Source organism: Amblyomma maculatum, chromosome 5 (genome assembly GCF_055883805.1).
Source record: "Amblyomma maculatum isolate TAMU_Amacu chromosome 5, ASM5588380v1, whole genome shotgun sequence".
Taxonomy (NCBI): Eukaryota; Metazoa; Arthropoda; class Arachnida; order Ixodida; family Ixodidae; genus Amblyomma; species Amblyomma maculatum.
The window spans coordinates 69,177,147-69,249,235 of record NC_139348.1 but is presented as its reverse complement, the minus strand read 5'-3'; the positions used below and the strand labels follow the sequence as shown (position 1 = coordinate 69,249,235).

The window sequence follows — 72,089 nt, the reverse complement described above, 5'->3', positions numbered from 1 at the left end:
CTGTGAGGTCGACTTCTCTGGGAAAGCTGGGAAAGCCATGGCCACACCCTCACGAACTTAAGGCGCGGACCGCTGCGAACTGGTATGGGGCGAAGCGCGGTGCACTTGCGCGGGTTAAGAGGTCCAAAAAAAAACCTCTGGCAGACAATTGAAGAAAAGCAAGCGGGACCAGGGCGGAAACTCTTCTTCCGTTGAAGACGTGAGTGACCTTGCTTGAGTATACCCGATAAGCTTATCGTCATTGCTCAGTTTGGTCCCCATGTTATTTATCTGCTGTTATTGAAACTATAAAGTTGAGAATTGCAACATCACCAAGTTGCCCGTTCATCATCGTATACTGTAATATTTGTAGCATCATTATTTTCTCGCTCAGCCGTAGACTAATGGCCTTCCACACGATACTGCTGCATTCACCTGCCAATTCAAACCTTTTTTATATGTTTAACTGCCTTATTTATTTAATAATATGCTTAGTTTGTACATATGTTTATGCCTGTACGTATTCGTTATCTAATAGCCCCGAATAGGCGGTATAAAAGGTAATAAAGTGATTATGTTATGTGATCATCTTTCAATTTGAAAGCTAAAGACAGGCCAGCAGTAAATATACAATTTTTTAAAGGAAGTCCTTTAAAGGAATTTCATATTTGCTCTCAAATCAAAATCAGTCTTTATTTCAACAAAGAAGGAGGCGGAAGACGTCTGAAAAAAATTAAAGGTTGTAATGGCTTGAAGATAATCACGAACGCTCGTGCGCCAGCATGGTTAGCACGCGTTTGCATTGTTTATTTTTAATTACCGTTGTTTTTATTCATTATAGATGACTTACTAAGGTTGACATTCGTATAACGTACGCTGCCCAAGTTAGCAGGAGCGACACACCCCGCTTGAACGAAGGATTACGATGATGCCCCCAATAGACAATGAGTTACGCGTAAGAGTGGGTGTTCTTGGTGTCCTGTGGGGTTCGGTTCTTATCCCAAAGGGCTGCCCAATTTGTGAGCGTCTGCCAATTCGGCCATAACTAGTTTAGGGACTTCACACAACATCATATCTCACATCTATAACTTGCACTAGGCATGCTCGAGAGGAGGACCGGAATTACAAGCAGACAGATCAAAATAATTATTCACAGATTCAAGCACCCACATACATACATACATACATACATACATACATACATACATACATACATACATACATACATACATACATACATACATACATACATACATACATACATACATACATACATACATACATACATACATACATACATACATACATACATACATACATACATACATACATACATACATACATACATACATACATACATACATACATACATACATACATACATACATACATACATACATACATACATACATACATACATACATACATACATACATACATACTAGGGGCAGGCGGAGAACTGCTTTTAGGTAAATTAAAAACGCCCGTGCCAGCGAATGTTGCATTTGAAGTTTAGTCTAAGCTCACCTATAGACTACCCCACTACGGTATGTTTACGTATGAGGTTCAGTGTTTTGTTGTCATCTGTACACACGAAGTAAAATATGACGATTGTCACTAAAGGAGCCGTTATTTCCAGTTCTCATTATGCCACTTGCAACCCTCCCCCCTGAGGCAGCAGCGGGGATGCAGCGTGCATACATCTCTACTTACAACTTTCGACAGCACTCGGCCCCTAGCAGTAGTGAGAACAATGCAGAGTTAAATAAACTGCAGTAATGAGAGGGTAAAAAGACGTGTTTTTTACAGCATCTTCACAGAAATAAAGATATATAACTTTAGGAATATTATTAGAAGTTGCTCACAAGACGTGAGAAACATGAAGGGATAAAGATCTCTTGCATATATTCAGTGCAGGCATCACAATGAAGTGGATAGATGTGTGAAGTTTGGGAATGAAGTATTGTTTCTGGGCTGTTTTCCCTTGTACGGATTTGCCACCATCTGTAAATTTTTGTTCTTTCTTGGCGGCAATAAATTTGAACACATATCTTAGTAAACAGCAATCGTTCATATCCGGCTGCACAGGGGTTGCCATAGGCTTTGGCAGCTCTTACTGATTTATAGCTACCCTGCCTGTTTGGGGGGAGGGCTATGGCCTCATTCGGGACCAATGGTTAACAATGATCTTTGCGCATCCTCTTTCTTCAACAGCTATGCAAGGGCGGGTTCGTTGCAGCAATATACAAGGAAGATGTGGCCTCGGTATACTCGTACGATCCTGTGTTGAACCTTACATTGACATTTGAGTCCATAACAACGATAGCAGAAAAGGTGAATAATCTTCATTGTAATACCTTCATTTTTTGTGGTCAGTCGGAATTAAACCAATGTTTAATTTCGATTTAGTTTCTCGCGTCCCTCCCTGCTATATGTCCACCAATCTTCTGAACGTCTCTTGCTTACCTCTATCGCCAATTCAAGAACATGTCAGGGAGCCTTTCAACGGCCGAAATGGAGGCATGAGCGCAGTAACAGGCTCTATGTTAATACCATTCCCAAGACAACTGGCCACCAAGTACAGGTGTATAGACTTGTTCAATTAGGTATATTTTAGGTACAGTCATTTCGCTATAGAGATGGCAATATCATGCGTCTTTTACTGCAAACAGCTAAGTAAACCTATGCGTGCCATCTTTGTAATGGATCTTTGTTCTGCTGTCGGTCTGCAGCTCTGCAAATTCTGGCTCGTCTCCGGGGCTGACCTGCCTGGCGTCGCCGTCTACGATGTCGAGTATGACGCCGAACCCGCTGCGTGTCCCAAATTCAACCTCGATGGCGGTGCCTTCAGGCGTGTGAAGCTAGTGAAGTATCTCAGAGATTTCCAGCGAACATCTGGGACGACTATTATGACTTATCACCAGTGTTTGGTGTTAGCACAATTGGGCAAACCCCTGTAATTATTTGAGGTACACTTCACGCTTACGGCGATGTGTGTACTTAGATATTTCTATAGTAATAAATGTTGTGGATTTTCTGTAATCTGTATAGAAAGATGAATCGAACTGAGAGAACGGCTCTAATTTTTGCACAGTTGCGGGCGTTTATTTTTCAATTATCTTAAGCAAACTCTATGATCCCCGTAAAGGTGGCCGATTATCATGTCCATCCTCAGTCCTAAATACCTTTGCTTCGCCAGACGAAAGTGTTTGGGAGTGCCTTTAGTGGTTTTTCACGTAACTCATCACTGTAAACCCCTGCCACACGAATGAGCTAATGTGTAAAAAGCGACTTATTGGACACAGTTGCTGCCGCTGCTTTTCAAAACTAACAGTGAATAAAAATGGTCCGCTTATTATCAGGAGAGGAGTGTTTTGTAAAAATGCTACGATGAGGTGTTCACATTGTAAGTGAAGTGAAGAATTAAGCTCATTGTTCAAACCAGGATGTGTCACCACACCCATGCTTCACTTAGGGATATACTAATTTGCTGCTTGGTTTACTCCGGGTCTGGCTTTGCATTTTTTAGACCACGTTGCATAATCATTTTCAAGTTAAGTTCGCGGGGGTTATATTTTGGTTATTCGAGCCAGTATAAGCTGTCGTTACCTTTTATTGCGATAGCAATATTACGCCAGGTTTCGGCCCATCGCTAAGTTCAGGGAAGGGCCACGTTTGACCTTCAGCAGCCGCGAAGAAGACGAAGACGAGGAAGAAGACGAGAAAAAAGACGACGAAGAAGAAGACGAAGAGGATGAGGGCGAAGAAGAAGAAGACGAAAAAGACGACGAAGAAGAAGGCAAAGAGGGTGAAGGCGGAGATGATGACTAAGACGAAGAAGAGCAAGACGACGAAGAAGACGAAAAAGAAGACGAAGAACGCTCGGGCACCAACAGCTAATGCTTTCTCTCCCCATTCGGTTTAGCAGCATTCAACCCTTCTCATTTATATGGGGGCTGGTATCTTACGCTCTGGCGTCACACTCCTAATGGATGAGTTTAAGTGTTCCCATTATTGTAGCCCCTTACACTGATAGGGCGTGATAGCTTCCTCCGTTCCTATCGCAATAAACTAGGGTTAACCATAGTTAAACTATAACCAATTTTTTTTTTCAGTCTTTCCTTTTATCCTGTAGCCGCATTTTTTGCCGTTCACTTTTAAATAACAAAAAAAAAAAACACTCCGCGCCCATAGACTTTTCTGTTTCTCACCTGCTTTAACTCATCGGCATCTTCTTGTCAGCTTCCAATTTCCACTAATCCCATATGCTCGCAGTGCTCTAACGTTCTGCGGTTAGCCTTGCATTAGTACTAGCTTCCGACGTGTTGCTTCCGTTTATTCGCATAGAAAAAGAAAAGTAATTTTGATGGCATTTTCTTATGGCGATGCCGTTGACCGTTTTTAAGGCCTCTGTATTGTTCATGACAGTGAGTTTATGATTTCGTTATTCATATGTAGGCAAGCTGCTTGTATTTTACTAGGGTCCATGCTTGATATTTTCTTTTATTTTTAAATTGCTATGAAGGAAGAAGCATTGGAATATCATTTGGCCCAAGAGCATGCCCTATTGACGCCCACAAAATAGGCCAGAAGCGCAGAAGTCAAACGCCTCAGTCGACCATTTGAAGCTCTGAGATAAAATTGCGATGACTATGAATCATAATTCATAATCATCATTGGAGAGCAGCTTTGGTAAAACCGTCGAATGACACAGTATATTTTTTGTCAGCGCAAGGGGGCTAACAAACCATCTTTACAGATTATCACCCGTGAGCAGCCGAGGTCTGCGGCATTAACGGTGGGTAGCCGTTGGCTTTTATGATCGAGGTTTATTGATCTCTGGGTCTCGTGTACCCGATGTAGTATCCAGATCCCCAGCCAACGGCTATTGTACTAGGGACAAAATGCTTTAATACGCCATAAGTTTATTTTTTGTTTACAAAGTGAGTGAATATTGATTTTAAATTGATAAACATGACATTCATCGCAAGGAAGCCGAGAGTGGTTAAGAAAAAAAAGGGCGCCTTTTTTGCCATAGGCAAGCACGCTGTTCAGCCGTGTATTGGACCTCTTATGACTACCCAAAAGGACAATGCGCAGAAAAATATGTGAACATGAGTTCTGTTCACGTCACGTAGATTTAGAACCTCGGGGTAAAATAAGGTATTCGGCACACGGCTAAGAAACAAACTCTGCTTTTTGTTTGGATTTTTAGAATATAAAATCAGCCATTTGTAAAGACAGCAATAGTCAAGCTTTCGTTTGAACGATCCTGCGCAGGTCGAAGCCAAATACGCTGAAATATTGAGATTTCATGTTTGGGAGTTCTCACGAAATGAGAGCACTGCCCTTTTGAGTCCTCTTATTACCCTTCTGCTACTTTTTGATGACTATTTGCAAACACATGCATATGAGAAACTTTGCTAATATAACTGCTGCCGTTAAAACCTCGGCGCTTGTGAGGCGAAGGGATGGTGGAGCACATTACTGCTCTGATTGCGCGAATTTTGAAGAGGAAAAAAGGCAGCCACATGAGAGATACACGGGACACAGTCCTGTCTTTTTACGCTTCAGGCTTCGTGGAAATGAGCAAACGTTACCAACTAGCCCAATAATCAGTGTTACTGACATTAAATCGGTCGCTGCCTCTCTGTCGCCACGCGGAGCGGCGAAACTAAAATAAGCCTTTTGTTTTCCGTGTCAATTTGTTTGACAGTCAAATGTACCAGAGATACAACAAGGCGCTGGAGAAGTGTTGCTGAGCAGTAACATTAGCACAGAAAGAACATAGCTGCTTTGACAAAATTTTATTTTACATCAAAGTGTGCCACTACGAGGCCGTGTAAATGGACAATGTATATAGTTATAAAAATTCCACAGACGGTTTAGCATAGCTAAGCGTGGAATATTGTTCAGCTTCACGGCTTACACTTTCGTATCAATCCCTTAGTCTGCTGAACCACGGCTTTATGATCTGCTGACTCCCACTGCCGGCGTCCTCCGCTTGCCTGTTCTGCTTGCCTGTTTGCGAAGCGGACCTTTTAGCCTCGGCTGATGATCGTGTTCCTTCTATCGAAAATCACCTTTTATTAGTTAACTTATTATAAGTTCATAACTATCGACAGGTTCATGTCGTATAGACATGGCTGTGGCTTCCTTGGCGTTCATAGGGAGCCATGGAAGAGTTAAACTGCATAAAACCGTGTCCGTCAAGTTCAATAGAGCTTCTCTTATGCAAACTAGGTTGTCTATGTCAGTTTAACCGGGCTTAGTAACTTGCTTAGCTTTCGCTTGCATAACTGGTCTTAGCCGAGCTAAGCCGCAGCTATCTTTATTTATCCTGAACAATCTGTTCACACCATTGGAGAAAATTCCGGCAAACAATCGGCTCGCTGTACTCCAATACGCACCGTCACTTCCGTCCAGAAGAGTTGATATCTCTATGGTAAAGCGATAATTCAATTTCGTATTCGATGTTCACTAAGACTGCATAAACGCGATTCTAAATACCGTGTCACCAGACCAAGATATTGTTTATTTGAATCACCAAGAAAGCAGGTGGTGCCGTAATTAAAAATCAATTCCAGGTCGTGAAAAAGTTGTGCAATAGAGCACTTTAACTAATTGCAAAATGTATGCGTCAAAGTGCGCAATATCCTAGTTGTAGCCGTTATTGCACTCGTCGTGTAAGCCATTAACTGAGAAAATAAGCATATGGCGTTAGCAATCCTTTCCTTCACTGGCGAAAGTTCCGTGGTGTCGTCGGATGCTCGAAGTATGCTCGAGCTACCTTGTCGGCCTTTTGGTTCTCTGGCGTATATGCGTACTCTTAACAGTAGGGTCCCGTAATCCTCACTGGTTGTCTTCAGCAAGTTTAACAGCGATTGTTGCTCAGAGGTGTCTCTTAACACCGCTTAAAAGTGACCTGCACTCACTGGAGGCAGAAAATTAGTATAGTGAAGTTAATTGCATAGTGTAACGGCTGCCATATCATCATTTTGTGGTTCTGTTCGCGGCTCGATTTGTGGCAAATAAGAATGAAAACATCAGAATGCAACTTAAAGGGGAACACACCCCAAAAAAGATGTTAGGTAATTATTTGAGTGTAGTGAATATAAATGGAAATTAAAAAACTGCACTCTGAGATTTCGAACGGGTGCATTGAGTGCTGAGATGAGTAGTAAAATTCGATTGCGCCAAAGAAGCTTTTTTGTCTTTATTACCTTTGTTTCGTAATCAACTTAGTCTGGTCGATTTTCTAAACAAAGAGGTTTCATTGCAATACTTCTAATTTTAAAACTGAAAAGTTATATTTCTTCAGGTACATATATAAATTCGGTTTCTGCCCGTGAAGGTGTCGATTGCAGAAGAAAATCTTTGTGCCATGGTATGTGAACTGTATTTTGTGTACAAAGCCGGAGACAGTTGAACATGTGTTTATAGATTGTTGGGATGGGGTTTTTTGGGATGTCCTGCAGCGAACTTTGCACAAATAATCCCCTTTAACCCCCTTGGAATTCAGGTCTTGGCTGTAGAAAATGGTGACAATTTTCCGCGGAAATGCCGAATGGCCGCTTAGTCATCCTATTCTCGATGTGAGACCAAACCAAGAATATCTTGCGGATTATATTCGTCAGATAATTGATGTTTTGTAAACTCAGTCTCGTGCGCCTGAGTTTATCGACTGTGCCACAGAATCAAAGCGTATGGGCTGCTTTAAGTGCCCTATTGTTCGTTTTTACAATATGTCCGCTATTTGTGGCCAGGTTACGTGCTCTGAGGACCCTGCTGTTGGAAGAACGGAACAACGCGGTTGCCTGCCACCCCCATGTGTCCCGGCACCCACATAACTTTGTGCGTGCTCTTGTTTGCGTCTTCGTGATTGTTTATTTTGTCGCTCGCTTTGAGGAATATAGATGTCGCTCGACAACCTATCCTGTCATTCTGCTTGAGAGCCCGTGAACATTCTTTTCGAAAATCACTTCTGATTTCTGAGATCTGCCCCTAGAACTGTGCTTAGATCTGTTGCGTTAGCGGTTGGATTTTCTACATCATATCCTCCATCATCCGCTGCATACTCGGTTGCATTCGTGCTTCAAGCTCTTCATCTTTCGATGCTTGCGGTTGTTGTTTTGGAAGCGCTCTACTGATTTCAAGCACGCGCATTCGTGCCTTATGGAACGAAATCCCATAAGTAATGTTTGGACGCGAGATCCGCGAGTGAGATCTGTCATATTCATCGAGATTTTACGAGATTAGTTCTTGTCTAGAGTCCCTGCCATCGGCAATACACACTTCAACGAACGCCAAGAAACGCCACGCGACAGAAGTGATGATGTAGCGTTCAAACGCATACTTGCCGGAATAAGTGTAAAGGATACTGCGCCTTATCTTTACTGTAAATCAATTATAATGATATGTAGCAGTGCAACGAACGGAGAAGGCGCTGTTATCGCTGATAGGGACGGATGTGCTCATTTCGACTCCGTGTTCGGCACATGATCCCGCAAATGCCACATCGACTATTATCACGCAAAAACAAAAAATGCAGGTTTAAGAGAGCGGAACGGATGCTTCGCCAGAAAATGTCACCCAAGAAACGTGATGGAGAACCGCCAGGTATTTGAAGACGGAAACGGTACGTGACACCGATGCGTCCGAGGGCTAGTCGAATCTGACGCATTACCATGCAAGCTTAAATCGTCAAGGGGAGAGCCGAGAAGTGCCGAGATACGGGTCATCAAAACCAGTAGAATGCCCCTACTGCAGAATGAGGACAACATTATCGTCAGATTTATGCGTGGTCTCGACATACTCAAGGGCGGTAGCACCAAAGTCACGGCGGTTATTTTCCAAGCCACGCGTATCAATCTAGGAGAAGGAATAGAAGACACCGTGCGGTCAAATAGGCAGCAGAATATCGTGAATACATATGGAACAACTTCGAACAAAACCACTAGGACACCAAACTATGTCATCGTTTCGCAATGACCTTAGCCAAACGCAAGGTTTTTGCCTATCAGTATAAATGCGATGCCGGCGAGACCTGCTACTGTTAAGCCGACACGGTTATTTATGCAGCGTGCAGCAGGTGCAAGATACGTCTTGCTCGGTCGCCAGACCCAAGTCATGTGGCTCTCAACCGATGAATAACATCGTTTGTCAGCGACCTACCTGGGCTACCGCAGCCAACGGCAAAGACACTGAAACCGCTCCCGGTCATTCAGTTATTCAAATCAACGGCACAAAGTACGACATCAAAACCTACGAAGCATCCCCCCCCCAACACGACCAAAGAGGTGATCGGGGGCATTCCCCTTATGGACGGACCCAAGGAAATTGACTAGAACATAACCCAAAAAGCCCATTGGCGCTGGTGGCCAAACGAATCATCGGAGAAATAACAGTGATCATCGCCTTCAGCGACCTTAAGGTACCCTGAGTGGTGAGTTAAGGTGCAGCCTTTGTCAGATACACGTTATGCAAGAAACAGATAGATGTCTGTTACCAGTGCGGGCGCCTCGGACTTCGGTAGATGTATGCCCAAACCCGGGCAACTATATATGCAGCGGACACCAGTGTTCTCCAAAGTGCAGTCTGTGAGGCGTACCACATCTCACCACCGACTGAAAATGAAGAGCCAGGCACAAGAGCCCTTTGGGGTTAGAAAGAATAGATGAGAACAAAGACTTGCGGCAGATCAACAGATTCTCGACGTACACGATTTCCTAGGACTTACACTACTCACCGACTCCGATATACCCACCCGCATAGGTAACAGCATCACACTGGACAGCTGTCCTGACCTCACATTTGCTCGAAACATCACAGATGCGCGAGGGGAAAATCTTGGCATGAACATAGGCAACGACCATTATGTTCTCAGCACGGCATTCACAGCCACACACAGCAAAGTCCCTCGCCGCGCAGTCAAGCTCACCAACTGGGACGCGTTCAGATACGTAGATACTAAACGTGCACCCATCCCCATCGAGGACCTGGATGTCTGGACAGCCTCACTAATCCAGGATGCCGAAAATGCCACCTCCAATACCACGCAGGAGAAGGATAGCCCCAACCCTGATGCCAGACTCATCCACATGTGGGAAGCACAGTGTAGCCTCCACGCTCGCTGGCTCCGACGCAAACATAACCGCCCTCTCAAACTTCGCCTCGCACGCCTTGAGCGAGAAATCGAAACTTACGCCGTCAAGCTTAGCCGGGAACAATGGCATCAAACATGCGACCGCCTAAACGAGCAGCTAGGCTGTAAAAACTCATGGTATCTGCTTAAACATCTCCTCGATCCGACCCATACTAAGGCCACATCACCCAAGAGCTTCACCCGAGTAATCCACTCTTTTCAGAGCACAAACGAGGAACTGCTCGGCACTCTGACAGACAAGTACATTAACACCTAGACCGACATCCGCATCCCCGCGGCATACACGGGACTTCCAAACACCGACATGGACAGGAACATCACAACAGCTGCAGATAACGACCATATAACAAACAAAATGCTCCGTAACCTCGATGACTACTCCATCGAAGCACTACAGAACTTTTCAAAACCCATTGGCATGATGGTCGCATTCCGGATACCTGGAAGCATGCCAAAGTGATCTTTATACCTAAACCGCGCACAAAACTAGAGCTTGGCAATATTCCACCTATTTCCCTTACATTTTTTCTCGGTAAGGTCGTGGAACACGTTATCCTTAACAGACTTAAAAACCACACAGAAAAGATTACTTTCCAGCTACTATGATCGGGTTCATAGCCGGACTATTCACTCAAGACATCGTATGGCAAGTACAATATGACATACTTGACGCAGGTCCCACCCGGGGCACATGGGCAATTCTTGGCGTCGATATTAGCAGACGTTTGACAACGTATCACACGCCTCCATTTTGATAAATCTCGCTTAGATGAATGTAGGCACCCGTACTTACAATTACATCGCAAACGTCCTACACAACCGCACTGCAGAAATCCACATTGGCGAACTCACCAGTGACAAGCTTACCCTGGGCACCAGAGGAACCCCACAAGGTGCAGTCTTCTCCCCTTTCCCCTTTAACGTCACCATGAGAGGCCTTCCCCCACTTTTAAATGACGTAACACACAATTACATCGGAAACTTCCTACACAATCGCACCGCAGAACTCCACATTGGCGAACTCATCAGTGACAAGATTACCCTGGGCACCAGAGGAACCCCAAAAGGTGCAGTCTACTCTCGTTTCCTCTTTAACGTCACCATGAGAGGCCTTCCCCCACGTTTAAACGACATACCTCACGTAAAACATTGCCTATGATATCACCGTCTGGCCAACTCTGGTTCAGACGGGGACATGCAGAGAGGCCCTCCAGACAGCCATTGACACCGTCCACACCTATGTACAGGCGAACGGCCTCACATGCTCCCCAACAAAAATCAGAGCTGCTTGTCATCCGCAACAGGAGAGTGCGCCTACTCCCTCCCGTAGCGTGTGGGCTCATCACGCTCTACATGGACACACACCCTATACCGTCCGTCCAGACCATTCGTGGCATGGGCATGCTAGTATAGAACAATACACAGAACTCGGAAGAAATACAACGCCTCCGCACCACAGCTCGCTATATAATCGGCCTTATCCGCCGCATCTCCATGCATCGTAGAGGCATGATGGGGGTGACCTCTGCCGGCTAACACAGGCATTCCTCGCTAGCAGGATAGTATGCCGAAACGATGAGAAGGCAGTTGACAGCCTCATCCGCTCGGTGTACAAGGCTGCCCTAGGGTTGCCACAATACGTTAGAACACGACAAGTGCTCCAACAGGGCATTTACAACACTCTTTCTGAATTTATAGAGGCGCACAAGAAAGCTCAAATTCATCCAGTACAAATCACGGCTGTCTGATCCTTGACCGGTTAAACATCAACCCAATAGGCGATCCCCATCCCACAGCCCCCGCTGGGTTTTGGCCTTGCTTTCTTCAGTCCCTCCTTGCACTCTCTTGATCTGAAAGATGTCTCGCGCCACATCTTAGTCACTTTAGCGCGCACACTGAGTGTTTGACGGGGATTTGTACTCCGCAAAAACCTGTGGCCGGCGTGGCGCACACGTCGGATTGGTGTCCTTGCCGGAAGCAGGCGTAGATAAGTAGCGGCGAATTTGAGACTGCTGATATGCCGCATCAGTATAGCGGTTTCTTCATGTGGGAGCTAACGATAAAAACGTTTAATTCTATCAAAACCTTACAAATAGGTTCTCGTCTTTGTACACTTGGCCACACGCCATGACTACGGCGAGCGCTACTTTGTGGGTGGTGAGTAATAGCACCATGACTCATTTCATTGTCAAAAAATGATTTAAATGATTTTGCCTCCCCCCGGCGGGACAGTGGTAAGACGTCTGACTATTGTGCTTGGAGTTCCCGCTTCAATCCCAACGCCGGCGGTTGCGTTTTGACAAAGACGAAACGAAGAGGCGGCCCTGTGCTGTGTTGTTGTTGTTGTGGCTGTAGGAAGGAGGAAAAGAAAAATTTGGAGGACGCTTAAGCTTCGCCTTCAGAGTGGAACGCGATAGCGTTATTGCACCCCGTCGAGAAAACTTATTAAACGCAAGGGTATTGGGGCATCCTCGCACCGGTACCCGCGCGGCCCGAATGGGAGAAGCGGGTGAGCGAAGATAGTGATCTAAAGAAAGGAAAGACGCTTGATTCTACAACCCGTGAGGGTGCACGACGAAGGGCGAGTGGCCCGCCACGTGTCGGGGCAGCGCCGCACATTGCGAGGAGGGGTTCTTCTGTGTTTGCCACAAGATGGCTCTGCATGTGCGCAGAGCGCAGAAGAAATGTAGCGGAAACGTACTTCGCTACTCGTGTAACTGCGACTTCCTTAAGTAACAGGCTCATAATTACCGATATACACCGCAGTATAACGTTCTACGGCACGTTTCTAAGGCAACACCGCATTCACTAGAAGCGCTTTTGTACCGCTTTCAAGCATCGAACTCGTGACTGGGTGTACTTTTTTTTTCGCATCCACACCTTCCAGCTGGCTTTTAACTTCAGTTATTTATTTCGTGTAATTACCTGGCTGAATGTTTTCCATGCTTATCAAGAACTCCAGCTCTTGCTGGAGTTTTGTTTCGTTCTCTCTTTGCTGGTATGCTATGAGGCTGCTTCTTTCGATGGCCTTCATTTTAACTCGCTGTTTAAATTCCTCCCATTCGACTGCAAAACAGGGGGGGGGGGCTGCATTTCAAGTAACGTTACGAATTCTTCCGTTACTGCGTTAACGAAGACCTCATCCTCCAACAGCCTCACATTTAATTTCCATAGGTCCAAGTTGAATCGAATATTCCTCTGTCTTTCCCCAAACGTTGCCATCACAAAGCAATGATCACTAAACTGGACGGGCTTGACTTCGTAGGCAGTACATAAGGACACCAACTAATGTGATGCATATATTCTGTCTAGTCTCGCGTGACTTTCACGTTGGAAATGAGTGTACTGCGGACGATTTTCACCGGTCAGCACACTTCCTATGTCTTCGAGATTGCATTCATGTACCATTGCATTTAGCACCTCTGCACTTTTGTCTCGGACACGTGCATGCTTAGCGCGATCCCAAGCTGAGCACACGCAGTTGAAATCTCCTAACAGTACTATCACTATGTCACAGTGTATGTAAGCATCAAAACGCTCAAAGAAGTATCGACGCTCTGTTTCAACATTTGGTGCATAGGCACAAATGACACGGAAAGACAGACCAGAATAGGTGAAATCAGCGACTAAAAGGCGCCCACTTTGAAAAGAAAGCGCTAATTCCACAGAAATCCCAATGTTATTGCGTATGAATAGGGCACAACCACCTGATCTACCATCTGCATGACGTACACATACATGAAACTGCATACGGAAATTGGACACCATTCGATCAGTCGCTTCTTCGTTTTCAATTTTTGTCTCCTGGAGGGCAACTACATGTAGGTTATTGTCAAGAAGAACGCGACTAAGTTGGCACTGCCGTCTCTTTGCACAAAGCCCTCTTACGTTTAGAGTGGTTACCCGTAACGCTGTTTCAAGAATGCTTGTCCTGGCTACACGAACGAATGGTGCCCATCACAATGAAACATGCTTCTCGTTTGATACATTTGCGATTGTACGCGCTAGATCAGAGAAGCTCTGGGCAGGAGAAACGCCAACTAAGCGAGCGCTATCTGACGAAAAAAGATATGCATGTCAGAAAGAAATACGTCAGTTATCAACCGGGAACGCAATCACATCGGATAACACCGTTATCAAGAAAGTGGTTGCCGATCATTTTAAGGATCTGCTTAGTTGCTCATGCGAGGCAAAAGACGGATTCCAGAAATTCCTTTCGCTTATGCCACGTCTCGATGAAACGGTCAAGAAGCAACTGGAGCAGCCAATTACTGAGGGCGAAATAGAATGCGCAATCGACGCCCTCGACCTAGGTGGCCTGACGGTCTAGGAGCGGCTTTTTACAAAGTTTTCAGAACGAAGGCAGCCCGCATGTTGCATAAGGTACTGGATGAAGCTTACGAAATAAAAAGAGTGCCCTTGTCTTTTACAACTTCGCACATTGTGCTCATACCAAAGAGTGATGATGCGGATAAACGTTTGTTGGTAGGGTCCTATCTTCCGATCACCTTACCAACGTAGACTACAAGATTTTTATGAAAGCTCTGGCCAAACGCTTGCAGTCAGTGATAACAACTTTAGTTGGACCGCACCAGACTTGTGGCATGAAAGGCAAAAGTATAGCAACTAATGTCCATGTTGATCGGAGTATACTGGAGTGTTGCGATGCATTTGGTGACCGCGTGGCTATGATGCAGCTCGACCTGGCGAAGGCGTTCGACTGTGTATCGCACGAGGTTCTGCTATGCGTTTTGGAGCATTCGAACGTCGGTACTGTTATAACCGAGGGAGTGAGAATGGCCTACACGAACTGCTCAACGCGAGTCATAGTGAACAGAGAACTCACTGGCAGCCTGCCAGTTTTGTCGTCCGTAAGGCAAGGATGTCCGCTGTCACCCTTGCTGTTCGCTGTTTACCTCGAGCCACTCTGTTTGGCCATTGCAAATAGCCAACTTATAACAGGTTATAGACTGCAGGCGGCCCATGTTAAAATATTGGCTTACGCCGATGATATCGCCATTTTGTTCTCCGACAGAGACAGTATTCAGCATGCCACAAATGTTGTACAACAATTTTGTGAGTGCACCGAGGCCCAGATAAACTGGGAAAAGAGCCATGGCTTTTGGCATGGAGACTGGGAAGCCACGTCGGACAATATTTGTCGGCTCAATTGGGCATCTGTTCCAAAACGTTATCTTGGTGTACCACTTGATGCCTATCGCGACCCAGAGCCATATTGGGCTAACCAAGCGTTGGCTGCAAACGAAAAGGCTGACATGTGGCAAGGAAGGCAATTTTCGATGTTTTCCCGAGCCACAATCTGCAATCTCTTCCTTGTATCTAAGATCTGGTATGTAATTGATGTGTTGGGTGCCATGAGGATCAGTGTACAAAAAATTCATCGTGTTTTTGCTGTGTTTATTTGGGCTTCGACACGGGAGAGAACAAGTCGAACCAATCTTTTCCTTCCTGCCAAGAAGGGGGACGCGGCCAAAACAATCCATTTCTCCGGACAGTGATTCAAGTCAGGCTCAGCAGACTCCTTACAGGGTTCGTGGTGTCGTCATGTCAAAATATGTGCGGTGCCGTGACTGGATATCTGCGTGAAGTTATGCTTGCTTATAGGTTGTTAAATGTGCGTTTCTATCATGAATATCTGTGCAATGTCACCAAGAAGAAACTCTATAGAGACCTCACTGACATCATGCTTCCCCAGCCATTGTACCGTTTGTCATACCGTGGAGGCCCCGGACAAGACGTCCTTAAAAGAGTTAAAAGAATGCCGGTAATATCTTCAGTCAAAACTTTTTTCTTTAAATTGCACACTAACACGCTACCCGTTAAGACATGGCTTCATAGCAAAGGCATTTTCGTACCCCGGACTACCAATTGTGTTTTATGCAAAAAACCTGAAACAATAGAGCATGTTTTTCTTGACTGCTGAGACCCAATATTTCACTGGGATGTTTTACAGCGCACGCTTAAGAAACAGTTACCACTCTATCCATATGGAATAAGGTTCTTGCCGATAGAAACATCACAGGATATGCCATATGATTTGATTATGCTTCTGGGCCTGCACTCAGTATGGAAAACGAGGATGAATTTGAACATGCTGATCTTGTCGTGCGTCCTGTTCGCGAGCATTTTGTTGAAAGTGTCGTTTCACTAAGAGTGTTACCGAGCACTCCCTGATCCGCCAGAATGGATTACCTTGCTTGATGTTTTGGTGTCGCTGAGAGAATTTTAATCCGTGTTTGCCGAAGCCTGGCTTACGCGTTTTATGCACTGTATTTCTGATTTCACTTTCAAATGTCAAAGTCGGCAATAAAGAAAACAAATCTCGTGCCTGAGTGGTGGCGTCTCCGTCTCACACTCCGGAGACCCTGGTTCGATTCCCACCAAGCCCATCTTGAAAGATGCTTTTTATTTATGAAGTGCAAGCCGGGATTTATCGCTCACGGCCAACGCCGCCGACGACACCGGCTTTTCTGCGACACGAGCTGCTTAACGCTACCGCGTTAAAATGCACGGTCCTGCTACTGGCTTTGTAGCTGAGCCACCTCCGCTGCCTGGTGTATTTATAGGAAGGGAGAGACATTGTAACTGTCTCACTTGCTTTCTGTGGACACCGTAACCGCGCCGTAGGGGAAGGGAGGAAGATGGGAGTGAAAGGAAAAAGAGCGAAAGAGGAGCCGTAGTGGAGGGCTACGGAGTAATTTTGACCACCTGGGGATCTTTAACGTGCGCTGACATTGTACAGCACACGGACGCCTCTTCGTTTTGCTTCCACCGAAATGCAGCCGCCGAGGTCGGGTTCGAACCCGGGTACTCCGGCACAGAATTCGGGCGTCTTACCACTGCACCACCCCGGCGGGGCCACCTCCGCTGCCTGATTGATGGAATTATTGATTGAAATATAGGAAAGGAAAGGCGCGGTAACTGTCTCACTTGTTTTCTGTGGACACCGCAACAGCGCCCTAAGGGAAGGGAGGAAGATGGGAGGGAAAGTGGAAAGAGAGAAAATAAAGAAAGGGAAAGGAGAGGGAGAGAAAGACGCGCGCCGCAACTACAGCCGTCGTCCACCACCTAAGCGGTGGCGGGTGCAATGATGGCCTACAACAGAAAAAAACATATGGTGGCCCCCGCCACAAGCGGCGTTTAGCTACCGTCCCAGCCCCGTTGGGCCAGTAACTACGGTAAAGATCCCCATGTGGTCGAAAACACTCTGCAGCCCTCCACTACGGCTCCCCTTTCTCTCGTTCCACATTCACTGAGGTGGTGAGCCGCCGGGGTGGTGCAGTGGGAACACGCCCGACTACTGTGAGTACCGGGTTCGAACCCGACCTCGGCGGCTGCGCTGCGATGGAGGCGAAGCGAAGAGGCGTCCGTGTGCTGTGCGATGTCAGCGCACGTTAAAGATCCGCAGGTGGTCGAAATTATTCGGTAGCCCTCCACTACGGTTACTCTTTGTCTCTTTCCACTTTCACTCCCAACTTCCTCCTTTTCCTCACGGCGCGATTAAGGTGTCCACAGAAAACAAGTGAGACAGTCACCGCGCCTTTCCCTTCCTATCAATCAAATCAATCAGGGGTGGCTACGGGACTGGGAGGAGGACAAAGTATTTATTGATGCAAGGATATTGGGGCCCCCTTGCTCCATGGGTCCCCACACAACCCCACCGCACTCAAAGATTCTTGTTCAATCTGTCCATGATGTTAGCAGCCCGGCGAACTGCGATCGTTTGCTTAGCTAGGTCCTTGGAGTGTAGTGTGGTCTTCCAGTCTTCCCATGTCCGGAGTGGCACCGACCCGCCGGGGGGGAGGAGACGTCAGGCAGGGGAAGAGGATATAGGTCTGTGTCGCCTTAGGGGCTTAGAAAAGGCGGATTGGTTGGCGGGATTGATTGATAGGGAGGTAATAGGAATAAAGTGGAAAGGGTCCTCGTTTGCAATCGTCGCCAGAGATGATGTTCTCTGATGGTAAGGGAAGAGTGTTTTGTTTGATTTTTGGGGTTTAACGTCCCAAAGCGACTCAGGCTATGAGAGACACCGTAGTGGAGGAATCCGGAAATTTCGACCACCTGGGAGGAGTGTGGTGGTGGTATTATTGCCATTCGGCGCGGAAGTGTGCGGCGAACTCAGCGACATATGCATGCGCTCCTTCAAGAAATCCCCCCCACCCACGACTTCCGCTCGGATTCTTGACCCTCGGGCTAGGAAGTCGGCGGCCTGGTTTCCGGGATTTCTCGAGTGCGCAGGCATCCAGAGGAGCTCAACGCGTCGAGTGATTCCGTCTCCTCAACGGTAGAGTCCCGCAAATTCTTTCTCTTCTCTGGTTGCCTCTCAACGGGTTAAACAGCGATTGTTACCGAGAGGTGTGTCTGAACGCAACCTAAAGGTAACATACACTCACTGAAGGCAAGAAATGATTACGTTGAATATAATTAAATAGTGTTAGCGTTGTCATGCTGTTGTCTCGTGGCTGTGTTCACGACTGGTTTTGTGGCTATTAAGAATTAAAAACATCACATGATTCAACCTAAAAGGGAACACCACCCAGGAAAGATATTGGTAGCTTATTTTAATGTGGTAATGTAAAAAACACAATCAGAAAAAAGTTACATACACAGGATTCGAACATATATTTCATTCGCTAAATCTTCTTCCGCTTACTTCAACCACCATGGGTGAACCCCTGTCCTTTGCTATAACTAACCCCAAAACGCTACTGGCGAAAGACCGGCAATGGCTCGTGCTTTCTAAGTAGTTCTGCAATATCTGCAATATCTAAATTCAACTCAATAACATTATTAATAGGGTTCCTATCTTGCCGCTTAGATATGAAACGATTAATTTCATTTTGCTTAATTATCCACCACATCACCTAACATGGAAGAAAGGCAACTTTTCCGAAGAACGGCACGAACCTATCGTATGAAACACTGACATAGATCACAGGATTTAATTATCGGCCTCAAGTAGCAAGATCTCGAGTGGCCACAGCACCAACGAGAAATCGAATTAGATAGCTACTTCTCGTGCATGACCCGCTGCCATGATAAAATATCGGAGCTCTGGGCAACAGCTCGCATTCACGCTTGCTTATGCTATGTGACATTTTTCACACCTGGTAGTACTTTCCGTGGCTTCAGTGAATCATGTCCAAGGAGTAAATGATTACACTAAAATAGAGGTGCTCCGAATTGAGTTTCAGCTTTCTTTATTCTCCATCAGCACTATTAAAATAGAAGATTTATCGGGAGAACGGATCACGGTTTAAGGCCGGGGTTGGTCGCGTCCTCAGACCAGAGCTTTGTTGGCTGATGCCGCTGCCCGACCACTCGCAAGCAAGGCCCTTTCACCGCAAGGTCGGAGATGGACAGGGCCACTTCTCAATCCGCTCACTAAAGGTTTTTGGGTTTTCTTTAGCAGGTATGACTTGGTTATCTTGGGAAGCCCATACCATAAGGTAAATGCCATCTTTCTGGGTACAAAATGTGGATTCAGCCGAGAAACTACCCGGAATAATTGCGCGCAGTCTAGCTGGACGGTTGTGGTACAATGTAACCACCTGAGGTGACACTGCTTCGATTTATCGAGTCTTCCCTCAGGGTAGCAGCTACGGTGGTCACGGGCCGAGTAGGAGAGGCAGAAGAGGCCGCTTCAAAACGGAACCAGCACCGTTTCAGTGATTCCATAACGGCCCTTCGTAACTTCGCCATGGGTCGTATCTCCGCTACTGCATTCACAATTCTTAGCGCATTGCCAAAAGATAGGAACGTAGTGAGTCTCGTATGGGTCCCGTTTCACTCGGGCTTCCCAGGGCACGAGGCGGCTCACCAATATGCTCGAGGTTTTGTCAGCCGAGCTGGTGATGGTGTCTCGGACGTGGGTGCCCGACGGAGTGAGTCACTGGATACGTACCAGGTCATTACCGCGTATTACAAAGAGCTCAGGGCAAGCCTGCCCCCACCGCACACTTCGCTCAGCCGAGAGAGAAAGAGAGAGAAAAAACTTTATATAATGCAAAAAAGAAACATAATCTAGAGCTGCCGTGGTTGTGTCCTCAGTCTAGCACTCCCGCGGCCTTTGCTGCCCTGCTGGCCCGTTCAATCAGCCAAAGCTAATCTTCCGACTCCGAACTGGACAGCGCAACCTCCCACTGCTCCGGCGTGGCGTTGTGAATTATCGGCACTGCATCCATTTTGTGGCAGGTCCATGTGATATGATAAATTGTCGGTTTCTGTCCACACCAGGGACACGTGTCCCTGCATACGGTCTGATGTATCTTGCTGTATAAAGACAGGCATGGATTAGAACTTGTGTGTAGCTGCTGCCAAGGCACTGACTGCTCCCTGTTTAACTACTTGTGGGGCGGAGGATACCGCCTTATAATCTCCCGGTAGTGCACTAAAATGTCTGTAGGTACGAGTCTCTGCCTCGGTCTCTTCGGCCTCTGACCTCCATTGGTTTTTATAACCTCGAGCTATGAGATCGGCCTGCCCTCAGCCGAGAGCAGGCTACGTAACGTGGCGGCGGCTGCAAACGCGGTCGCATACGAGCCCTTGGACGTTTGCAAAAATCTTTCCCGACTTAGTAAATCCGTACTGCCAGCTGCGCAGCGAGCCTGCCACCTTAGACCATATAATCTGAGACTGCGCGGAGGATCCGCCTCCGGGAGATCTAGTACCATCTCCCTCGCTGGAGCACTGGGAAGCTGTTCTCGCCAGCTGGGACCCAGACGCCCAGTCCCGGGCCACGGCAAGAGTGCGAGAGGTCGCTGACAGACTTAGACTGCCGGCCACCTGGAGCAGCTGAATGCAGCTCAAGGCAAAGGCAATCTAAATTGCTGACGAATAAAGTTTTTTCTCTCGTACCCGCTTAGGAGGTTGCACTACGGAGGATCCGGGTCGGGGTTGCCCTCACACCTGCTGGGACACTAACATGAACTCAATATCGATATTTATATCAACGTCCATGATGTCCCGTCTGCAAGTCAGAAGATCACGAGGCACATATTCACCACTTACTGAGAGTTTGTCCGGCACTAAAGCCGATGAGAATTTGGCACCTGACGGCACTGCGAATTTCGCCGAACAACTGATCTTCATTCATTCCACGGACGCAAGGGCCTTATCATCGCTCTCTTGAACTTTATTAGAAAAGCCCACTTTTTTTCTTTCATCTAACAGCCCCTTTAAGTTCTTTACACATTCCATTATGCCTTGATTAAATTGTTATGAAAAAAAGTACTTGGTAGACGCACGACGCCTCGAATTATATTATGAACAGAAGAAACCGGAGTACACGTTGCATCCGCAAAACTGTAAAGGCGCTCGGGCTAAAGGGGACAGTAAGTTGGCAGGCTTACAAGTACAGCGTCTGAAGGATAGTATTGTCTAACTAGGCCTAGGCCTCGTGGTTATGCGCTGTAGCGAAGCCGACAACTTACCCTGGTTGGTTGGTTGGTTTGTGGGGTTTAACGTCCCAAAGTGACTAAGGCTATGAGACACGCCGTAGTGGAGGACTGCGGAAATTTCGACTACCTGGGGTTCTTTAACGTGCACTGACATCGCACAGCACACGGGCGCCTTGCTTTTCGCTGCCATCGAAAAGCTGCCGCCGAGGCCGGGATTCGATCCCGTGTCCTTACCCTGGCTTCGACGAAAACGCATATAAAGAACACTAAGAAAATGACCAACGCACCCTAATGGGGACCAGTAGCGCAATTGTGCGTAAAATTGGACGGGTGATAACTACCATTTGAAACGGTCTTCTGAATATTTTATTGATTTGTTTGTAGAAAAACCGACTTCATGATTGTCTTCAAGGGTCAACAGAGCCAGGTCGTAAATAATGTAATGGTTTGGGTTGGATTGTGGGGTTTAACGTCCAAAAGAGACTCGGGATATGAGTTTAACGGGCACTGAAATCGCACAGCACACGGGCGCCTTGCCTTTCGCCTCCATCGAAAAGTGGCCGCCGAGTGTTAGAGACGTTTACAGCAGGCTTTTAAGATTATGCACCCAGTGTTTGATTTGCTAAGCATTTAGAAGCGTGGCTGTAAGCCTATAATTAGACGAAAATAGCTCTTCATTTTCCGCTTTATTGTTTAGGCCATATTTCCACTCCACAAATTGAGACCACTAGTTAATATTGTGAAAAGTACTGCACAGTGTTTACGGTAGGTAAATGTTGCTTTCAAATAAACTTAATGTAATGCACTGCCGTATGAATGCCCCCAAAATTGCAATTTTTACTGCTTAGTGTATTTGCAAATACAACCTCCTTCGTATTCAATCCACACCCGTCTTGCACTTATTAATCGTCGAAGCACTTGGTTTGAACGTCTAAACACTTCAGACAAACAGCAGGACCGAAGGATTTACTCTGAGCTCTAATACTTCACACAGAAGGCGATGAGCGAAATAGGCACACATTTTAATGATTTACTGACAGGCTACAAACATAACACTAACAGGCTACAAACATATAACACTAAACAGCTGCTGCAAGCAAAATAACATGAACCTGGTAGCCCCCCCCCCCCCCCCCAGTTTCGCATTACTTGGCAATGCTTGCTGGGCGACATAGCATGGAGATATAACAGTGAGACAACAAAAAGAAAATAAAAAATAAACAAGAAAACAAATGTAACAACCAACAAGTAAAAAAGAAATAAAAAAAACACGAAAAACATGGGCAAAAAAACTAAACAGTCACTTCTTCTTTGGTAACTTTGAGCGTTTCTGTGAATAATAGTGCTTCTGGGAGGACGTAAACTTCCAACCCGACGCTCGAAGCTCAAGCAGTTCCAAAAGCACTAGGCGGGCATCAGAGGTGAAAATGGGGCAGATAAAAGCAGCCCGCATGCATGCCATGAGTGAATCCATGCGGCGAGGGGCGATCCGATCAGCGATTCGCCCCGCTCCTTTTAGGACTTGCTGGAGGCACTCCATCTGAGGAGAGAAGAGAGCTTTGGATTTAGAGAGAAGGTGCGCAAATAAGGGAGACTCTTTCGAACCTGCTTCAAGCGCCTAAGCGCTCCAGGCAACCTATTGCACTGGCTACTTTTCTCTCTTACAGGAACCGGTTAACAAATAACAGCACATTTCATTGCCTTTAAACATTCATGGTGCTGGTGTCACATGCGATGCTACGTTTAGATTGTCAAAACTGTTGTCAACAGAGCAAATATAAACTATCACTGGACACCCACAGGTCTGATGAACATGACGGCGCATTGTAAAGATGGAATCCTACAAGGACGCAATGTTGCTTAGAGCACGCAAAAAGTACACTTTTCCGGAGGACATCCAAGGCATGTAGGACAGGGACTACGCCACGAAGTACAACATCGTCTGTATTAAAGGGCAAACAGGGCCCTTTATTGCCAAAGTTTAATTGCCCTAGCCTAGAGTCGCGGTAAACCCTCCTGATAGACTCAGACCTGAACACACAGCTCATGTTTGTGGCCCGGACAAGAGCTACGTCGACAACCAACTGCACAAACGACTAGAGAAGCCAATCACAAGAGGCGTCCTATATATCTCTTCCCTACCCCATACTCCGGAAATCTTTTTTATCGAAACAAATGTTTTTATTACTACTTCTTAAGGACACAATCTGTACTGCAAAAAGCTAGAATACTGTTGTATGCTCGCTTTCACTGCAGTTTCCATAGCTAGGTAACACGAAAGTATCGAGCGTTTACTCAACAATCTCTTCAAATAATTTATAATACAAAAACAAATTTGTGGACAAGGAATGCATGCATTCCAGAGAGGAAGTGACGAACAGAATGACAATCGTGAAGCTTTGACAGATGTTCGAAACGTAGGTCATGCCAATCTGCCCTGAAGAATAAGCGATGCATCTTAATCAGGATTACTAATGGGTGGCGTAGACGAAGCCAGCAGCAGATAACATTATAAGCGTCTATTGGCTCTCACACTGAACGGTGTGCTTCTGAGCATAAAGGTACTATTAAAAATGTAACGAATGCTGTGTTTTTCCATTTTATGGTAACAAATGCAGGGCCTCCAATTCGCAAGTGAGGCTCTCCTACATAATGAATAAAAACGGATGGTTGACAACAGATTTCAAATACAAAGTAAAATATTATTGAATGGTACTGATCTGCCATGCGTCAAAATAAGTGTCGGCCGGCAGCTACCACCTGCGATGTGTATTTTTATTTTCCGTCTTTCATGTTATTTTATTTCACAGCAGCGTTAGGCTGCGGACTTAAACTGCACGTCAAGGACAGCTGGCCTATTTGACGAGAGACCTCGAAAGATAAGCGCATCTCTCCCAACAAATATGCTATTGCGGCTATAATTTTGAACTCTTAATTTACAGGGATGTCAGCTCTTGATCTTAGGCTTGGGTCCTACACGTCAAGATGTCCGCGACAGCACCTTATAATATCCCACAGTGGGAAAACAATCAGAAGGTGTCCAAGAAACCTTGGGGTTGCACAGTGCGTTTGTGGTTACACTCCAGGTCGCAGGCGCGAAACGTTTAAATCCTCCGGCTAACGTCTCGCCATTAGCGTGAAAGGTACCCGCAGTACTTTAAGAAAGACGTGAGGATACAGACCTCTCCGTCGTGGTCCGGGACAGGAGATCGCAGCATAACCTGGCAGCAGTTGCACAGCAACGCCGCCATGCAGAACGCCCTGCCCGAATGCTTCATGCAGCCATCCCTCCGCCCTGTTGAAGTCGCCACGATTCCAGCCACGAAGCGGACATAGGAAGTCCACTGGTAGCTAGCCGTCCCTGTTCGCCAATTCTCTGTGCCTGCACGCCTGGGCATCAAGAGCTCCCGTCTGTCGAACCATTCGCGGCAGGTTACGAGGAGGCATTCCTCGAATGCGTCGCCGTTCTCCTTCTGCGGCAAGGAACAGAAACATAAAAGCCTAATGAGTTTTTTAATGGTGGGAATATGGAGCATATATGATGTAGAAAATATATGAAGTTCATATATTTTCTATATGTCATCTATATGAGTTTTATATTATGTACAGTTTTCAAATAAGCATTCATGTCATCACTCGGAGTCGGTATAATTCAATATCAGTAGTACATATAGTCCATATCACTACATATGTTGTAAATGTCGTCCATATGATCCGTATTCAACGCATAGAATTTATGCGTCTGATCACATGGAATGCTTTACTAGCGAACGCACAACTAAAGGTCTGTTTAGCGGTTTGTCAGGTGTACAAAAAGCCAGTCTTTTAATACAGGAGGTAATGTGACGGCAACATATTTCCGTCATTAACGACGAATTTTTTACTCGCCTATCCGTCTAGTCAAAGAAGAAACGAAGCAAAATAAATAACACGCTTCAAGGGTTCCAGGTGAGTGTTACCTTCCCACCTCAATGTATCCAATGAGTTGATAGGCAGGTGATCATTTGGCGTCCCGCAACAAGTCGCCCAATATTGTTCAGTCATCACCTGCCAACTGGTACCTTCCAGCGCTATGGAGTTTTTGCTAACATCGCTGACAACACTATTTTGAAGAAGGGGGCGTTTAGCGATGTCACTTTAAAACAACAAGTGAACATTGTATGGCGAAGTTGAGGTACTTGGTTTTAATAACGTCAGATGGCATCCCATTGTTATGCTTTTGACGCTTCAAGACCACTTATCGAAACTCCGGCGCCTCAGCAGAAGTCTAGTTTTGTTTGACAACTATTCATCAAACTTCACTACTCCGTAGGCTGTGTAGGTACAAAAAACAACAGTGTAGGTAAAAGAAGTGTGCCTTTCGCTCAGTTCTGAAATACGCGGATGACAGATAACACGAACATGATCGCGATCACAAATAAGTTATGAGCCCCAGTTTGTGTTTGCGTTTGCCAATTTACATGTATACCATGTTTTGAATTTCCTTGAAAAAAGTGAAGGCAAGGCGGAATGTGAAAATACGCACAGCTCAATAGTAAGATGTAAGTATGCTAGTACTATAGCTGCAGCATAGCAAATGAACAGGCAACAGCTCAGGAATGTTTGGTGACTATTTTATCTGCCTGCTGCAGTAATATTGGCCTTAATGTTGTTATTGATCGCTTCAAGACACGCTGGCTTTGCTCACGGGGACTGGCTATGAGCAGCTGGTAGTCGCCGCTTGCTCACGGCCAATGGCCTTCGTGGGTACGCGCCGCCGTATAACAACGGGGCGGATTCCCCACCTCCACATTTTAAGGCATGGTACGATATCCTAAACTGGCAACCGCCTACCACTGCTCTTGCCGATGCTCGTTCGCGCAGAACAAGTTCGGTAATTTTTATTCAACAATTCTTTATCGTGTGCCCATTTTATCAGGGATGTATTGATTAGCATCCGCACGTAAACTACCCAGTTACGCGGACAATAAGCCCGCATGGATATCTATAAAGCTCTGCTTTAACTAAACCTGATGAAGGTGCATGCAGGGCCTAAAAACAGCGGCTGTTATTCATTCGAAAGTACATTTATAAGGAAGAGACTACTCCTTGACATCTGCCCAAATGCCGTGATGTGTGGCTACAAAAACACATTTGAGCTTTTCTTTATGGCCGTGTGGCGGCGGGTGTATGAATTCTAATGAGAAATTACTCATTTTTTAGACATTTGTATCACCGCAGTATTCACCTAAAACATTGAATAATACAGTTACCCTCTTAAACCTAAACTAAACAGACCAAATATCTATTATTGGCAGGGATCACGCGCAGAACCATACTTGTGAGATATCACTTAGCTTGGCACATAAGGGCAATTATACCACAATTATAATAGATGTAATTAATACAACGTGTACTGTGTTAACGTTGCCAATACTGGTGTTCTGGGAGCCCGTGACGTATGCGCCACTGTACAAAGCAAATGTTCCAGGTAAGGTAGTTAGCACACCGTCATTCGCCTTAGTATTAACGTCATTTCGTGGATGGGGAAAGAACGCCCCAGTAGCCATGGCGTCCGAGGTAACAATAACTTAATTCGCGTGAAAAAATGGCAGTGGCTATCAGCTATGCCAGGAATATAACATTCTAGTTCACTATAGCCAGGTTATACCTATAAAGATGTACGTTTCCTTGACTGAAGTTGTTTTGGTCATGTATGTCTATCAATCAGAGCCAGATTCTCATCTGTTATTACCCATTGACTGAACTCTTCCATAGGCCCCATCTTGACGGCTATGCTCCGTCTATAATGCCTGGCAGTCTGGCATCACCGTTTGGTGCCATTCCTTCGTTCGAGCGTCCTGCTGTTGACGTCATGGTTGACGCATCGGAAACTGCAACAGTTTGTATCTAGCGTTTGTCAGCCAATCGACTTCTTTTCCAAGCTTGCGTCCCCTGAGCTTCGGCAGAGAGCACCTTCGGCAGAGAGCTGCTAGCATTATATTCAGCCCTGAAGCACTTCCGCCTTCTACTTGAGGGACACACGTTTCATATTGTTACAAGCGATGTTTCAATTGACGCAGAAAGCACGTCGAAGACCAAGCTGTGTCCATATGAGAGTCCCAGCACGAGCTGCTTCTTCGTCGACTTCATCACGTCTCCTGACGCAGCCGAAGCCCGCTGGGCGACTTAAACATCGTGGCATGATCAATAGGGCTTTAAACGAACGACGTAGCGACTTCAGCTTTTGCAGAGCGACGGCCGCTTTTTGTGAGGCGAGTGATACGATAATTGAGCTCGCTAAGTTGGGCAAGAACGTTCAATGGTCCCTCGTAGTGGCACAGTAGATTTTGTGACAGACCCCGCTTCCTGACAGGCCCCCACAGCAAGACCAAATCTCTAGGCTGGTAAACGAAGTGACGGTGGTGGTCATCATACTGTGCTTTCGAGCGATCCTGGGACGCTAAGATGGGAATACGGGCAAGCCGGCGTGCTTCTTCGGCAAAGCATATTGTCTTAGCTACCGACGTATCTTCATCACTAGTGGCCGAAAACGGGAGGATGGTGTCCAGAGAGTATCGTGGGTGGCTAGCATAGAGCAGGAAGAATGGGCTAAAGCCAGTAGTCTTATGACTGGTGGTGTTGAAAGCGTAGGTAATGAATGGTAGTACACTGTCCCAGTTTTTATTATCTGCGTCGACGTACATGGGCAGCATGTTAGTTATCTCATGGTCGGTTCGTTCCGTTAGACCATTGGTTTTGGTATGAGGCGATGAATAGCGAAGATGACAAGCACATAAACGGAGCATCTTCTCCACGACGTCGGCGGTAAATTGGCGACCACGATCGCTGATAATACCTCGTGATGGTCCGATCCAACGGTTTCGATTATGGGATAGCGGAAAGCGGCCATGGAGATCAACGCCCACTTGCTCAAATGCTGCACGGGGTGGTGTGATTGGGTGAAGTTGCCCCGCTGCCGCACTTGTGGGGCGTTTGTAGCGCTGATACTGGGTGCACCTGGCGACGTACCACTCAGTAGTTGTTCGTATTTGTGACCAATAGAAGCGCTCTTGGGTGCGGTGGAGCATTCTCGCAGTTCTAAGATGACCGGAATCAGGGTCGTCGTGCATGGCCTGTAATATAAGATGGTATAGGCTCCTCGAAACAACAAGACGGAAGAAGGGGACCTTTTGAGGAAAAGTTTTTCTTCGAGAGCAGGCGATCACGCACACAAAATGGGTGTCCACCTGACCGATCTTGAGCCGCTGCGAGGAGAGGTTTCAAGGTTGGATCTCTTTGTTGTTCTTCTATAAACGTGGGAATGTCAGGAAAAGCCGTTTCAAGACGCGACGCAGTTCTCGAAATCATCGGCGTCAAACTCTGTCATCGGAAGAGGAAGGTGCGAAAGACAGCCTGCGCGCTTACGGCCAGTTTTGTATGTGACTGTAAAAGCATATTCTTCGAACCGTAGGGTCCATCGTGCAAGGCGGCCACACGGATCCTTGAGATTAACTAGCAGAGGGCATAGTGATCTGCGACAACGGTAAACGAGCGTCCATAAAGATACGATCGAAAGCGTTGTGTGGCGAAAACGACAGCGAGGCATTCCTGCTCCGTGACAGTATGATTGCGCTCTAGCTTACTAAGGAACCGACTCGCGTACGCCACGACGTGCTCCTTGCTGTCGCAGCGCTGACAGGAACCGCGCCAAATCGAACACCGCTTCCGCTTGCGTGTAGGAGTCGACAGAATCATCATGGTAGATTGGTTTTCATGGCTGCATAGCTGAATGCCGGCGATTCGCTGTCCCTTTAGGTCTTGGCTCTGCGGGTCCTGTAAATAGCGCGTGTGTGGCTGATCTCTACCATTCATATTACAGCGACAGCTCTAATCCTACACGCAGAAGCCTAGGAACCAATTTGGTTTCATCTAGGTGACATTGGAAATGAGTCAAGAACAAGGTGGGTCTTGGTTTGTACACTGATAAGACTCATCCAGTCTGCTATTTTAAGGTAATCTTGTGTATGACAGCATGACTAATAACCATGGCTAATAGCTTTTACCTCTCGAAGGTCATTGATTTCCTACAACGCAGTGAGTTAAAGGCATGCAAATGCCTCAGCTGAACACGTGGTATTAGCAATTCCACTCAAAGAGTTATCACTCATCAAACGGGGTAATTAACCATTGATGACTTTTTAAATCAGCCACTGCTTACAGAGTGTGACCATTTTGAATAGCCACCGTCATGCACTCCTTTTGCTGTTTACACGTTATGCTGTCTCATTTGCCTCTCCTGGGGCTCCCTTCGCCCCTCTCTTTTCGCACGGCCCTCCCTTGCTTTCACTCTCGTCCTTAAGTTTTGTGCAACCCTGGGCTCTCGTCACAACCTTTTATCTTCACTGAGGTCACACTGTGGCTCCTTCTTGCACTAACCTAATGTTGCGTAATCTTCAATCCTTGTGCACTACTTGTGCAGAGGCCACCATATCGCCAAACGGCAATATCGTAGCAGCGGCGGACTCCATCTACGAGCCAGGCTGCCTTTCTCACAAGACCCACGTGGCGGGTGCATACAATGGCCTGCTTTTGAACACCACGCTTGAGCATTTCGCTATGGCTGATGTCCCCATCTCATTCACACTAATCTCGGTGGTTGTAGTTCGTGCCATATATTCTCAAACTCTGCCCACCGACCTCAACGATAAACTCTCTGCCTCCCTCCTCTCCCTGAGACCCATCATAGAAACCGTTATATGGACATCTAGGTATGGTGGTATTAATTAGCGGGCACACAAGTTGGTTCGCGATTCTCTACACCGGGCCCCTCCAATCTTCTGATCAAGGCCACCCTCCGGTGACAAAGTCGTTATCTACAAGTATCAAGCCACACAGCACCACTCTCACGTGGACGAATTGCTGCAGGTACTTCCTTTTCCATCCCTCACACTCGCCGTCCTGCGAAAATTCATCTGAAATCGCTTCTCTCTCAGCGCGATTATTCCTCTTCCAGGAACAGGAACGTTACGACCGCTCCTGTTCAAACTGCCCTCACCTATGCGCTAATGTAGAACAATCTTTTTGGAAGCCCCATTGCTTTGCGTGCACCTACTCTTCGTACCGCACCGTTCTCCTGACGTGCTTGGCTGGGTTTGCCTCAGCTGACCGACAAACTAGCTCTGTTGCGACATGCCAAAGACTAGCTAGTTTTTTACCAAAGGGTGTTGCTCTGTTCAGTCCTACTCATCACCTCCACCATGGCACCTTCCTGATTCTTCCTTTAACGACCGCTTTCCGGCTGCGCATTCTTTCACTGCTGCCACAGAACCAAGTCCACTAGTCCATAGTTGGGTGTTACCTTCTCTGCTTTTTCCTGCCGCTTTGGAAAATAAACACAGAAAAAAATATTTGGCATCTTTAGCGCGCGCAATACGGCTTCCGGCGCATAATAATAATAATAATAATAATAATAATAATAATAATAATAATAATAATAATAATAATAATATTATAGTAATAATAATGACAGTAAAAATAATTGGTTCACAGGAAGGGAAAGGTGCACTATCTGTTACACTTGTTTCTAGGGGCACTTTAACCGCGCCGTGAGAGATGGGAGCAAGGTGGGGGTGAAAGCGTAAAGAGAAGGAGGAGCCATTTACTGCACCCCTTGCTGCACAGCGCCCCAAGACGTAATAAGGTTACCACCAACGGCGCGTTTTAGCGGGCCACCCCAAGTGGTCGTCACTTTCTTGATCTGGGTGGCGAACGGTCTATTGATGAAAGAACAGCCGGCTCCGGTGTCCACTAAGGCAATAACCGTGAGGCTGTCGATATACGTGTACTTCAAGTTCACTTGTTCATGTCCTAGCGTTGCGCGTGGGCCATGGGCTCAGGTTTCGTCTTTTCAGGTACTGAAGTCGCGGTCGAGGCACAGCGTTGTGACTTTCCTGGGTGTCAGCCTGGACACTGGTTGTGTCGTTGTGGATTCTTTCGTCGGGCGTAGCGGCGATGTAAACCTTGCAACATCATCACTCGTAGTCAGTGGAAGATCTTCGTTAGTTCGCCATATAGCAACCTTACCTCAGTTTCCTTGGACGTAACTACAACTCGGGGACACAAATCGGGTGCTTTATGGAGATGGAAAGGGATAGCAACGGTTTCACTCTGCCCTGAGCAAAACGTCCTCGAATTTTGGTCGTTCCCTAAGACAGGGTCTTGGGTAGTCGATGCGGAACCGCGCTGGCCTGCGCTTCTATACAGGCAGTGGCGTAGAAGAGTGGCGTGGAAGGTGGCCTGCCACACCGCAGTGGAAGCATAGTGGGTGGCTATTCGCAGCCCTTCCATGCGCCCCACTTCCTGGGGGTTGATGATCGTTCGCTGGCTTGGTGGCCAGGGGCCAAGGAGCGTCCTTTAGTATCTGGTTGCTAGCGTTGTGGGGCCTTAAAAGGTATCGCTGGAACGCAGAACGGTGTAAGACGGCAGCGTAATTCATCGCTGTGGGTTCGTCCGTGGATGCAGCTGCAGCCGTCGCTTTATTCGTCGCTATTGCTTGCGGAATATATTGCAGTTATCTCCTCATGTAATGAGGCGTCATAATGCCCTGTGTGCAAGACTGGAATTGACTGGTTGTACTGACGGGTCCTTGTTTTCAAGCTCTACTCTACATTGGCTGCTTCCTGGCAGGTTTCCGCCATATTTGGCGACTGGCGTACAGGACCGGCAAAAAGATTTTCTTTTACACCGCGCATCATGCAGTTATTCTTGATTATGTTGGGATCGGCACTGTCGAAGAGACGTTTCATCGCTTCAACGTAAACAAGAATGGACTCATTTGGTAGTTTAATCCTGGATTGAAGGAGATACAGAGCTCCTTTTACGACACTCGAAAACGCCCTCAAACCATCCGTATAAAAGTGTCTCAATCGTGCGAAGAAGCTTCGGGTTTTCAATCAGACTCGCGCAGATCCCTAAGTGAGAAATAAATTGCCTCAACGTTGCTGTGTCGTGCCAAGTGTTGAATAATGCCGCACACTCCAAAATGTCAAGCCAGTCTTCCACGTCATCGTCAGGCCGTTCTCGTAAGCTTGGGGGTCACGGGTCTGGACGAAACGTTGAGGCTGTGCCTGCTCGGGTGGTTCCGTCTTCAGCGGCATAGTCCTGTTGCTAGGGGTTCATCACCTCCACCAGATATCACGCTGCGGTGACAATGCGTAATACCAAAGGTAGACACACTTGTAGCACTGAAATTAACTTTATTAGGCTGACTTTCGACCTCAAAACTGAACATATTGGCGGCAGCGATAGCAGCAAACGTGCTTTCTGGTAAACGAATTACTAACTTCATCACTACGAGAAACGCTCAATTTGAAGGCGACGAGGAGACATCTTCGTAAAGCCGGAAACGGTGACTAGCCTAATCAGAACCTTGTGGAAACCTGCGCGAATAGCCAGTTATCTTAGTGATAGATTTCGGCGCGTCTTGCTCGACAAAGAAAATGAAGCATCTCCATAACAATCATGAACAAACAAAATACACAGAATTGATCTGTGCTCTAGAATCAGTGACATACTGACGGCTGTCGGAAAACAACAAACAAAAATTTGAAAAGTAAGCGGCGCTATTTCTTTTAAGAAATGTGCCGGCATTCGGAGGAACGGGTGTGGTTAATGAAGGCTAACTGCTTGGGACTAAGTCAAATTGTGCTGCCGAATTCTATTTGAGGCGAATTCTTTCGGCACCGCGCGTCAATACAATCGATCGTACTGCATTTTCAGAACGACTCTGAAAACAAGTGTCACTGGTTGAACGCAACAATAAATCTCCCTTCGCGACAGAAATTTTCCACGGCCTGTCATTTACCGAGCAATTTAGCGGGTCATCACTGAAGGCTCTATTCTTGTGTTTAGTAGCCACAACACTATACTCGAGACCATTGCATTATCGCCGCAGTATATACAGAATTGCACAATAATACCGGATCTTCGATATCAGAATAGCCCCACTTTATCATTGCACTTACGATTCTTGCCATATAAATTGTCTGAGTGGTCATCAAATGCGAATTTTAACTCTTAAGGATGAGTAGCCCTCAATCAATGCTGCACTACGAAACAATCGTTTGAAGGTACCCGAAGTCCTTGCCCCTACCACGACAGGATCCGAGAACTCATAGTTGTTTGCCAGATGCGACGGTACGTTAACCAGTAGGCAGTTAACGTGACCAAGATCCGCGACGAACGAATTCAATGCTAGGGGTAGCAGACTTTCGGAAACGGTTGCGTCTTTACAGTGCGCAGTTGTGTATCAGCCCCATTATCAGCTAATTGTACTCATTTCAGGTTGAAGCCCTCTCCAATATGCCTGCAATTAACCTGGCCCTCTGCTAGTTGCATCCATTTTATTTTTGCGAAATTCTTAACCTAATGCGCACTACTAAATTTCTGGCGCCCCCGGCTACACTTCCTTTCCCTTGGATAGATAGATGGATTTATTGAAAGGAAAAGGCAGAGAGGTTGGCCCGAATAATTCAAATCTGGCCTGCTACTCTGCACTGGGGAAGGGAAAGGAGAGACGAAAGAAGGTCATGATGGGTGACGATGTGGGAGAAGGCATATGAAATATATATACAGACACAGCAGCTTGCTTTACAAGCGCGAATCAAGTCCGCTGGCGCTCTAGTAACGGCAAAGAGCACGCACTGCCTGGACGCCCTTCCCCTTGTCCTGCCAAGCGCCCATCCTTAGAACCCGAATTATACAATTAGCGATCATCGGTTATCCCATTTTCTCAAGACATGTCCTGCCCATGCCAATTTCTTCCTGATTTCCGCTGGAATATCTTCAACTCGAGTTGTGAGTTGTTTATTTGACACACTCTTTACGCTGCGTTTCTCTTAACGTTACACCTGTATGTTTCTGGTCATAGCACTCTGCGTTGTTCAAGATTTAGCATAACCTTCACTAATATTCATATAAATTGCAATAAAATGTTGCATAATTAGTGTATAAAGCGCCTCAAATATTTAAAAGCCTCCAGACGGAGTCTAATAATTCCAGTGTCTGCCAAACGCGCGTTCGAGCAGGAGGCGCTGCTGTATAATTTGCCCCTGGTAAGAGAGCGCTGTTCAGCTAATGCAATTCAACTTGTTAATCTTGGAGCTAATCAATACAACTTTGCCACACCAAAACATGTATCGGCGTCACAAGATTTATAAAGAAAATAGCTATGGTTAAATGGGCTTAAAACACGCATGGCGAGAAATGGCTCTTGTTTCCTTTGTTTCGTACCCCGCCGGGGTGGCGCAGTGGTTACGACGCTCGACTACTGTTCCCAAGGACGCGGGATCGAATCCCGGCCTCGGCGGCAGCTTTCCGATGGAGGCGAAAAGCAAGGCGTCCGTGTGCTGTGCGATGTCAGCGCACGTTAAAGAACCCCAGGTGGTCGAAATTTCCGAAGTCCTCCACTACGGCGTCTCTCATAGCCTGAGTTGCTTTGGGACTTTAAACCCCACAAGCCAACCAACCAACCTTTGTTTTGTAAATACAACCTGTTCAACAGACGCCATCTTGCATGTCACGTGATCGTTCATCTTATTTAGAGTAAGTCACTTTTCAAGGTCGAGGTTATTATACATAGTCAAGCGGGAAGTCGTGGTGTCATGTACCCGTTTAAGTTATCAAACAACACTGGGCAAGGCCTGTCGCTAGAAAGGCTAAGTCCCGGTTCAATCTTGGCTCAACTTCCAAGCTTACCGACACGGAACCAGCGGCCCCTGAATTTGTACCTGGAGCAATGGAGCTACCACTTCAAAAGCGCCGGAATCTGGCTGGAAGGAAAAACGGAACTCCCTGAGCTGTGCTTCAAAATCTGTTTATGCATTTCTCAAAAAGTAAGCTTTTTCATAATTGCTCTTGGCAGCCACATCGACAGCTTCTGATAATCGCTTAATGTGCACGAAAACGTTTTTCAGGCCAGTATTGCTGTCATGCATGGTTCTTACCGCGATGATCGCAGCACAAAAGTTGGCTCCGGCCTCCTCTTTACCAGCCTCATTCGTTGACGCTTGCAGGATACTTTGGAGAAGCAGCTCCAACTCCTCTTTTTGCAGGGAATCTGGGTCTGCGCAAAGGGATGGCCTCGTGAATTCCTTCAGTGTAGAGGTAGCGCGAACCAATCAAAGTAAAAGACAAAAATGCGCAAACAAACATATTTATGTGGTCAGAGCAGATCTAGCTGCTAAATTTGACTCCTCTAGAAGTGACACTGATATTGAAGCCTAGTTCTGATTTATGCAATCAGCAGCGCCAAAAAAAAGAGAGCAGCTGTTAAGTTCTGTCTTCGTTATCGCGTGGGGTAGTTGATTCATCATAATCATTGTCATCAGCCTGAATACACGCACCTAAAAGCAATGGTCATATCATTCCATTGCCTCTGAAGCTGCATACTTGTGATCCCCGCCAACTGCATCTCATCCACTCGCTTGAATTTTGTAGCTCCCATCTGCTTGTTTTCCGTTGGAATTCAAATCACCTTTATGGTCAGTCAGGTATCTTTGCAATCATGTCCTATTCATGCCCAGTTCTTCAATTTGATTTAGACTAGAATGCCATTGACTCGATCTATTTCTTTGACACATTGTGCGCGGTTTCCATTTCTCAGCGTTACAGCTACCCTATTGCATTCCATAGTCTCTGCGCAGGCTTTAATGTATATATTTCGGCGCTTCTTCTAAGCCCTCTACCGCGCTCGGTCTAACACCAAAACTCGGAAGAACGCCTGCGGACGTACACTACATTTAGGGGCCCTCCAACGTGGTCAGCAGATAACTGGTAAGGCTCCACCTGGCTCTTTAATACGGATGCGTTTATCCCTCCCAGGTAACCACTGAAGATGCGACTGTCGCGTCATTTTCCCTTCGCTGGGATATAGAGACTCAACAAGAGACATTCGGTTCCGCAAATGCATACCATTCTGGGCCTTTTCAATGAGGCTGCACCTTGAAGGCCGGTTTGTAGCCAAATGATTCGATGGTTCTTTTCCTTCTACCGTGGGGGCCTTTGCTTGGTGTGGTTTAGGGCACTGCACGTTGGGGAGAAGCAGTAAAGTGCAAGATAACATTTTTGACTGTGTGGCAGAAGCTCACATTCAGGCTAACCGTAACTACTTACTTTGCCGTCCTGGCCCTTTTTAGTGACGTTGCTCCTTGAAGGCTGGCCGGCCGCCGACGGACTCGATGGCTCTTTTTCCTGTAGCGTGGAGGCTTTGGCTTGGGGTGAATGAGGGCGCTGCATGTTAGGGAGAGGCAGTGAAGCGCAAGATAACATTTTTGCCTTTCTGGCAGAAGCTTATATTTTAGACTAAAATTTATTAATTTGATAACTGTATCACGTGGGGTTATCACACAATCCGCCTGACAACGAGCCCACGCGCCTTTTCCCTTTCTTTCGTTGCAGCCGCAGCTCTAAAACGCAGGGGAATAACGGCTGAGAGCTTTTCCTGGCCTAACGTGCTGATGTGTCGCGTGCTGCTTGAGTCCAACAGTACATGGTGTCAGAATTGGCCCCACCTGTCCAGCAGGATCGAACCAGTAACGGAAGGAATGGGCTTCGTCAAACCGCTGGGACCACATCAGCTGATAGGAAGTGTCAAAATAAACTAGCTTGTCTTCAAGCAGAAACTGCGACTGTTCCTGGTAGGGATATCGACTGAAAGCCCAAAGACAGCGGCGGTCAAAGTGGCGATCATTCTCAGCATGACCGAGGACAAAGCACTCGACGTCTGAACAACTTCAGCTTCACAGAAGGTGAGCGCAAAGATTATTACTACACACTGCTCAATAAATTTGACGCGTACTTCCATGAAAAGAAAAACGAAATCAACGAAAGGCACGTGTTTTGTATACACTTAAAGGCACGTGTTTAACCGTTTTGCATAAGACTTAAATACCAAGCTAAGCTCTGCCACTTTAGTGCTCTCGGAGAATCCATGGTACGTCACCAGATTGTCTTTGGCACTAATAGTACGACCCTCCGGAAGAAGATGCTCCGAAATAAGAGTCTCATATTGCAGAGATCAGATTAAATGTGTAAGGCCGGGGAGGATGTAGCGCAGCAGAATGCTTTATGGCGCAAAGAAAGTCTGCAAGCCTACGCCGCAAGAAACGAGGTAGGTAGGTTTTTGTAAGCAATGCAGCCGGACACACGCGCCACGACAATGTCCAGTTTAAGGGAAGCGCTGCTACTCCCGCAACAGAATGAACCACTTCTCGGTATGCTGCAGAAATCGCCAAGTCAATCAAATACATGAAGAACTGGAAGCTGGACGTCAGTAAACGAGGAGTCAATAGGCAAGCCGTGCTAGATTGGATGGTGCGAGGCCATATTTCTAGACTTCAAGTCAATTTCTAAGTTTATTCTGGCTGCCAGGCAAACTTCCTCCCCTAAGCATTTTTCAACGCGTTAGCAGTAGAACGCTTCTGCGCAAACGCACAGCGGTCCTAACTGCCTACAACAGCTCCGTAATCAAGCACGTCGGCATCGCCACAGCATTGCTAGCTGTTAACGGAGCAAAGCAGGATAACTTTTTTTGTCGTGAAAAAAGGCCGACAAGCAATTATTTAAACATGCCTGTATTTTGGCCTCATCCCAACGGCTGTCGATGCTGTTAATTAGGATGGGCGTGGCGATTCGTGCCCCGAAGACCAAACTGCCCCGCATCTTTTGCGTGGGATCGGCGGCTTGAAACGACAGTACACATGTTACTGCCTGGGGCGTTTCCAGGGGTACAACCAGCCCGAAGGCTATGCTTCTCTTAAGATAACCACTACGTGAAGAGCCCAACCGCATGGATAAGGCACCCGTCATCAAATCCATTGGTCATAAGTAATAAGGGATAAGTCCATTGGTCATAGTAAGTAAAAAAATGGAAGCCTGAGGGTGTGCATGGACCCTAGAGAAGTGAAGAAACAAATCATTTGCGAACGTTTTGCGATCCTGGACGTGTAGATATTGAGTGCGAACTGTCTGGGCGTGAACTCTGGCTTCCATTAAATAACACTCTATGAAGCCACGCCACAGATATGCATGTTTGTGACTCCGTTCGGCCTATATGGATTCTTGCGTCTCCTTTTCGGGATTTCTTCCGCCAGTGAGGTCTTTCAGAAGACGCTCAAAAGATTTTTGAAGGCCTGGCAGGCAGGCGTACGTGTCTATGTCGACGATGTCTTAATCTGGGGTAACAGCAATCAGCAGCATGATGAGCGCCTGCGAGCCGCTATAGGATGGGCAGAATAAGCTGGACTCACCTTAAAACGCCAAAAGTGCGTCTTCGGTGTAAAATAAATGAAGTTTCTTGGTGGTGTCATCAGCGGTTATAAATTCGGCTTAGCGCTGAAGTGCTGATCTACTTTGAACCGTTCGAGCTTCGCCGCCCAGAAGACAAAATTTTAGTTCGTAGAATGCTAGGTGTCGTTAGCTACATCCGATGTATCTGCCTCGACTCAGCGATAAAATTTCCTTGCTGCGCCTCTTAGAAACAGAAACCGTCGTTTTCGACTGGACTTCAGCTCATCAGCGTGATTGAAAAGAAATCTGGAAAGCTTTAACATTGTTATTCGTCTTCGACGCACAGACGGAAACAAAAATTTTAGTTCACGCATTGCGCTTGCGGTAGACGCAGCATTTTTACAGAAGCATGGCAGTGATTCACGCCCAGTCATGTACGCTTCGCGAGCGTTACGCAATAGCGAAACGCGGTACTCTCAAATCGAGAAATCCTCATCATTGTGTTTTCATACGAAAAGTCTTATCGGCTGGTATAAAGCCGCAGGATTGCCATTCAAACGGATCACAGGCCTTTGTAGGCAATCACAAAGAACATCGAAGATATGCCACTCCCTACGATAACGGCCGATCACCTCACGTCGGTCGTCCGTGTTTTGTACAGTGTGCCGCGTGCGTTCGTCGTAATCACTCACATGGACACTGCACCCGCGAGGCTTCTACGTATGTACTGTGCCTGAACCGTTGTGCCTCTGTACTTCGTACTATTGCGGAGGCCCGCCCGATGTGCCGAATGCTCAGTGACGTAAGACATTTGTGGGCGAGTCTCAATGAAACTATTGTATACTATGCCATAATGCATGTAATTCTTATCTTTTTTACCTACTCTACCCTTTCTTCTTATCGCTCACCTCTAATTTCCTCTACCGCTTCCTTACTATCACTTTCATTCCGCCGGCCCATGTCAGGTGCTTCAGATATCAGTTAGCAGATACAGGTGATGGAAAACATTTTTCTCCTTTTTTCTTATGTAATAAAATGACCACCGCAACATATGCCGCCAAGATTACAGCGTTTCTTTATCAGTCTTCTCGATACGAATCTGATGGGCAGTTTGTTCCTGGCTAAGACCTGCTTTTGGCGGACATGCCCTCCCGTGCTGCTGCTCTTCCTGCAGACCTGAAATCAATTCAATACGTCGATGTACTTGCCGTGCAATTCGACTCGATCAGAGTAAGCACACAACAAAGCAACGCCTTCGAAGTGAGGCACTAGCGGACCCATACTTAGGCGAAAACTTACAACAGATGGCGCAGAGAGCTAAGATTAAAGAAGAGTTAAAGCCATTTGTAGTCGAGCTATCGGTAGTGGATTAAATACTGTTGAAAGAATGCAAAATCGCCGTACCAAAAACACTGCCAGTAGAGGTGATGCAAACGTTTCATGCAGGACATCTCGGATTAAATAAGATTAAGGCCATAGCTCGTGTTCTGATCTTCTGGCCAGACATGGGCCGTGCAATTCAGACGCTTGTTCGCAAATGCAGCGCTTGCCTGAACTATCCATACAAGCAACCATCCGAGCCTTTTATTTTGTGGCCGATACCTAGGGAGCCGTGGCACAGGGTAGGAATCGATTTCTTTTATTTGCTGGTGATATATACGTAGCTGTGTTTCATGCGCATTCTAACTTTCCAGACCTGATGGTCGCTGTTACGACTGCGCGTGAGTTCATTACGAAGATCTTGGCTGTATTCGCACAGGACGGAAATTCCTCCCAAATGTGTACCGACAATGGGCTTCAATTTGCTTCCCAAGAATTTGCGGATTTTGCACGCAGGTGCGACTTCGTCCATATTACTTGAAGCCTTGCATTTTCACGGTTGAATTGTTTGGCATTAAATGACTGCAAATAGCGAAGTGCATTTTGAAAAAATAAGAAAACTGCGGAGCCTCGTGACGACTCCTGGATGAGTGTTTTATCCCATAGAGCGGTTCTGTTATAGGATGGCCAATCACCAGGAGAATTGTTGCAAGGTCGTCGGCTGCGCACCACTCTACCTGAATGCTGAAGACAAAGCGCCCTGTAGTGAAGCACCGCAAGACATCCAAGAGCAAGCCACTGCCTCCATGCCAGCAAGGAGACAAGGTACGGGTTCGCAACGACCGCCAGTGTTCGCGCAAAGCGATTGTTTTCCAGAAGGTGGCTACTCGGTCGCACATCGTAAGAACAGACAACGACCGCCTTCTAAGGCGTAATCGACAACATATGCTGTGAACACAACAGCACTACCACATGCATAGTCAACGACGGCGACGGTGACGAAGTGGACATCGACCCCCAGGACAACACCCTCAAGTCCTAGAATCGCCAGCGGTCACGATCAGCCATTTGATGGACACACTACAAACACTCAGGTCGCACCATCAGGTGCAGCTGCTGGAACAAATATTGCCGTCCTTCCACGCACATCAACCCAACTACGAACAGAGCTTAAAAGGATGACATCGGATGCCAATTTTCGTCAAGTTTCTCAGTGCATTCTCAAATCTAAATTTTTCTGAGAGGAAAAGATGTATCAGGTGTGGTTATCACACAAGCTGCCCAAAAACTAGCCAACACCCCTTTTTTTTTCGTTGCTGCAGCCCCAGCAATCAAACGAAGCGAAATGAACGGCCCTGGGGTCTTTTCCTGGCTTAGCGTACTGATGTGTCGCGTGTCTGCTTGACGTCAACGGTAGTCTCCTACACTTATGCAACTCGACTTTGTTTCGAATCGACCGTATTTGAGAGCGTCGTTTCTGGCCGTGTGAAACATTAGCCAACTAAGAAAACCTTTCACACAAATATTTTGCGCTGTCGCTCCTCCTGCGTCAAAGTTCTAGAGGCTATGTACAACTCAACAACTGAAAGTATAATTACACAGGCCACAATAGTTAGTTTTAGGAGCTATAAATGAAATTTGCTTTTCGAAATGAGCGTGTTACTCCCAACAAAACAGCAAACTGAGAAATAAGCGAAATATTGTCACCAGCACGAGCGGTAGAGGTACAAAACCAATACTTGATATGCTTGATATATGTGCTAAAGATGCTAAATAACAAAACTTGATGAAGCGCTATGCAACTGCAAGAACGCTCGCGGTATCGGCAATGAAGTATTGAATTTCACCCTTTTTTGATATGAAAATCTAAATATCACTGTTTTGAAGAAAAAAAAAATTTGGGTTGTCATAAGCCTATTTTTGAATATAATGTCTAAAACAGTAATATTCTGAATAACAGAAAATTGGAATATTCACTGAGTTAAAACCAAAACACTGCTGTGCTTTAACGCGACCAAGTATGAAGAATAGTAATAGTGTTCTAGTTTAAACCTTAATGTGAAAGTCTTCTATTCTCACTTTGGTTACTGGAATATAAACTCGGTATGGACTATATGGGATAATGAATTATATTAACTTCGCGGAACCATTGTGAATTTGCGAGGACAAGCAAAATGGTAGATGTGTAAAGGCTGAAAAAATGTCAATGGCCAGTAATATCATTTTTTACTTGCCTCATATTTTCCGCAAATAATAAAATTATTAAATTCAGCAAGAAACTGAGAACTTATACGCAAACAAACGAATGCTATAACGTTCTTTACAGCATCTATGTATCATTGCTCACTGGTTGAAGTCGAGAAAGAAAGCTGTGAAGAGGTTTTTGGGTAATGTTGATCTGTACATCAGCAAGGTCTGGCTCGTTTTCGAAATGACACAGTATTTGTCGCTGAAAGTATTTGGACGGTTTTTATTCTCAAAATGTTTCCTAAAGTGAGACTTACAGATTATCTGTGGATAAGCTTCAATTGACTTCGCTGTTTGGATTTGGCTCGTTTATAAAACCATTCATATATTTTTTTCTATATGGAAGACGGCGCAGATATTTGCGATACCTTAGATGGAAGGTGTTTGCTCCTGTCGAAAACGCTGTGCCCACCAGAACAAACAACGTCATCGCTTTCGATGAACCAGCTCCAGCAAGCTGGATGTTCCATCGCTTTCAGCGCTTAAGGAATTTTAGAGTGAAGAAATAATTGTGTTTATCATCCCTCCATACTGACAAAATATCATTTTATTATTATGGATGTGTTCAGTTTTGCCAACAAAGGGGATGGATTTGCTGCCAATAATTTGGGAGAGCTGAACTATATATTCTGTTTCATATTTGTATATTTTCAGGACTTTGGCATCCCATCAATGTTTCTTTTTTTGTTCGGCGAAAGTAAACACATTCTGTTAATATTACAAGGCTAGGTGGCTGTAGCATTAAGAATGCATGCGAAAACATTACATGTGTTATGGAAACGAAAACTGTCCGCAAGCATCTGTGTTAAGCCAACTCATTTAACCGATATGTTTAGCATTGAAGAAACGTTCTAACATATATAGTTACCAGATTGCTGCTAAACACGCGCATCGACAGAGGTGAGACAAGGTATCGCAGCTACGCATCGTAGACAAGGCATCGTAGGAGGCGCCCGGTACAACGATGTATATTTAGGCTATAGTAAGTCCCCGCTACTCTTTAGCTTTCTAATATCTGTATGTGCTGTTAGAAGGCGAACGGAGGTACCAAGTTAGACGTCTGATGAAACTGATGATGATGAAACAAATTTCACAGATGTCTCTTGATGTAAGCAGGACTCGCCAAAATGTGAACTTCAGATAGACCCTTCCATTTACGTTGAATTGGATAAGCATGTGCATGGAGAATAAAGTTACCAACTACTCCTGTCCTGTCTAAGCACCACTCCGAAAAATTAAGGCCGTGAAGCATGTTTCAGCAAAAGATATAGATGCCTAATATGATTAAGTAATATTAAAGTTAACTACGAATCAATAAGACGAGAATAGTGCTTGCATATGGCTCATGTGTAGACAAAGATGCAGGCAACAAGGGCGGAGTCCAATAAAGTTGTCCAAACACCATTAATATTCCCTTTGTTAATATATATTATGTGTCGAAAAAACATGTACTTTCACATTGCTTTTCGCATCGGTTTAATATGATACTGCCTTAATCGTTTCCAGAACGTTCATAACCATGTAAAGAGCGCGGTGAAGATGTGAGTTTCTGTGAAAAACAGCAGTGGAATATTTGGATCGGCCGACACCCTTCAGATAAAAGCCAACATAAATTTCGCCAGCCTGGTAAAAATTCTGTATGAGCCAATCATGCGGGGATTTTTGGATTATGGAGCCTATATGACATGGAAAATATATGGATGCCTCTCTTTTTTATATCTTCTCTCATGCTTTTCATTGTTATCCATATAATGTTTTTGTGTTCATAAGTAGTTCACATATTTTTTATTGCGTAGCGCATGCATTATATACGCTCCATATGATGTCGGTATAATTTGTATACACATTCCTACACCGGCTGTATGGCATTGTAGCCACGTCCTTTTTTTCTTTTTTTGCAGCCTGCTTGGTGGCTGGCCCTTAGCCCTCCTCACTGTTTTCCTTTGCGAATGTCGCATAATAATGGCGCTGAAGTTCTCAACATCTGTGCAACAGGACGTTTTCGTGCCTTGATACCTACTATCAATTCCCGATCAAGCCGAAATGTGTGAGATACGTTATACCAGAAATGAGCTGCGCGCTTACAATACTCCGGAGCTCTTTCCCAAAGATGTGATCGCAGTTCCGGCAATGTGTTTGAATTAATGAATAAAACTCTCGTTTAAAGTCCCATTATTATTTTTTTTTTGCGACGTTTATTGCCTCAGGGCATAAAAGGAATGTTATGATGGATGAAGGGTGTGGTCAAATAAATGAAAAAAGGTTGGCTGATGCAATGAAATCGAGGAGTGAACGATGATGCGGTCCCAGTCCCATTATTTTCTATTCCAATGCAGGAGCTACAGACACTTCCAAAAATACTGAAAAATGTTTTCAAAGTCTTGCCCACGAGATTTTAGAGTATCAAAATTAGGTTAATATTTAAGGCTTTCATGCATGGACACTTAATATACGAAGCAGTGTAAAAACAAACTGGCTGCTTTTTATACCAACGTGTCGACCTACTACTGATATATTAGTTCCAGAAGAAGTTAGCAGCCTTTATGCCCCAAATTTGAGCAGATATTGTCACCAACACACGTAGCAAGCAGCACAACAACCGAGCTGGCCCTTTTTAATCAAGCGAAACTCGAGCGAGACGAGGATGACGCTCAGCCACGCGCCAAGACATTCGGCCACTTGGTGGCACTAGAAGATGGGCAGCGGTGAGTCATTGCCCCCCTTCCAAGAGGCATCGACCCGATGCCGCAAACGTAAGGGAACAATAGAAAAGCGGGGCAAGTTATACGGGCGTCTCTGGCTCTGGTTTGGACCCTAAAATTGTTTAACGATTGTAATAAGGCTTCATACTGGCGACGTGAACTACTTCAGACTTCGGATGCCGAGAGGAGCGGACAGTGCCTTGTGGTAACGCCTCGTAGTTCACCGCGCTGAGGCGACGGAGCACCTCGTAGGGTCCAAAGTAACGGCGCAGAAGCTTTTAAGAGCGCCCTAGCAACCGTATTGGGCTCCAAACGTAGACTTGATCGCCGGGCGTGTAAGTCATCTCTCGGTGTCGCAGGTTGTAGCGATGGGCGTCGTGTACTTGTTGGTGCCGAATTCGCTGTCGGGCAAGCTGGCGTGCAGCTTCTGCGTCACGAATAAATTGGTCATCCCCCACGAGAGTGGAGGGAGCAGAATCTGGAAGAAGCATGGCATCCAGCATAGTCAAGTGTTCGCGTCCATGAACCAAATGAAATGGAGTGAAGCGTGTTGTTTCCTGGAGCGCAGTGTTGTATGCGAACGTGATGTACGGCAGAATTCGGTCCCAGTTCCCATGATCGTCGTCTACATACATAGAAATCATGTCGGCAATTGTCTTGTTAAGCCGCTCAGTTAGTCCATTAGTTTGAGGATGATAGGCAGTTGTTCTGCGGTGGGTGGTGCCACTGAGTCGAAGGACCTCGCTCGTGAGTGCCGACGTAAACGAGGTTCCCCTGTCAGTTAAGACGACTGTTGGGGCGCCGTGATGGAGTACAGTGTTATCAATGAAGAAATGCGCAACTTCCTCTGCGGTACCACGGGGAATGGCCTTGGTCTCACAGTAGCGGCTGACCTGTTACCGCTATATACCTGTTACCCATTGAGGACTTCGGGAATGGGCCCAGTAAGCCCATGCCTACCTGTTGAAATGGGAATTTCGGGGGATCTATAAGCTGCAGGAGGCCAGCTGGTTTAATGGGTGGCGTCTTCCGCCGCTGGCACTCACGGCAGGTACGGACGTAGCGGTGCACAACGGCAGCTAGCTTGGGCCAGTAGTACTTTCGGCGTATCCGTGCCAATGTGCGAGAAAAACCGAGATGGACGGAAGAAGGTTCGTCGCGGCACGCACGAAGAACTTCGTCATGAAGCGTGGTGGGTACTACTAGCAGATAAACAGTTTCTGTTAGACCATAGTTCTTCTTGTAGAGCACACCATCGCGCAAGCAATATGACGACAGTCCGTGCCTGAAGAGCTGAGGAGGAGATGACCCGGTTCCTTCGAGGTATTCGATGAGGGGCAAAAGTTCAGAATCGGCCCGCTGCTTTCGGGCTAACGTGGACGACGTGATAACACCGAGGAAAGCGGTATCGTCGTCGCAGCCGTCCGCGTGGCAGGGAATAGGGGCGCAGGACAGACAGTCAGCATCACTGTGTTTCTTGCCGGACTTGTGCACGATAGTAACGTCAAATTCTTGCAACCGAAGGCTCCATCGAGCAAGCCGACCCGATGGATATTTCAGGTTTGCCAGCCAACACAGTGAGTGATGGTCGCTCACAACACGAAACGGACGACCGTGCAAGTACGGACGAAATTTCATGACTGCCCACACAACAGCGAGGCACTCCTTTTCCGTAGTTGAATAGTTAACTTCAGAACGGGACAAAGTGCGACTGGCGTAGGCAATGACGCGTTCTGCACCGTCCTGCCACTGAACAAGGACCGCACCGAGGCCAATGTTACTGGCATCCGTGTGCAGTTCCGTGTCAGCCTCTTCGTCGAAGTGGCCAAGTATAGGTGTACACTAGAGACGGGACTTGAGTTCCGCGAAGGCTTGTTCCTGGTCGGGGCCCCAAACGAACGGTTCGGCGTCTTTTGTCAGGCGGGTCAGAGGCTCAGCGATCTTGGAGAAATTGTGAACAAAGCGACGATAGTACGCGCAGAGGCCGAGAAATCGACGCAAGCTTCGTTTATCTTCTGGTTTGGGGAATGAAGCGACAGCGGCCGTCTTTTCTGGGTCTGGGCTAACACCTCGAGCGCTGACAATGTGGCCGAGAAATTTCAGCTCATTAAAAGCGAAGTGGCATTTTTCAGGTTTTAGAGGGAGACCAGCAGATCGGATGGCCTCGAAAACAGCGCGCAAACGTTCCAGGTGCTCGCCGAACGTGTCCGAGAAAATTACAACGTCGTCGAGATATACGAGGCATGAATGCCACTTCAGGCCAGTGAGTACGGTGTCCATCATTCGTTGAAATGTGGCAGGGGCCGAGCACAGGCCAAACGGAAGCACTTTAAACTCATACAAACCGTCCGGCGTAATAAAAGCGCTCTTCTCACGGTCTCGCTCGTCAACCTCTATTTGCCAATATCCACTGCGGAGGTCAAGTGACGAAAAGTAAGTGGCATGGCGAAGGCGATCGAGGGAGTCGTCTATGCGCGGCAGGGGTACACATCCTTTTTCGTGACGTTGTTGAGGCGTCTATAATCAACGCAAAACCTTAAGGTTCCATCCTTCTTCGCGACAAAGACAACAGGCGAAGCCCACGGGCTCGTCGACGGCTGGATAACGTCCTCCTGGAGCATTTCTGTTACTTGGTGGCGGATGGCGTCACGTTCTTTTGAAGACACCCGGTAAGGACGCTGGCATAGTGGACGTTGGTCGTCGGCAACTATAATTCGGTGCTTCGTTAGTGGCGTCTGTCGGACCTTGGAGGTTGATGCAAAACAATCTCGGAACGAATTGACAAGATTCTCTATGCAGCGGTTCTCACTGGGCAAGAGGTTCGGGTTCACATCAGTCTGAATGGCTGTAGGCGTCGCATTGTCGGGGTCTGACGTGTTGGATAAAGCGTACTGGCCTGTACATTCTCCAAGTTCTTCAAAATAAGCGACCGTCGTGTTCGCCGTCAAATGTTGGGGTTCACACGTGAAGTTTGTCACTAACACTTCTGCTTGCCCACGGACAAGTTCGACAAGGCCCCGAGCTACACAAACTTGTCGAGTGAGAAGCAGTGACATGCTAGCTTCGGCAATGCCACGCGTGTCGGTGCTGTGATCACACTTGACAGTGACGAACTTGCTCGCTCTCGGAGGGATTGTTATGTGGTCGTAAGAGACGCGCAACATCGTTTTCCGGAAGTCCGTGTTGCTATCAACGGCTCGCTTGGTTGAACAAGATACTGTGAGCTGCTCCCGAAGGTCTATAACAGCACCATACTCTTGCAGAAAATTCATGCCTAGAATCAGATCTTTACAGCAGTCTTTTAATACGGCAAAGGTGCCAGTGAAAGTAAGACCGCAGATCTCTATGCGGCAAGTGCACATGCCAATCGGCGTCATGACATGGCCGCCGGCAGTGCGCATCATTGGCCCAGACCAAGGCGTCAGAACCTTACGGAGTGTCGTTGCTAGCTGGCTGCTCATGACGGAAAAATCGACGCCGGTATCCACAAGTGCGGTCACATCACAACTGTCGGCGGTTACAAAAATTTCCCCGGAAACAATGCGTTCGCAGCACGTCGGTGCGTTCGTCGGATCGGGTCGTCGCCGCTCGGGCCGTCGCGTCAAATCGTCGGGTGGAGGCTGTTTAATCTGAAACGTAGCGGCGGCCCCACCCCCGGAGGTCGCCGTGTTTAGTTTTCCCGGTGAGGGGACGTGCCTCTGAATTGCCCAGAGGAAGAGTACCGACTGGGCGAAGCAAAACGCTTCGGAGATGTCGATCGCGACCGCCGTTGTGGTGACGTTGGCTGCATCTCGTTAGCAGCCAGGTATTCCTCAATCTCCTGTGGTCTTTCTCCATATCGAGGTCGAGGCGCGTTCGGTGGGAATCCTCTTAAGCCCATTCTCCGGTATGGGCAATTGTGTAGAATGTGGCCAGGCTCGCCGCAGTGATAACAGAGCGGCCGTCTGTTGGGTGTGCGCCACAAGTGCGCCTTGCTGATGGCGGGACGCTGGTCTTGCTGTGGCTCGACGGGGCGCAGATCTTGTTGCTGCTCGACGGGACGCTGGTAGCGAGGCGGTGGTCTGGCAACGGGGCGGAATGTATGTGGCTCGGGGGCAGGTCGACGTAGGACATCACTATACGTCATAATGCATGGCTCTGATTGTGGTGCTGGTGGTGGCTGCATCGCACGCTGGATTTCATCACGAATGACGTCTCCGGTAGAATAATTCACTGCAGGTGGTGCATTCAAGTGGAGCTTCTGCAGTTCGCGAACGATGCTCCTCACAAGCTTCCGCAATGCCTCGTCCCTAGCTGCTGGCACGGACGCGCAGTAGGGTGTGGCCGCTACGCTTGCCTGACGGCCGTATTGGCAGTGAACGTTCCATGCTCGTAGCTTCTCTCGCGAAATCTGCGACAGTTCTTGGAGGGTCACGAGTGAGGCCAGCGAACAACTGTTCCTTCACCCCGCGCAAGGTGCCGTACTTTCGTTGCCTCGGGCATGGTAGTGTCGGCCCGATTGAAAAGTCGCGTCATGTCCTCGACAAACATGGCCACGCACTCATTTGACTGCTGAGACCTCGAACGGATTGCTATCTCTGCGTTTTCTTTTCGCGTACTCGAGCTGAACGTTGTGAGCAACTCACGGCGAAAGACGGCCCAGTTGACGAAGGACGTCTCGTGGTTCTCAAACCACGTCTTGGCCGAGTCTTGCAGCACGAAGTACACATTCATTAGCTTCCGCTCGCCGTCCCATTGGTTGAATGCGGCCACACGGTCAAAAGTGGCCACCCAGTCTTCGACATCCTCGAACCGGTCACCGTGGAATGATGGCGATGATTGAGGTGCGAGAAGGACGTACGGTGGGGCGTTGCTGGAATGCTGACTTGTCTTGCTGTCCCTTTCGTGAATGTCATGGTTCCTAGCGGGGGGGACAGTGGTTCAAACTCAGGTTGTAGGCCTCGGAGGCGACGGCTGGCTTTATGGACAGGAGTCGCGTCCACGCGTTGATGAGCAGCGTCACTGACGTCTTCGGGGGCAACATACATGGGATCTTACCCAGCACCTCCGCCAAATGTCACCAACACACGTAGAAAGCAGCACAACAACCGAGCTGGCCCTTTTTAATCAAGCGAAACTCGAGCGAGACGAGGATGACGCTCAGCCACGCGCCAAGACATTCGGCCACTTGGTGGCACTAGAAGATGGGCAGCGGTGTGTCAATATTATTTTGCATTCTTTTATGTTTACCATAAAACCAGGAAACATTTTTCAAAACTGAGAGGATAGCATCTAGTCGGTCGTTTTAGTGCAAACATATCTCTCGCTTTATAATTAAAAAGGTAATGTGGACAATCCAAATAAAAAACGATTTCATGTTTTCCGGGTGTTTAAATAGTAATTGTGGCTGAATTCGCATTTTTTATTGCATGCGACACTTTTCAATATTTTTCACATCACTACAAATCGCGCGTATTTCGACCCCAAAAAACGGTATTTCTTTTGGTTAAAGGCTAAATAAAAATTAAGGTGGGAATATTGCTTTTCGACTGAAACGTAAACAGGCGTATAAAAGGACTCACAAGCTTCAGCAAGCGGACAGACATCGATACCTGTCGAGCACACGGAGATGGCAAAGTTCGTTTTGAGCCTCGGAAAGCTGATAGGAAATTGCAATATTCTTCAACGATAAAATTCTATGACAACCTCAACTATCACATACACTGAAATAACACGTGGAGGGGATACAGCGCGGCTAAACGGAGTACAACGTGCGCAGGTATTTGCGCACAAATGGACGTTCATGGAGACGCAGCGTACAATTAACGGCGCTAGAGAGTCTTATTTTCACAGGCGAGTTCATCAGAAAGACGCTGCGATGTTTTGCACTCGCATGTGAAAAGAAATTCTTGGGTTCTGGAATCCAATCCACTCAGAGTTTGTCTTTTCCCGAACTAAGCATATTGCGAGCCATAAGATTTTTGGTTTGGATTTATCGTGTGAAGCAGCACTTGCGCCAAAAATTATCCGAAGTTCAACCTGTTCGACCGATGATACCTTACGAAAGCACTGTTTAAATGGTCCGCCCCAGCACACCTGAGCAATGACGTCAGAATCTAGTAGACCAATGAGGAGTCAGGCAAAACAATGTTTGGCAAGATTCCTGGTATTCTCTGATGTCCGTATGAGTGCAGTCTCACTACAGAACGAAATAAATAGAAAGATGCTAACCGTGTTTGCCAAGTTCTGTTGTTTTCCAGTCGGCACCGCCCCATTCGGTCGTCCATTTTGTTGCTGTTGGTTCCGTAAAAGTAAGCAAGAAGTAAAAAAGCAGATGCCGGTGCATCATGTATCATTCATAAATGATGCATCAGGACACATTATTGAATTCAATTGGTTCAAAATTCCAACATGTCTTTCATAATCCACTTCCTTGGCTTAGTGGTGATTTTCACAAATGGCCGGACGTACGATCAGTAATCGATTTCCCCCTACAGCGAACCGCGAACGTTATGGTATCGCATCATACATAGAAGTTTTCCGTCTTGTGATCCTTTGTGAATGCGTGCGAAAGGACCCGAATGGTGCAAATTAAGCTGAAGTTGCTAATTCCACCTTTCGTCACTGTATTCCACCCCGTATTAAATGTTTAGCTCTCTGCATACCACACTGATCAACTGGCCATCACAGTGTCGATGAGTGGAAGGAGACAATTACAAAGCAGAGTACTCACTTATGACAGATGCTGTTCTATTAAGCTTAGTAAAACCTCGTGTGCGCTAATTGCTTTCTATTAGCTGGATAATGAATGAATGCTGGCACTGCATAGTCCGTATCACATACAAGAGAAAAAAAAGTCGCCGGCACCGCTGATGCACGCACTACTGTCTGACGGCTTATGTCTGGTTTGAAAAAATGAAAACGATCGGGGACTTAACAAAAAAAAGGAAACATAAAATCACTTCTAAGGGAGATAAATAGAACCTTACAAAGAAGAAACAGGGATAAACATGCAGAAGAACAAAAATATTTTGTAAAAAGAACACTTTCGAACAAAAGAAGAAAGGAAAAAAACATGCGCTAATCTTATTCTCTCATTGCCCTTAATAAGCATCTGCATTTTCTTCCTGTTTAGTGCAACAGCCGCATGTTCACGTTCTTAAAAGCGTCTATTATCTCCTTTGTCAAGGCAGCATTGGATGTTGTCAAGATAAGAATGGAACTTAATAAAGGTGAGCAGGGGAGACAATTTGTGGTCTTGCCGTACACCCACGGCAAATCCCATGGGGCAACAAGAGGTACTTGACTGTTTAAATAAATGTAACAGTATAAAGCGAAATGTACGCTTTAATAAAGCAAACATTTTCAAGGGCGATTTGTTTTCGCTCCTACCTGCCCTTATATAGTGGTTGACCGAGTTACAAGATGAAACAGGGTAAGTAAAAAGTTTCCTTTAACAAAGCGTACAGGTCGATTCATATTTTATATATTACATTTAAACGCACACGCACGCACACACTGGTGTGACAAGTAAAACTAGAACTAGAATATCATACTTTATAATACAATACGAATACCTTACTCGCCTTGCGTACGACTCAGCTCTCTCAGTTAGCAGCTGCTGTGCTGATTTTGCCGCAATGTGTGTGTTAGTGTCAAGAACATCACCCTGCGGCTTGAGCGTGTCATTCCGCGTGGTATTGCGAGATACTCGCAAGCATCTTCAACGAGAGTCAATGATCACATTTCGTAATGGCTAAAGCGTCGAACACCGGCTTAAATATAAAATATATATATATATATATATATCGGGAGAGCACAGGCCCAGCTTAAAAGTTGACGAGATAGCGTACGTGCTTTTCTGAAGAGATGCAGCAGTATCTGTCTCGCTTCCGGGCGGGCGCATACACGTACAATGTAATGACACACAAGTGGAGGTGCACCACATGTCGTCGGTTAGATTAACCACAATAGCCAACTATCCTCCAACTTGACTAGCAGATGTATGATAGGTGGAATCGAAATGCTGTGACATGGTTATGAATGTTGCACAAATAACAGTTCGGTTCTTATTTGATAAAAAAAAAAAGAAAAAAACCTGTGCTTATCTTTTACAAGTTCCTGGTAATTCCGGGTTATTGCGACAGCGATGCGTTTCTGCCGAACGAGGTTACAGGCTATCGTACAAAGTTTTCTTTCAAGTTTTTCCTTCGTGGCGATGGGTTTTGTACCCCTCTCACCTTGAAGTCGGCGTTTCGGGGGTTGGAGCAGTTTGGCCTCGAATAAGCTCCGCGGGGAGTGTTGCGTCCACTTCTCCAGTTCCTAGCGCCGCTGGTCTGCTTTGTCTCGTCGTTCTTCTCCTGAAGTGGCTCGTTGTTGATGACCTTGGGTGCGGCTGCAAGATGCAGTTAAACGTAGCGCAAACGAAATGCAGCGCTTGCGCTGCCAAATATTCGCAAAGCATTAAGGCAGACAAGGGGTCAAGTGGGTGACTTCAATCGAAATGCATGTTGAGACCGCGCAAAGAACAAGGAAAGAAGAGGCAGAAGGCGAGCTCTGCCCCGTAGCTACAGCAGGCTATAACTCTTAAAAGACGGTGCTCAGGAAAAGAGAGCCTGCTGCCTTCCCTTAAATGCAGCGCCTAATATACCTGTGCCTTCAGAATCCAAGCACCCTGCAATTTTGAAACTATTTTCGTAAATAGTTTATTTGTCAAGCAGCGATGAATAATTCGGAAGCTATTCTGACAAATTCATGGGAGCTTGTGTGGATATGTTATCATGCTTTAAAAAATAATATGCTGTTTTGAGCAAAACAAGGAGCATTTGTATGCTACAGAATGCACTGTATACGAAATACTGTAATCGCCCGGGCAGGCCGTTTCTAGAAGCAGTCTCATATTGCTTACGATTCGTTTACTGAGAGCGGGTTACGTAGCCAAGGCTACACCGGGAAATAATCCCAAGTGGCTCCATCTTGCGTTAAAAAATTGTAAAGTCAAAATCGAGTTATGTGAAGAGTTTAAAGCAGGCTTTCGTCAGCAACATAAGTGCGTTTCTCTGCCAGGAAAAAATCTAAAAACAAGGATCACCTTACGGGTCTTACGAGACAGCATCCTGTGGTACTTCGGGGAGCTTGCGCATGGAAGAATCGACACGGCCACGCAATTTCCACTCAAGAAAGCGTCATTAAAAATTAGAACACTGAAGCCATGCCTATATTGGTGATGACGTGGAGGGGTCTGAATTTGTGCCCTTAACGACCGAATGCTGGCCTCACATTTTGCCGACACAAATCCTACTCCTCGTTCAAACCTTCCCCTCAATCACGGTATGTCAATGGATTTTCGGTTGAACGAGCCATATGCGCTGCTAAGTAATATGAAATAATTCGTACACAAAGGTTTCTACTGGAAAAATTTTATTCGCTTTCAGTTGTCGTCTCATTAAGGGATGACATTGTGAAATGCAGTGGAGTGACTGGTTTTCCATTGACCTGAATAAAAAAAAAAGGATCTCCTGATCGAAGACTCACCAGGAGGGCGGTACACTGGTCTTTCCGCTTTCTTTGGCTTTCTTGAAGTGCAGTTGGGTGGTCTGACTGCCTCATTTTGCTCGTGAGTTTGGGGTTTCTTCTGTGAGCAAGAACAAACCATAAGTGACTGTGTAGTAGTTGTTGATTGGATATTAGACTGAACTTTGTTACAACTTTGAACTTTAGGGGATTCGAATAAAAGTGAAGAAATCACACGCGGACAAACTGTTTTACGGTAACAAAAACACTGGATATATTCAGTAAAGTTTACACGCGTCTTTCTCCGACGAAGGATGCGTTCCGCACTGTCCCCTCCGCTCCTCCCTCCCTCTCTCTCTCTCTCTCGGCCAGTCGTTCAGAGCAGCACTCGCACCCCGCACGTGCGCACAGCCTCCTCGTCGACGGCCCAGGCCCCTCCTTCTCCACAGCGGGGTGCCACGACGACCCTTGTTTCCAATCGCGCGTTCCCCGGTCATTCCGGGAATGTGGGCCATGCCGTCTTCGGTTTGTAACTTGAAACCTAGGAACGCGCTGACTTTTGCTGGCTGCTCTTTCGGGAGCAAGAGCTCGGCATTTCTTCTCTGCTTTGTGCTCAGATTAATGGCCCTTTTTGGTTTCTGAAGTCGAGCTACGGGATTGACGGTTCCTCTTTTTCCTTATATATTCTTTACACACTGCTCGAGAGAGATACTGCACTTTTGGTTATCGTTTTAGCTTAGAGGGTCCGAAATATTGCCGCTAATAGTAGGCCTAGTTGGAAACACAAATTTCCAAACGACAGTATGATACATATGTGAGTAATGTCGGAGGGACACCACTGCCGCAAACAGCTGTAGGAGGACATTTGTGCTGCTCAAAGTTCCGCCCCTGATCACCGATACCCGCATGACACACCGGGTTTTGTTCATTGCCCATTACACACTGCCCTCACAATCATTCAATATTTCAAGAATATAAGATAAAAAATAGTTCCATGATAATTCGCGACTATATACAATAATCTAGCCATTCTGGGGATTTCCCATTTCTTCTTGAAACGTATATAGACCAGCATCGATGTATGACGTAAGCAAGATGCAGTGGCGCTGTTCTCGCCAGGATGGGCTGCCTAAGGGTGAAGAGAAGGATTAGTACCCATAGGCATACATGGGACCAAACAATTTAAAAGCAGTTTTCTACTTTCAGAGAGCGCCTATGATGTAATTCGGCGCAGAGTACATATAAACATCGTAGAAGGCATTATCGGTCTGGGAATACTCCTTGAAGGAGCGGAGTATATACTTAAAATACCGCGAAACATATTGGTATAAAAATCGGGAGCCGAGATCTGGATACTGATGCAAGGAAATATTACCAAAATAATTTTTTGGTTTCAGAGAGCACCAATGACATAGATAATGATTAAAAGATAGCACATGTTTTAGATTGCTTGATTGCAGTCTAAAGATGCTTGATTCTATTGACGATTACTTTGATAAATACCATTTACGTAACCAGACAGTAAACTAATTGTTCTGTAATTTTTTAAGTCCTTTGCGTCTCCTTTCTTATGAATTAAGATAATGTTTGCGTTCTTCCATGGTTCCGGTATTGGCGAAGACACCAAACATTGCGTATACAGGGTGGCCAGTTTTTCCAGCACGATATCCCCCCCTCCCCCCCCCCCCCCCCCGTCTTTCAACAAAACTATAGTTACCTGATCCCCTCCAGATACTTTCCCCCTTTTCATAGTATAATTTTAAAAATACTGAAAATAATTGGCGTATGTTCTAGGTGTGAGAATAGCATCATTTTATCCAATTTCGCTCATCAAAGAAATGCATCGGCCAATGAGAAAAACGATACGTACTTTTTTAACGTTACCAGATCGCGCGAAATACAAAATGTAGCAAGAGGGGCACTTAAAACAGCCGGAGTTTAATTTTTTCTCCTCTAGCCTAGCAAATCGCCACAAGCCGGTAGTCGTCACAAACGACGAATGGTAAGCGCCAGAAAATCGTATCGTGTTTTCAAAATCCATTCCATGTCTTAAAATCCCGACACTCCAAACAAGCTGAAAAACAACTATTTGCCTAGCCGTTGCAACAACGGAGCAAGCATCGTACTGACAACAAACGCGAAGGCGTTCTGGCGAAGAGCGCAGCTACACAGCGCCTTCCAAGGGAGCATTGAGCAAGTTACGACAGGTTTGCTATGCGGAGCGCAGTCTGTAATAACAGCGCTCCGACCGCGCCGCACATGATGGATACTCGCTTACGTTTTATCAGCCCGAGAAAGAGAGCGAGAATGCATGCTTACGTCAGCAGGCTTACACTCGCCGCCGGAGAGCAGCGGCCAGCGAAGCCGCTGGTAGCGCTGCCCCGTGCCCTATGCACCTGCCGGCAGGGTTCCTCGGTTAGATTTGGCAAATATGTTACGTTTTATATGGCGTGCCACAACAGCGCAGTCATAACGCGGATCCAAATTAGCGCCACAGCCACTGCAATACGTCACCTGCAGACGTCGCATCTACACCGATAAAGCGAGCCTAATGCATTAGGTAGGGTTGCGAAATAAAGCGCCGGTATTTCTCATATAACCTAATATGGCTTTGACTTGCCCCTAATTTCTAACGCATTATTGGCAATGGTGACCGAACTGCGGTAATTAGTGTCCATTAAGGAGCTTTAGTCATTAGTGCAATAACTATATATATGATAAATGCCAACCATGGACGACAGGTGTAGTTCGGGTGTTGGAGACTATAGTTTGGGCAAAATAATGGCTTCCTTACTGTGGCTGCGCGCGTCTTCAGAGTAATATTAACGGATAACCTTTGATCTGCAACTCACCTGATTCCCTTGCTCCTCGCTCTTGCGATGTGGGTTTCCTGTCCGGCGGGCTTCTGCAGCTGGTGTCGTTGACTCAGTAGCGCGAGCGGGTGCTGTACGCTTCTGGTCAGGTGAAGCGCAAGCCTCTTCTACCGGAAAGGGCTTCTCCGAAGTGGGTGCTACCAGGTTCTGTCCTGCTTTGGTCCGCTGCCTGTCATAAGCTCCGAGCCTGTTCGCCGGGGAGGGCCCGTCGCCGCCGCCTCTGTGCTCCATGGCTGCCGAATTCTGATCTTCTTTCTCTTCGTCAGCTGGCTGGTCACCCTGCTGACGTGTCACTCTTCTTTTTTTACGCATCCTCTCTGTGCTGCAATCGCGAAGGTGGAAGAAAAAGATTTAGAGCGGCAGTATTATAGCAGTTAGGTAAAGAATAAAAAATAACTGCGCTGCATAAACATAGCACTTCGAAAAAACATGTAAACATAAAAACGGCACTGGTGGTAGCAACTCCTTAGGCCTGGTCACAGGCGAAACGATATCTTATTTTGTGCAATGCAATAATGCGCATTGCAGGATATTCTCAGCAAATAGCTCGAAATCGATCACGCTTAGCCGCTTTTAATACCAAAGTATCGAAAAGCCTGGGCTTTATCTCAAAACTGCTGAAAAATAGGCTACTTCAAAATACAATAATAACATCAGCTATAAATAGCTACTAAAAGACACATCGAAATAATATTACTGCTTTCGAGACTACGCCTCCCTTCCCCCTTTCGGTTATAGCAGCTCATTGACAGCGTCCTAACAATCAGTACTGCTCACCGCAAAGACACAAGGTAGGGCCCACTGCTCCTGATCACCACTGCTTCACGTTGATCACTGAGACATTTTTTGCGTGGCGTTTTTCTTTACTCTTCAAGTTCTTCAGCTATCGCTGTCCGCACGCCGCCTTATCTATATTTGCTTACGCTGCTCGAGATGCACCAGATCGTTCTTGAAAATTCTAGTCACCAGCTGCAGCTTCCGCATTGTTTGTAATCTTCAGCCGGCAATTTCGGCTCATTCCTCGAGATAACAGTTCACTTTTAAATATTTACTGCCTGTAAATTCTCCTGTTCCCGTCACGGCGGAAGTAGAGTGGTGGCGAAGGCTGGGCCCAAAAGCGGTTTAGCGATACCGCAGCATAGCCACAGAACGGGGGGCCAAAACTCAAATAAGAAATTATATTACCACAGATTAAATAGTATGAATCATCATAAGAAGGACAGATATTTTAATAACTGCATGTGAATGAGGTAAGGTATTTTAATAAAACATTCCTAAATGTTTGAAATTTTTTGCAACACTCGTATTGCGCCCTCCTTGATGTTGCATAGTCTTGGTAGACTGTGCAGGTCTTGTTAGGATTTTGCGAGCTTGAAAAGTAGGCAATTAGGCGATTATGGTGATAACCAAGGCAACAAAGCTGACGAAGCCACGGAGCGGTTTCTTATCGCTGTCTACTGTGGAGCGCCCGGGAAAGTGTATATCTCACAAGTCAGAAAATGTTCCTTTTGCGAAGATTCCGACATCATTGCTTGTAGCTGCACTGTCGCCGTTTGGTAAGATTAATACCCCCCTTCAGCCACTTTTCTTGGTTTCGTCTCCTCCTGCATGAGGGCAGTGCGAAGTCTTTTTGCAGCATTATGTGACGCTTCTCGGTCTTGGCCTGAAGCGCTTAGCGCTTTATCGCAAGATGAGCGCGCGCTAAGTGAGGAAGCGAGGCTGTGTGGCACATTGCGGCAGTGTAGACTCCTGACTTTCACTTCACCTGTGAGTGAGCTCTTGTCAGTGTCGTCTGCTTCTAGCTCCATAGGGCTGCTATCGACTGCTTCATATCTAAAGAATTTCGTGCGTGCTAGCTTCATGTTCTCCAGAATTTAGTAACCTGCAGTGCACATTGCCCCGCCGGGGTGGTGCAGCGGTAAGACGCCCGACTACTGTGGCGGAGTTCCCGGGTGCAAACCCGACCCCGGCGGCTGCGTTTCAATGGAGGCGAAACGAAGTGGCGTCCGTGTGCTGTGCGATGTCAGCGCACGTTAAAGATCCCCAGATGGTGTAAATTACTCCGTAGCCCTCCACTACGGCTGATATTTCTCTCTCTTTCCACTTTCACTCCCACTTTCCTCCCTTCCCTTACGGCGCGGTTCAGGTGTCCACAGAGCAAGTGTGACAGATACTGCGCCTTTCCCTTCCTGTGAACCAACCAACCAAGTACACACCTTGCATTCCTGAGGTGTGCGTGAGTTAATAGGAAGGCAGGCTAAAATAACTGCTGAACGATCTTAAAAAATTCAGCCGCCTTCCTTCATGTACGCAGTATTGTAGTGCTCCAACTCCGGGAGTCTTCTTTCTTGTCTCCATAAAGGTTTGATTCTTGCGCTTTACAAAGCTGAAACTGCGTCTTGTACGCTCATGTATAGCGCATGAGAGCAGGCACACCACTACAATAATTGAAGAGTGGTCATCATTAGCTCTGGTCTTGCTGTTTATGTCGCTAACCATGGTAGCATAAGAACGTTTTCCTCCTTTTTCGACAACTGTCAGTGCGTTCACCGTATTGCAACGGTTCTATGTTCAGTATCACAGGAAACGGGCAAGCGATATGATGCACATCACTATTCGGGGGTTGGCTGTTTGCATGAGAAACATATCTTGCGCTCTTCCCCTAGCGAAAAAACAGTATGAGTCACAATAACCTCATACTACTTCTCATATTAAACTCATACAACAATCTCATATATTTTTCATACGTTGATGCCCCGCCGAGGTGTCGCACTGGTAAGACGTCCGAATACTGTGCCGGAGTTCCAGGGTTCGAACCCGACCTCGGCGGCTGCGTTTTGGTGGAGGCGAAACGAAGTGTCGTCCGTGTGCTGTGCGATGTCAGTGCACGTTAAAGATCCCCAGGTGGTCGAAATTACTCCGCAGCCCTCCACTACGGCTCCCCTTTCTCTCTTTCCACTTTCACGCCCACCTTCATCCCTTTCCTTACGGCGCGGTTCAGGTGTCCACTAGCAAGTGTGACAGATACTGCGCCTTTCCCTTTCTGTGAACCAACCAACCATCTCATACGTCGAACAATATTTTACGAGAATATGGATTTATACTAGTTTTGTATGAGCTCAGCATGAGACATCTGTAAGAGGTTATTGTGACTCATAGGGTTTATTTCGCTAGGGTCAAGTTGTTATTGCAGATAACAAATTATAAAAGATTTTTGCACAATCGATACCTTCTGATTTCTTTGAAATTGATAGCGAAACAAATGAAAGTGCTAAACAGAACTTAACTTCAATGGAAAGCATTTTTTCTAGGTGAGTGGTGCCGTATCGTAACCGCATGATGTGGAAGTTACAGTTGTTTTAAAATTGATAGCTACCATGATTTGTCTTCTTCCTTCTTGGAAATGTCACTTCAGAAGCTTGAATGAACGCAGCACCAGCATGGGTGCTTGACCGTCCAGTCGAAGCGGAACTTCGTCACTGCATCAAAGAGGATAGTCAGGTGGGAAGCGTTGAAAGCATGGTGGATACCTATCTGGGAAGTGGTGATGATACAGGGCGAATTATTTTAATAGCTAGTTGCCATACCCTGTGAAGGAGTTGCGTAGAGAATGGGATTGTTATTTTAAATCTTCCGGAACAGGGCAAAAAGGTATGGTGAACAAATATGCTGCTATATCTTCACTGTGTGCTTTACAGAGGCAGGCGCCCACAGTTCGTCGCTGAGTCAAGCGCGGACACACGGCAGTGCTCTGATAAATTTTCATTGTAAGTGCTGATTTTGCTTTATGGGCGTAGAAATTTTGTTTTGCATTGTCTGTTTCTGGCTGCGGCTTCGGAACAGTGCTGTAGCTATATATTATTCTTGCATTACTTCCTGCTTTCGCAGCTCGCGTGGAGAGATGGAGAGTTTGCAGCACTAATTTTGTGTGCTGTATCATCACCACATCCTTCGAGCATCAGTTCATCACTTTCTTGTGAAGGCTGGTGTTGCGAAAATTGCGACGCTTTCACACTGACTTGCATTTTTTAGTTCTTTAGGGATATATGAACATGTAGTGAACCCGACAGCTGCTAATTCCTCTGCTGATTATTCTTTATATTGCAGGATCTTTCACCAGCCCAACCAATGAAAGGCGGCCAATTTAGAAGCTCAGAGCCAAGCTCAGAGAGTTCTGTGACCACAACAGTAGACTGCAAGGACGGCTGCTTCAGCGTCGGAACACCTTAAAGTGCTACGAGCTGACTATATGAGATAATGAGGTAGCTGTATTTAATATATAGTGCAGTGATAAATAATATTCATTATATTTTTTACTGCCGCATTAACATCCGTCAACCTCACTGTAAGCTGTACTATATGTATCCTTTATGTGGATCGCAGTTGCTTCAAATTCTTGTTGCTGATCAGAAGGTTGCACACACATTAAATGTATGCTCTAATACTCCTATCGTAAGCATGTTGGTAGATGCTAAAGCTGTCTGAACCATTCCCTTGAAAATTACTGTATTCTTTCAGCCGAATAGATGACATGAGAAGAGTCATCCCAGTGTTTTATACTCACGTGTATCCTAATGCATTCACTTTCATGTCATTTTTATTTCAATTGCAACCTTCATAGCTTTGGTTTCTGAGCAAGTTTTGTATGTGGGAATGTGTTGTTGCACTTCAAGCCTTTTCCATGCCTCGGCTGTAAGTACTGAGATGATTAGCCTGCCTAAACAGCGCTACTATTCGTGCTGTCTGCGACATGTGTTTTTATTTTTGTGCTTTATTGTTGTATTCGCTTGGTTGATGTAATCAACCATGAATATGAAAACCGTAATTGTACACTTGGTACACCGTTGCGAACAGGACATGCAACTGAGCCCGACTGTCTGTTTGCACCAGTGCATCTGGACAACACCTTCTTGTGCTGAGGGACAAAGTACATGGCCAAAGAAAGCACCTGCATGGCTTTAAGCCGTATTACGAATTTGCATTATTGTACTATATGAAGTGTTGCGGCCTTTCTATGCCGCCACCTTTGCCAACCACTTTTATTGGGCGTTTCACAAGGGCGTAAGCAGCAGAAACTCGAGCTGTTTTTGATGGCAGAAGTAGCCACGCGCTGAAAGTCAACAACTTTCACAAGATGCAGGCTCGTCAATGGCGTGAGCTGTTTTATAAAAACACTTGTTTATAATTCTCGCCAAAGTCAACGCATGCGTGACGTCATTAAACGTCATGGCCCCCCAGTTTTCATTGGGCACTGGAGTCCAATGAGCCGCCATGTTTTTAACGTCTGGGCATCCATGGAGCCTTCGCTACCATAGTACATATACCTTGGTCCCGCAGCTGCCAAGCCAATCTCGTTGTCAGGTGACAAAATCTGTCATCTTTTTCTTCTAATCGCGCAGCAAATTGAAGCCAGTGAATAATTCAATTTCCGTGTCTGGTAATCGTTGCCATGCCAATCGAGTTACTTTATCCTTACGCATCATTTTGTTGCCGTCGCTGCGTGCATTGGTGCCCTTGTCCAGCAAACGTACGGAAATGGCTTATGATTAAGCCACTGCATCTAAGCACGAGTCCAAAGACAGAACAATGCCGACGAGAAGCAAAAACCTAAAGCTTGAATAAAAATTTGCAATATATCGAAGACGTTTTACATGTAAACGACCCGCAGAGGTTTACTATTTGCAAGGAAGACCAGCAAGACTAACAACGTCGCAAATTCTCACAAGCTGCATCTCCTTTGCCTTGGAGGAAGCCGCCGTTGCCGCAGCTATAGTCTACAGTCGAGCAGCTACCATTGTGAGCAACCTTTGACCTCTGAGCTCCGGCCTCTAACTGATGATAGCATGCAGTATACAACTATATCTAAGAAAGAATCTCTAGAGTCGCTAGAGATATACTCCTCTATATTGATCCAATTGATTCACTAGAGAAGTTGATCTGATTTGAATGCCAGCACACGCAGGGAATCTAGGCAACGAGGCAGACCCCACACACACACTCGAGTAGAAGCCGGCCAAGCTGTGGATGTCACCTTAGACCTGGAACCCTTCGGAGAACCCCTCACCTCATAAAACGATTTCACCGCACACTACATTCTCAGGAAAAGAACGTAGCCTCCACCATAGATTTAGCTCCCTCTCTACAGAACAAAGAGTGGGTGGAAAAGACTTCAAACCGGTACAATCCTGAACTCAAAGGTTGTTTCAAAATTTCTAATTACAAAAATTAGTCCAACCTGTCGCTTGTGCTTTGAATTAACATAATTAAAACATCTCTTTTGGGAGTGTTGGGCCTATCTACCTCCCACACAACTAATGAATGATCGCTGCCTTGACACGTAGAATGAAGTAAAGGCCTGCAGTGACATGAAATCCTGCGCCGTCGCATGGACCTGAGTCACTCAGGATCTTCATGGTCTTGGAGGAACGTGCTGGCCACCCATACCCCCCCCCCCCCCCCACGCCTTCCCACAATGAAGTATTACTTCATTTATTTTCCGTGACGCGTGGTAGCATGGTAGCATCATCTCTTACAGTCAAATCTCGATTTAATGAAACACGATTTAAGAAAAATCCCGATTTAACAAAGAAAGTCGGGTTACCTCTCGGACGCCCATATGGTTACATGCTTTCATTAACTCGCAATAACGAATGTAATTTCGCTATTCGTCCCGTTTTACCGAAGGTTTTGGTGAAAAATCAAGGTAAACTACTCTATTTTTGGTCAATTTTGTGCATAGCGCTCAAGAATGTATTGATTGCGAGCCAACAGCAACACTTTGAAGCAACTACGTCCCGCTTTTGCCAAACTGCAAGGTGTGAACCGCGAGTTTTAAATATTTTAATTCACGAGATTTTGCCAACGGTAGAAAGTCGGCCCGTCGACTTGGTGCGGGCAGCGGTGCCGCATGCTAACACCGGGATAAATATATGGTTTCCCTAAATCTGCTACTACAGTTTGCAGGAACACATCAGAAAAGAATGCACAAAAATTCCCACCCGATGTTGCTTATAAACCGCAAGCAAGCAAAGATCAGCGACATCTTTGGTGGGAAATTCAGCCCCTTGGATCCTTTTTGCCGAAGTAAAACTTTGAAGTGAAAAGCTTCACTAGGCTAGTAAACATCGGATCTGGCGTGCGTGTGAACACTTTTAGCCACAGCTACGCATGCGCGTACTGCCGAATGACGCCACTAGGAGAGGCGCGGGTGTATGAAGCGAAAGGCTTCACTACGAGGGTCAAAGCCAAACTTCGCGTATGCATTATGCCGTGCGCCGTATGCCGTGACGTCACAGCCAAGGCCAAATGCGCAACCCCCTCATCACGTTCTGCCGGCGTTGCCTAGCAATGCCTAAACGGTGTGACTCCTCCTCATTAAAACAAAATGGTTTCCACCCGGGAATCCGTTGGGTTTCTTTTTTCAGCATGGCATTTATTAGGTGCCTTTAAATTGAGTAAAGAGGTATATACATTATTTACAAAGTAATCAGCCAGTAGGCGAAAAGTCCAATTGAAACATACAACACAAGGATACACAACTAGAATAGGACTTAGCACAACTTCAATAAACGGTGAAAACAAAGGACAACACATCACAATGGCAGCCAATTCGGTTAATAGTGACTATATTCGTAAGTGTCTCTAAGCTGGTGCACCATCTGGCCGAAATGAGTAGCAGGGGAGACGAGAGGTTCAGCATTCCGATCTAACATTCACGTTTTTCGCAGACGGTATAGTGACAAGGAAGAAAATCGTGTCAAAGGGTTCGTGGCCATGTTCGGTGGCCACGAAGTAACGTACACTGTGGGAATTCAAAATAGAGTCTTTCTTCAATTGTCTTTGCAGAACATCCCTAAATAATATTGCATCTTTGCAGGCAATAAAACAGTTTGCGATGGTTTAAGGTGTGTCACATAATTGACAATTAACAGAAGAAACGAAAATATTTTTTTTTGTGAAGCCGCACTTTAACAGGCAAAACATCGGCATGAAATTTTAAAGAAAAATATTTTAGTAGAAGGCCAGACCGGCATTTTGCGCACCCTTTTTAACACATTGTTGTTTGGTTGGGTATATATATATATATATATATATGAAGGAAAGAAGGCAAGAGTCGGCGAGGCCAAGGAAAGCATTGGGGATTGTACTTTTGCCTTTTTATTAATTTCTACTTCGGTAATCACATAAATTAGTAATTTATTCTGTTTAGGGGAAAGATAACACAAAGTAGAAGAAAAAACAACCTGCCGATGGTGGCAACCTCTCAATGTTCACTCTCAAGGTTCGTATACACAGAACAATAATACCCAAAAAAGTAGCAGGGCGGACAGCAGCCGATGTAGCTCGGTTGGAAGAGCACCGGACGCGATATTCGGAGGTCGTGGGTTCGGTTCACACCATCGGAACGTTGTTTTTTCTTCTACTTTGTGTTTGGCTTTCCCCTAAACAGATTACATTACTAATTTATGTGATTACTGAAGTAAAAAATAAAAAAAGACAAAAGCACAATCTCCAATGCTGTCCTTGGCCTCGCCGACTGTTGGCTTCTTTCCTTCATATATATATATATATATATATATATATATATATATATATATATATATATATATATATATATATATATATATATATATTGCCACCTAGCGTTGCCAGGTGGCGCATGACTGAGTGAAGAACGACGAAGTGTCGCTTGCGGGTTTTGCGTCTGTGCTGCTCACCGCTGTTGTATCGGAGCTAACCCCTTTGCTATTCTTTATATCCTCAATCACCTTGTACGTGACATTCTGGTGGAGGTGCGGGATAAGATCACCTATGCAAGAGTCTCCATCTGAAAGACGTCGCGCCAGCCCTGTGCCATTGGACACCCCCGTGCATCGCTGCAGTCGACGGCTCCAGGGACTGTCTCCGGAGTTTCAGCCATCACCCGCCGCCATGACATCTAGTGCTTCTGCTCAGCAGGTAACGGGCGTCGCACCGGCCTGTAACTACACCTTGCAGGCCCCTCGAGTACCGAAGCCTTTTCATGGTGACCTCTTTGAGGATGTGGAGGACTGGTTCCTTCAGTTTGAGCGTGTCGCTGCTTTGAACCAGTGGGACGATACTGCCAAACTGAGGAACGTCTACTTCAGCCTTGAGGATGGCGCCCGGATCTGGTTCGAGAACCGAGAGCAAATGTTAACATTGTGGCAGGAATTCCGTCGTCAACTGGTCGAGGCCTACACTAGCGCGGATCGTCGCGAACGTGCAGAACGTGCCATTCACTCCCGCATCCAGATGCCGAATGAGAGTGTCCAAGCATACGTCGAGGACATGACGCGCCTCTTCAGGCGAGCCGATCCCGCCATGTCCGAGGACAAAAAGGTCAGGCACTTAATGCATGGTTTGAAAGAGCAACTGTTCGCAGGACTTGTGCGCAACCCACCGTCGACTGTAAATGAATTTCTTGCGGAGGCCGCCACAATGGAAAGGGTGCTCCAACAACGTGCCGCGGCTTATAACCGACCTCTCCATACTGGCACAACTGCGGAGTCATTTGCATCTTCCGAGCGGCATCCTGATGCTTTGCGCGAACTAATTCGCAGTGTCGTGCGCGAAGAACTGAGAAAATTCTGGAACCCCCTGCAGCAATCGCCAGCCTCCGTTTCTGCTATAGTGCAAGAGGAGGTACGACAGGCGCTCAAGAGCCCTCTTTCGCCTCTAGTTACGAGCCCGCCATTGCTGTCGGGGACCGAAAACCGTCCCAATATGCGGAAGTTCTGCAGAGTCAGGCTCCTCCTTCACCGCCACCCATTCCCGCGCCGCCTACAGTTCCGCTGCCCTCGGTGCAACCAGTGCAGTACTTCAACGAACGTCCCCTGCCCCGACGCAAAGCCGACATTTGGCGGACGCCTGACCGCCGTCCACTCTGCTTCCACTGCGGTGAACCAGGCCATCTCTACCGGGATTGTCCTTATCGACGCCTCGGTCTTCAAGGCTTCCGCATCGACTCGCCTCCTCCCCGGTTTGGTCAACGACCCCGCGTTATTGAAGAGTACCTGGCGGAACAGCGTTCATCTCGTTCGCAGCGTCACTCCCGCTCCCCTTCACCAAGGCGCTCACCGACGCCCACCCAAGGCTCCTCGCGAGAGGGGCAAGGCCGCTCGTCTAGCCCTGGTCGGGAAAACTGAAAACAGCGACCTTCGGGGGCGAGGCCGCTGGTAGTCGCTGCGTTGAAGACCTCCCGTCGTCGCCGCTTCGATCCGACCGCGAGCTGCTGGTACCGTCCCCTAGGGAAGCCAAAAGCGTTTCTCTGGACATTCCTGTTATTTTAGACGGTCGCACTCCAGTCAATGCATTAGTGGACACCGGTGCGGATTATTCGATTTTGAGTGGTCGCATGGCGACTGTTTTGAGGAAGGTGCTCACTGCTTGGCCAGGTGTGTACCTTCGAACCGCCGGCGGTCATATAGTTACCCCTAAGGGGATGTGCACGGCTCGTATTCAGATTAACAGATATACGTTCATCGTTAGTTGCGTCGTTTTGAGTGACTGTTCCCGTGACCTTATCCTCGGCATTGACTTTCTGCGAGAATACGGAGCAGTTATCGACCTGCGAAATAGACGTGTCATATTTTCGATGGGACAATCTGCCGAACGAGATAGTAACAGTCCTTGCAGTGCCGCACTTCGCGTTTCCGCCGAGAGCGTCTCGCTGCCGCCGCGAAGCAGGGTTCTTGTGGAAGTCACCTGTGACGATTTCCGTGCCGGCGATGCTGTAGCGGAAGCGAACCATTCACTCCTGCTTGCTCAAGGCATCTGCGCTGCTCGAAGTTTATTGTCGCTTCACAATGGCCGGGCTGCACTCCTTGTCACAAATTTTTCTAATGAGCACCGGCACTTGTTTCCGGGAACTGCTATCGCTTTCGCTGACCCTGTTACGCACGATCCGGTCTGTTTTACATCCACGGCAGTCGAAACTAATGAGCCATCTCTTGACAACATCGACATTAACTGCCTTTTGTCGAAGGAGAAACGGCGGGCCTTAGAGCTACTGTTGCTGGACTTCAAGCACTGTTTTGCTTCTTCCTCGAAGGTTCGTCAAACGCCCATCACGCAACATCGCATCATTACTTACGAAGACGCTCGCCCTATACGACAGCAGCCTTATCGTGTGTCTGCCAAAGAACGAGAAGTGATCCAGACGCAGGTTCAGGAGATGCTGGATGATGGTGTTGTGCAGCCTTCACAAAGCCCGTGGTCCTCACCAGTAGTCCTGGTCAAGAAGAAAGACGGCACTCTTCGATTTTGCGTCGACTATCGGAAATTGAATAATGTGACAAAGAAAGATGTATACCCGTTGCCGCGCATCGATGACTCACTGGACAGATTGCGACGTGCGAAGTATTTTTCATCTATTGATTTGAAAAGCGGCTATTGGCAAATCGAAGTAGACGAAAGAGACCGAGAAAAAACCGCATTTGTAACTCCAGATGGCCTATATGAATTCAAAGTACTCCCATTTGGATTGTGCTCTGCCCCAGCTACATTCCAAAGGATGATGGACACCGTCCTCACTGGCCTCAAGTGGCAGATCTGTCTTGTGTACTTGGACGACGTAGTTGTTTTTTCCGAAACATTTGACCAACACCTTGTACGTGACAATAAATATATATATATATATATATATATATATATATATATATATATATATATATATATATATATATATATATATATATATATATATATATATATATATATATATATATATATATATATATATATATATTGTAAAAGGAGGCTAGGTCGAGACGGCGAGGTCGTAACGGCAAGGACAGCTACGCCTTGTCTAGCGTTTTAATCCGATCACGAACCCAGGCGCGCGCCGGAGCCGGCGCCGCGGGACGATGATGATGGTATGTATATATATATATATATATATATATATATATATATATATATATATATTGTTACCACTGTATGGCGCTTCATCTTTCACACGGGTGAACGTGCTGCTTCATCTTCATCTTCATCTTGCTACAGTGTGCGACCAGGGCATTATGTCTGCAATACACCTGATCTGCCAAGCCCGACCTTACACGTGGTGTAGGTGTGCCTTGATTTTCCCTCTGCTTCGTCACCTGCATCTACTTGGCGCTCTGTTCTGGTTCAATACGCTTGCAGCCTGATCCCATTTCCTTTGGTTCCACTCCTGACTCCGACCTCTGTCCGCTTATTCGCGGAATAATTCGTAAAGAGCTCTTTGCTGAAGGTAATTGGTGCCGCCCTGTATCTGAGCCACATCCTTCAAAGGCTGGCCTGCGTAGCATTTTCAAGGAATAGCTCGCCTCTATGACGTTTTCCCCCATACACCTGCCGTTCCTACTACCTGTCATATGCCAACGTACGCTCAGGTCACGTCTTTGCTGCCTGCATTTGGAGCGCCTACGCCACCAGCGCCTACCACTGCTCATGTCGCCGCATTGGCAACGCCTGCCGCGGCGTCGACATATATACCCACCAGGCGCTCAGTTCGCCCTGTTTGTTATTACTCTTATTACTGATTGTTATAGTTCCCGTTTCTGTCGTCGCAGGATCCAAAATGAACGCCGCGGCTACAACTCTTTTGAAACAAACTAGCCTCCTCGCTTCTCCGGCTCTAACCAACGTTCATTCCCTGATTATCCCCGAAGTTCATCACCCCCACCAGAAAGTCCTGCTCCGCCTGGTGGTTACGGGCCTTCAAGACGCCGTTCTCCTTCGCATTTTAGCCGCTCCGCCAAGCTCCTCTGACACCCCCCCCCCCTCCTCCTACCGGAAAACTGACCACTTCCGTTTTAGGAGAGAAACGCGACATCTCGGTTATCCCAAACGTCCTCCGGAACGTCCCTCCAATTTGGTTTTAGTTTGGGTTGAAGGTTTATCTGTTGAGGCTTTGGTTGACACAGGCGCCGCTGTTTCTGTGATACACACCGACTTGTGCTCCCGCTTGCGAAAAGTGAAAACCCCTTAAGATGGACCTGAACTCCGCGGAGCTAATGGTGCAATCCTTCGGCCCTCTGCTAAATGTACTGTGCGAGGCTTTGTTGACGGTGTCCACCACCATGTACAATTTGCCGTGATGTCACCGTGCGCTCACCCAATTATTTTAGGCTGGGATTTTCAGTCTGCAGCATCAGGTAGCATTTCGTGTCGTGACGGGGTCATTTACATGAATGAGAGCGATTCGTCTTCTGACCTTCCCCAGCCCCGGTATCGCCTGCTTGCGGCTACTGACTTAGTGTTGCCCCTGGATGCGAAAAACTTGTTGAGCTTGCTTTACTGACATTGATAGCGGGGCCGTGCTAATTGTGCCTTCTGATCACCATCTAATCCGTGGGATTGCGTTACCACCAAGCCTTGTTCGGTTTTAGCACGGCACAGCGCTTGTCGCTGTTTTGAGTACTTCCTCAGAGCCCATTGTGCTGACTAAAAAGAATGTTTTCTTTGTGCCCTAGACATTCAAGCGGTGTCCCTCCCCACCCTTACCACTCCCTCTTCCTCGCCAGCAGCTTCTTCCGATGCGTCTCTCTGTGTTCTCTTTGGCACCATCAATCCTGACCTTCGTTCGTCTCACCACCGAGCTTTGCAGGAATTACTTCTAGAACACCAAGCCTCCTTTGACGCCACTTCTCCGAACTTGATCGGAACTTGTGCTGCACAGCACCGCGTCATTACCGAAGATACTTCTATTTTCAGCTGCCGCCCTTACCGTCTTTCCTTATCAGAACGTAAAATCATAGAAGATATTGTGAATGATATCTCCGACGAGACATTCTTCGGCCGTCAGCTAGCCCCTGGTCATACCCGGTCGTCTTGGTCCAAAAAAGCGTGTTTAGTTTGTGCGTGTTTAGTTTTTGTTGATTACTGAGCACTGAACAAAATCACTCACAAAAATGTTTACCCTATGCCATAAATTGACGCCTCCCTCGACTGTCTTCAGTGCTCCGAATATTTCTCCACTTTGGATTTGCGTTCCGGTTACTGGCAGCTTCCGATGCACGAACCCGACAAAGAAAAAACAGCATTCGCTACTCGAGATGAGCTTTACGAACTCAATGTCGTGTCTATTGGACTTTGTAATACCTCCTCTACGTTTTAGCGCATGAGTGACACTGTTCTTAGAGGACTTAACTGGAAAACATGCTCGTGCTACCTGGATGACATAGTTATCTTCTCTGCGACGTCTTCTGATCATTTATGCCGCCTTGACCTTGATCAAGTAATAACGTGCCTGGCATCCGCCGGTCTCCAGCTGAACCAAAAAAGTGTAATTTCGCCAAAAAAGAAATCAAGATCATGGGTTACCTCGTCAGCCGTGATGTATTCGACCCGACCCTGACAGGCTCGCTGTAGTTTTGAACTTTGCGCGCTTTCAGCGGATTAAAGATCTACGCAGTCTTCTTTGCCTATCTTCATACTTTCGCCGTTTCATTCGCAATTTCGCTACCATTCCTGCACTACTACACCCCCTTCTTACCGACCGTACTACTGTCAATTGGTCTGCAGAATGCGAGAAAGCTTTTAAAACCTTGAAGAATGCCCTCACTTCGGACCCTGTTCTCGCTCACTTCGAAGACACTGCTGCCTCCATACTCCACAATGA

At 46.6% G+C, this 72,089-nt stretch overlaps 1 protein-coding gene across 1 annotated transcript; it reads right to left on the bottom strand.

Moving 5' to 3' along the window:
• Nucleotides 1-22,717: 22,717 nt before the first annotated feature.
• Nucleotides 22,718-58,339, bottom strand: LOC146188466 (uncharacterized). Its single transcript, XM_084603109.1, has 9 exons — nt 58,244-58,339; nt 57,446-57,788; nt 54,615-54,714; nt 53,321-53,475; nt 36,718-36,834; nt 36,517-36,628; nt 35,550-35,668; nt 24,747-25,037; nt 22,718-23,104 (listed from the first exon to the last, which is right to left on the bottom strand). Exons 2-9 carry the CDS (start codon nt 57,776-57,778, stop codon nt 22,865-22,867), a joined length of 1,467 nt encoding a protein of 488 aa, XP_084459235.1. The 5' UTR covers nt 57,779-57,788; nt 58,244-58,339; the 3' UTR covers nt 22,718-22,864.
• Between the last annotated feature and the right edge of the window lie 13,750 nt (nt 58,340-72,089).

Coding starts and splice junctions, on each gene's coding strand:
- LOC146188466 (XM_084603109.1), bottom strand. CDS start 57,778: ATGCGTAAAAAAAGAAGAGTGACACGTCAGCAGGGTGACCAGCCAGCT. Junction 36,835..53,320: donor CCCGAAACGCCGACTTCAAG/GTGAGAGGGGTA, acceptor CCTAACATGCAG/CGCCCTCATTCACCCCAAGC. Junction 25,038..35,549: donor TTTGTGCTGCGATCATCGCG/GTAAGAACCATG, acceptor TCCTTGCCGCAG/AAGGAGAACGGCGACGCATT.